The 72,089-nt window shown below is 47.1% G+C and overlaps 1 protein-coding gene across 5 annotated transcripts; it reads left to right on the top strand.

Annotated features, from left to right (window-relative positions):
- Positions 1-18,718: 18,718 nt before the first annotated feature.
- Positions 18,719-66,226, top strand: LOC147007460 (F-box/LRR-repeat protein 4-like). Of its 5 annotated transcripts, none has more exons than XM_085867103.1 (9): positions 18,719-18,916; positions 25,708-26,151; positions 28,143-28,521; positions 28,871-29,076; positions 32,986-33,199; positions 35,192-35,263; positions 35,804-35,938; positions 37,359-37,536; positions 65,037-66,226. In XM_085867103.1, the coding sequence occupies exons 1-9, from the start codon at positions 18,828-18,830 to the stop codon at positions 65,216-65,218; spliced, it is 1,899 nt and encodes a 632-aa protein (XP_085723229.1). In that variant the 5' UTR covers positions 18,719-18,827; the 3' UTR covers positions 65,219-66,226. The 5 variants fall into 5 exon arrangements, with proteins under 5 accessions (XP_085723229.1, XP_085723230.1, XP_085723228.1 ...); XM_085867104.1 differs by having other exon boundaries at positions 28,832-29,076; positions 35,804-35,896; XM_085867102.1 differs by having other exon boundaries at positions 18,720-18,916; positions 28,832-29,076.
- The last annotated feature ends 5,863 nt before the right edge of the window (positions 66,227-72,089 follow it).

The following is a 72,089-nucleotide window of genomic DNA, read 5'->3' as shown; positions in this document are numbered from 1 at the left end:
CACTTCTGCACTGACACTCCCGAACAGATAATTATTTCACTTTCCCCACTGTTTTTAACTTGCACTCAGAGAAACACCACAATGATCATTCACTTCATGTTGAAAACAAGGAAAAGAGCAATCAGAGATTGCAGACCCTCACCAGAACTGCTTTTTTGTGGTGGGTGTATTCTGGTGTGTTCCGCAATTAATAAGACACATAATTAGACCTGCCACTTTGTGCAGTAACTGCTGGCAGTGATGACCGGGTACCAAGACATCCCGCTTTTATGTAACCCCGCTTTGATCGAACACCTGATCCTGACCCATTAAGTTTTATATTATTATTCAATTGAATTCAGAATGGGATTTAAATAATTTCAATTCAAATCCAATGGAAGACCAAACAGATCATTTTTTACGCTTCTTCATTTTTTTAAACTGAACTCTTCTTCTTCATTTTTTAGCTCTTCTTCTTTATTTCTTACTCTTCTTCTTCATTTTTTAAATCTCTTCTTCTTCATTTTTTACACCTCTTCATTTTTACTCTTCTTCATTTTTACTCTTCTTCTTCATTTTTTACTCCTCTTCTTCATTTTTTACTCGTCTTCTTCATTTTTTACTCTTCTTCTTAATTATTTAGCTCTTCTGCTTCATTTTTTAAACTCGTCTTATTTATTTTTTACTCTGCTTCTTCATTTATTACTCTTCTTCTTCATTTTTACTCTTCTTCTTCATTTTCTTACTCTTCTTCTTCATTTTTTAAACTCGTCTTCTTCATTTTTTAATCTGGTTCTTCATTTTTTACTCTTCTTCATTTATTACTCTTCTTCTTCATTTTTTACTCTTCTTCTTCATTTTTTAGCTCTTCTTCTTTATTTCTTACTCTTCTTCTTCATTTTTGTTTAATCTCTTCTTCTTCATTTTTTACACTTCTTCATTTTTCCTCTTCTTCATTTTTTACCCTTCTTCTGCATTATTTACTCTTCTTCTTCATTTATTTCTCCTCTTATTCATCTTTTAGTCTTCTTCATTTTTTTTATTCTTCTTCATTTATTACTCTTTTCCTCATTTTTTTCTCTTCTTCTTCATTTATTCCTCTTCTTCTTCATTTTTACTCTTCTTCTTCATTTTTACTCTTCTTCTTGTTTTTTTCCTCTTCTTCTTCATTTTTTACTCTTCTTCATCTTTTTTTAACTCTCCTTCATTTTTTAAAATTTTCTTCATTTATGACTCTTCTTCTTCATTTGTTCCTCTTCTTCATTTTTTACTCTTCTTCTTCATTAATTACTCTTCTTCTTCATTTTTACTCTTCTTCTTCATGTATTACTCTTCCTCTTCGATGCATTCAAATCCCCCAAGACTAACATAGAAGCTCGCCTGAGATAGTGATCAAACACAGACTTGAGTGTGGCACAGAATGTTTCCTTCATGGTGAGGCCACTCGCCTCAGTCGGATCACACACAGAGAGGAGCGAAATGACACCCAAGGAGTGACGGATCCTGAGACTCGTAATACACTCGTTGGCCAGTGTTTCCTCAATTATAATTCTCTTCTTCTTCCTCTTTCGGCTTGCTCCCGCTAGGTGTCGCCACAGCGGACCAACTGTCTCCATTTTGCTCTATCCTCCACATCTTCCATTGACACTCCAACCACCCGCATGTCCGCCCTCACCGCGTCCATGAACCTCTTCTTTGGCCTTCCTCTTCTCCTCCTGCCTGGCGGCTCCATCTTCAACATCCTTCTCCCGATATACTCCGTTTCCCTCCTGTGCACATGTCCAAACCATCGCAATCTCGCCTCTCTCACTTTGTCTCCAAACCGTCCTACCTGCGCTGTCCCTCTAATACACTCATTTCTTATCCTATCCATCCTCGTCACTCCCAACGAGAATCGCAGCATCTTTAACTCTGCCACCTCCAGCTCTGCTTCCTGTCTTTTTGTTAGCGCCACCGCCTCCAAACCATACAACATAGCTGGTCTCACTACCGTCTTGTATACTTTCCCCTTCACTCTTGCAGCTACCCTTCTGTCACAAATCACTCCTGCAACTCTTCTCCACCCACTCCATCCTGCCTGCACTCTCTTTTTCACTTCTCTCCCACACTCTCCGTTACTTTGGACAGTTGATCCCAAGTATTTAAACCAATCCACCTTCCCCACCTCAACTCCTTGCAACCGCACCATACCACCACCCTCCCTCTCATTTACGCACATGTACTCCGTCTTACTCCGACTGACTATCATTCCCCTTCTCTCCAGTGCGTACCTCCACCTCTCAAGGCTCGATTCAGCCTGCTCCCTACTCTCCCTACAGATCATGATGTCATCCGCGAACATCATGGTCCATGGAGACTCCAGTCTGATCTCGTCCGTCAACCTGTCCATCACCATTGCAAACAGGAAAGGGCTCAGAGTCGATCCTTGGTGCAATCCCACTTTAACCTTAAACCGGTCCGTCATTCCTACCGCACACCTCACCGCTGTCACACTGTCCTCATACATATCCTGCACGATCCTCACATACTTCTCCACCACTCCCGACTTCCTCATACAATACCACAACTCCTCTCTTGGCACCCTATCATAAGCTTTCTCTAAATCCACAAACACACAATGTAACTCTTTCTGGCCTTCCCTATACTTCTCCATCAACATTCCTCAATTATATTCCTCAAAATTCCTCAATTATAATTGGAGTCAGCTTATTGGGCAGAGCTGCAGCAACTTCTTTGGCATGGTGACCATCAGAGTGATCAGACCAATCGTAGGTGCAACCACCCATCATTATCTCGCTGCTCTCCAGTTTTCGAACCTCACAGAGTGCTGCAGTACCAATGTTCAAATGCTTTTGTTCAGAGGACAACAGAGACAGGTGATCATCCTCTCTGAGGGTTAGGGCATTCCAGCACCCACTTGATGGGACCGCTGCTGGCAAACCCAAGGAGACAACCATCTTTTGGAAGACATCTTGGCACCACCCTGGCAGACACTTCCACAATCTGACCTGGGATGTTTTCCACGTGGTTTCCCTCCTGTCATCAAAAAGTGGAGTTCCCGAAGACTTTGCCCCAATCTCGTCATCCGGTGAGCTGCCCACATCGAGATGTCATCCTGCTCATACACACAATAAATTCCACCTTTACAAAACAAAACATATCCCTGAGCACAGGTAAGATGAACCAGGTGAGGAAGTATCGGAACAAGTCGCAGTTAATTCAGACTGTTAAAATGAAATGGTGAGGAAAGTTGTGACAAATACTTGAATTTGTGCTGAAAACAAAGAAAAGGTTTTGTTAGTAAAACATACTCAAGGTGATGCAGAGTGGCGCAGCGGAAGCGTGTTGGGCTCATAACCCAAAGGTCGATGGATCGAAACCATCCTCTGCACATCAAAACAATTTTAAAACTGTGATTTCATTTAATAAGTTTTAAATTCGCTGATTGTCACTTCTGCACTGACACTCCCGAACAGATAATTATTTCACTTTCCCCACTGTTTTTAACTTGCACTCAGAGAAACACCACAATGATCATTCACTTCATGTTGAAAACAACTAAAAGAGCAATCAGAGATTGCAGACCCTCACCAGAACTGCTTTTTTGTGGTGGGTGTATTCTGGTGTGTTCCGCAATTAATAAGACACATAATTAGACCTGCCACTTTGTGCAGTAACTGCTGGCAGTGATGACCGGGTACCAAGACATCCCGCTTTTATGTAACCCCGCTTTGATCGAACACCTGATCCTGACCCATTAAGTTTTATATTATTATTCAATTGAATTCAGAATGGGATTTAAATAATTTTAATTCAAATCCAATGGAAGACCAAACAGATCATTTTTCACTCTTCTTCATTTTTTTAAACTAAACTCTTCTTCTTCATTTTTTACACTTCTTCCTCATTTTTTACTCTACTTATTCATTTATTCCTCTTCTTCTTCATTTTTTACTCTTCTTCTTCATTTTTTACTGTGCTTTTTCTTCGTTTTTTACTCTTCTTCATTTATTACTCTTCTTCTTAATTTTTTACTCTTCTTCTTCATTTTTTAGATTTTTCTTCTTTATTTCTTACTCTTCTTCTTCATTTTTAAACTCTTCTTCTTCATTTTTTACTCTTCATCTTTACTCTTCTTCATTTTTTACCCTTCTTCTGCATTATTTACTCTTCTTCTTCATTTATTACTCTCCTTCTTCATTTTTTACTCTTCTTCTTAATTTTTTACAATTCTTCTTCATTTTTAAACTCGTCTTATTTATTTTTTCTCTGCTTCTTCATTTTTACTCTTCTTCTTCATTTTTTACTCTTCTTCTTCATTTTTGACTCTTCTTCTTCTTCATTTTTTTTACTCTTCTTCTTCATTTTTTAAACTCGTCTTCTTTATTTTTTAATCTGGTTCTTTTTCATTTTTTACTCTTCTTCTTCATTTATTACTCTTCTTCTTCTTCATTTTTACTCTTCTTCTTCATTTTTTTTAGCTCTTCTTCTTTATTTCTTACTCTTCTTCTTCATTTTTGTTGAATCTCTTCTTCTTCATTTTTTACACTTCTTCATTTTTCCTCTTCTTCATTTTTTTTTTTACTCTTCTTCTTCATTATTTACTCTTCTTCTTCATTTATTTCTCCTCTACTTCATATTTTAGTCTTCTTCTTCATTTTTTACTATTCTTCTTCATTTTTTACACTTCTTCCTCATTTTTTACTCTACTTATTCATTTATTCCTCTTCTTCTTCATTTTTTACTCTTCTTCTTCATTTTTACTCTTCTTCTTGTTTTTTCCTCTTCTTCTTCATTTTTTACTCTTCTTCATCTTTTTTTAACTCTCCTTCATTTTTTTTAATTTTCTTCATTTATGACTCTTCTTCTTCATTTGTTCCTCTTCTTCATTTTTTACTCTTCTTCTTCATTAATTACTCTTGTTCTTCATTTTTACTCTTCTTCTTCATGTATTACTCTTCCTCTTCGATGCATTCAAATCCCCCAAGACTAACATAGAAGCTCGCCTGAGACAGTGATCAAACATAGACGAGAGTGTGGCACAGAATGTGTCCTTCACGGTGAGGCCACTCTCCTCAGTCGGATCACACACAGAGAGGAGGGAAATGACACCCAAGGAGTGTCGAATCCTGAGACTCGTAATACACTCGTTGGCCAGTGTTTCCTCAATTATAATTGGAGTCGGCTTATTGGGCAGAGCTGCAACAACTTCTTGGGCATGGTGACCATCAGAGTGACCAGACCAATCGTAGGTGCAACCACCCATCATTATCTCGCTGCTCTCCAGTTTTCGAACCTCACAGAGTGCTGCAGTACCAATGTTCAAATGCTTTTGTTCAGAGGGCAACAGAGACAGGTGATTATCCTCTCTGAGGGTTAGGGCATTCCAGCACCCACTTGATGGGACCGCCTCTGGCAAACCCAAGGAGCCAACCATCTTTTGGAAAACACCTTGGCACCACCACGGGCATACACTTCTACAATCTGACCTGGAATGTTTTCCACGTGGTTTCCCTCCTGTCATCAAAAAGTGGAGTTCCCGAAGACTTTGCCCCAATCTCGTCATCCGGTGAGCTGCCCACATCGAGATGTGATCCTGCTCATACACACAATAAATTCCACCTTTACAAAACAAAACATATCCCTGAGCACAGGTAAGATGAACCAGGTGAGGAAGTATCAGAACATGTCGCGGTAAATTCAGACTGTTAAAATGAAATGGTGAGGAAAGTTGTGACAAACACTTGAATTTATGCTGAAAACAAAGGAAAGGTTTTGTTAGTAAAACACACTCAAGGTGATGCAGAGTGGCGCAGCGGAAGCGTGTTGGGCTCATAACCCAAAGGTCGATGGATCGAAACCATCCTCTGCACATCAAAACAATTTTAAAACTGTAATTTCATTTGATAAGTTTAAAATTCGCTGATTGTCACTTCTGCAATGACACTCCCGAACAGATAATTATTTCACTTTCCCCACTGTTTTTAACTTGCACTCAGAGAAACACCACAATGATCATTCACTTCATGTTAAAAACAACTAAAAGAGCAATCAGAGATTGCAGACCCTCACCAGAACTGCTTTTTTGTGGTGGGTGTATTCTGGTGTGTTCCGCAATTAATAAGACACATAATTAGACCTGCCACTTTGTGCAGTCACTGCTGGCAGTGATGACCGGGTACCAAGACATCCCGCTTTTATGTAACCCCGCTTTGATCGAACACCTGATCCTGACCCATTAAGTTTTATATTATTATTCAATTGAATTCAGAATGGGATTTAAATAATTTCAATTCAAATCCAATGGAAGACCAAACAGATCATTTTTTAAACTCTTCTTCATTTATTACCCTTCTTCTTCATTTTTTTACTATTCCTCTTCCTTTATTTTTTCTTATTCATTTTTTACTCTTCGTCATTTTTTACTCTTTTTCTTCATTTTTACTCTTCTTCTTCATTTATTACTCTTATTCTTCATTTTTACTCTTCTTCGTCATTTTTTACACTTCTTCTGCATTATTTCCTCTTTTTCTTCATTTATTCTCCTCTTCTTCATCTTTTCGTCTTCTTCTTCATTTTCTTATTCTTCTTCATGTATTACTCTTTTCCTCATTTTTTACTCTTCTTCTTCATTTATTCCTCTTCTTCTTCATTTTTTACTCTTCTTCTTCTTCATTTTAACTCTTCTTTTTTATTTTTTCCGTTTCTTCTTCATTTATTCCTCTTCTTCGTCATTTTTACTCTCCTTCCTTTTTTTTAATCTTCTTAAATTATTACTCTTCTTCATTTATTCCTCTTCTTCTTCATTTTTTCCTCTTCTTCATTTATTACTCTTTTTCGGCATTATTTACTCTTCTTCTTCATGTATTACTCTTCTTCTTCATCTTTTGCTCTTCTTCTTCATGTTTTTATTTTTCTTCTTCATTTATTACTCTTTTCCTCATTTTTTACTCTTCTTCTTTTTTTCACACTATTCCTCTTCATTCTTTTTACTCTTCTTCTTCATTCATTACTCTTCTTCATTTATTACACTTATTCTTCAGTTTTTACTCTTCCTCTTCATTTTTTTACTCTTCTTCTTCATTTTTTACTCTTCTTCTTCATTTTTAATCTTCTTGATTTTTTCCTCTTCTTCTTTTTTCACTCTCCTTTTTCATTTTTTAAATCTTCTTCATTTATGACTCTTCTTCTTCATTTGTTCCTCTTATTCTTCATTTTTTACTCTTCTTCTTCATTAAATACTCTTCTTCGTCATGATTTAGTCTTCTTCTTCATTAAGTACTCTTCTTCTTCATTGTTACTCTTCTTCTTCATGTATTACTCTTCCTCTTCGATGCATTCAAATCCCTCAAGACTAACATAGAAGCTCGCCTGAGACAGTGATCAAACACAGACTTGAGTGTGGCACAGAATGTTTCCTTCACGGTGAGGCCACTCGCGTCAGTCGGATCACACACAGAGAGGAGGGAAATGACACCCAAGGAGTGTCGAATCCTGAGACTCGTAATACACTCGTCGGCCAGTGTTTCCTCAATTATAATTGAAGTCAGCTTATTGGGCAGAGCTGCAGCAACTTCTTGGGCATGGTGATGTGGGGGAAAAATTTATATTAATGTATTTTAAATTGTAACAAATGGAGTTTCAGAAATGTAACTTTTGTGCTGCAAATTGAATTGGCTGTCATTTCTGGCCAAAAGACTTTTGCCCTAAATGATAAGAAATGTGTTGTTCTGGAGCAGAGTGACCGAGCTGATAAATGAACCTTTGCTTAGAAAATGTACAAAGTGGCTTTTTGTCGAAAGGACACGTCTACAGTCTGGGTGAATATCCCCCAACCTCTCTCTCATGGAAGTATAAAATGTTTTGAAAGACACATTTTCTTAGTACGAGCACGTGAGTAAGTATAGTTTCTCAGTGGCTCGTACTCCTTGGAACTGACCAAGTATCAAGTTGGAATAAAACTCTCTGATGTAATGTAGAAGTGAATTGAATCGGGTTGGTCAAACTGTTAACTAAAATAAGAATAAATGAAATAGAACCAAATAATATTGCAATCAAATGGGGATTCTTAAGTTCATTGTACGAGGGTGAGAAGTGTATGGTGTATAATTAGGAAATAAATTGTTTCACAAGGAAGGACTTGTGTGGACATCAGTTTTATCAGTGTCGATAGGGTTTTTTGTAGGGTTTTATAATCAAATCGGACAAACGTTAAACTCTGTCTGAAGTCAAATAGGATTCCACAATCGACCAGTTGGAATCCTTCAGGAGGACAACGATCACAACAAAGTGAGTTTAAAAAATCCACGTTAGTGACCATCAGAGTGATCAGAACAATCGTAGGTGCAACCACCCATCATTATCTCGCTGCTCTCCAGTTTTCGAACCTCACAGAGTGCTGCAGTACCAATGTTCAAATCCTTTTGTTCAGAGGGCAACAGAGACAGGTGATTATCCTCTCTGAGGGTTAGGGCATTCCAGTACCCACGTGATGTGACCGCCTCTGGCAAACCCAAGGAGCCAACCATCTTTTGGAAAACACCTTGGCACCACCACGGGCATACACTTCTACAATCTGACCTGGAATGTTTTCCACGTGGTTTCCCTCCTGTCATCAAAAAGTGGAGTTCCCGAAGACTTTGCCCCAATCTCGTCATCCGGTGAGCTGCCCACATCGAGAGGTGGGCTGAGAAGGGTATCAAGACGAGTGATCCTGCTCGTACGCACAATAAATTCCACCTTTACAAAACAAAACATATCCCTGAGCACAGGTAAGATGAACCAGGTGAGGAAGTATCAGAACATGTCGCGGTTAATTCAGACTGTTAAAATGAAATGGTGAGGAAAGTTGTGATAAATACTTGAATTTATGCTGAAAACAAAGAAAAGGTTTTGTTACTAAAACATACTCCAGGTGATGCAGAGTGGCGCAGCGGAAGCGTGTTGGGCTCATAACCCAAAGGTCGATGGATCGAAACCATCCTCTGCACATCAAAACAATTTTAAAACTGTGATTTCATTTCATAAGTTTTAAATTCGCTGATTGTCACTTCTGCACTGACACTCCCGAACAGATAATTATTTCACTTTCCCCACTGTTTTTAACTTGCACAAAGAGAAACACCACAATGATCATTCACTTCATGTTAAAAACAACTAAAAGAGCAATCAGAGATTGCAGACCCTCACCAGAACTGCTTTTTTGTGGTGGGTGTATTCTGGTGTGTTCCGCAATTAATAAGACACAAAATTGGACCTGCCACTTTGTGCAGTCACTGCTGGCAGTGATGACCGGGTACCAAGACATCCCGCTTTTATGTAACCCCGCTTTGATCGAACACCTGATCCTGACCCATTAAGTTTTATATTATTATTATTCAATTGAATTCAGAATGGGATTTAAATAATTTCAATTCAAATCCAATGGAAGACCAAACAGATCATTTTTTACTCTTGTTCATTTTTTAAACTAAACTCTTCTTCTTCATTTTTTACTCTTCTTCGTCATTTTTCTCAACTTCTTCATTTTTTCCTCTTCTTCATTGATTACCCTTCTTCGTCATTTTTTACTCTTCTTCTTCCTTTATTACTCTTCTTTTTCATTTTTTACTCTTCTTCTTCATTTATTACTCTTCTTCGGCATTATTTACTCTTCTTCTTCATGTATTACTCTTCTTCTTCATCTTTTACTCTTCTTCTTCATGTTTTTATTCTTCTTCTTCATTTATGACTCTTTTCCTCATTTTTTCTCTTCTTTTTCACACTCTTCTTCTTCATTCTTTTTACTCTTCTTCTTCATTCATTACTCTTCTTTATTTATGACACTTATTCTTCATTTTTTACTCCTCTTCTTCATTTTTTACTCCTCTTCTTCTTAATTTTTTACTCTTCTTCTTCATTTTTAATCTTCTTGATTTTTTTCTCTTCTTCTTCATTTTTTACTCTTATTCTTCTTTTTTAACTCCCCTTCTTCATTTTTAAAATCTTCTTCATTTATGACTCTTCTGCTTCATTTGTTCCTCTTCTTCTTCATTTTTTACTCTTCTTCTTCATTTATTACTCTTCTTCTTCATTGTTACTCTTCTTCATGTATTACTCTTCCTCTTCGATGCATTCAATCCCCCAAGACTAACATTGAAGCTCGCCTGAGACAGTGATCAAACACAGACTTGAGTGTGGCACAGAATGTTTCCTTCACGGTGAGGCCACTCTCCTCAGTCGGATCACACACAGAGAGGAGGGAAATGACACACAAGGAGTGACGAATCCTGAGACTCATAATACACTCGTTGGCCAGTGTTTCCTCAATTATAATTGGAGTCAGCTTATTGGGCAGAGCTGCAGCAACTTCTTTGGCATGGTGACCATCAGAGTGACCAGACCAATCGTAGGTGCAACCACCCATCATTATCTCGCTGCTCTCCAGTTTTCGAACCTCACAGAGTGCTGCAGTACCAATGTTCAAATGCTTTTGTTCAGAGGACAACAGAGACAGGTGATGATCCTCTCTGAGGGTTAGGGCATTCCAGCACCCACTTGATGGGACCGCCTCTGGCAAACCCAAGGAGCCAACCATCTTTTGGAAGACATCTTGGCACCACCACGGGCATATACTTCTACAATCTGACCTGGAATGTTTTCCACGTGGTTTCCGTCCTGTCATCAAAAAGTGGAGTTCCCGAAGACTTTGCCCCAATCTCGTCATCCGGTTAGCTGCCCACATCGAGATCTGATCCTGCTCATACACACAATAAATTCCACCTTTACAAAACAAAACATATCCCTGAGCACAGGTAAGATGAACCAGGTGAGGAAGTATCGGAACATGTCGCGGTTAATTCAGACTGTTAAAACGAAATGGTGAGGAAAGTTGTGACAAATACTTGAATTTATGCTGAAAACAAAGAAAAGGTTTTGTTAGTAAAACACACTCAAGGTGATGCAGAGTGGCGCAGCGGAAGCGTGTTGGGCTCATAACCCAAAGGTCGATGGATCGAAACCATCCTCTGCACATCAAAACAATTTTAAAACTGTGATTTCATTTCACAAGTTTTAAATTCGCTGATTGTCACTTCTGCACTGACACTCCCGAACAGATAATTATTTCACTTTCCCCACTGTTTTTAACTTGCACTCAGAGAAACACCACAATTCTCATTCACTTCATGTTTAAAACAACTAAAAGAGCAATCAGAGATTGCAGACCCTCACCAGAACTGCTTTTTTGTGGTGGGTGTATTCTGGTGTGTTCCGCAATTAATAAGACACATAATTAGACCTGCCACTTTGTGCAGTCACTGCTGGCAGTGATGACCGGGTACCAAGACATCCCGCTTTTATGTAACCCCGCTTTGATCGAACACCTGATCCTGACCCATTAAGTTTTATATTATTATTCAATTGAATTCAGAATGGGATTTAAATAATTTCAATTCAAATCCAATGGAAGACCAAACAGATCATTTTTTAAACTCTTCTTCATTTTTTCCTCTTCTTCATTTATTACCCTTCTTCTTCATTTTTTTTACTATTCCTCTTCCTTTATTACTCTTCTTATTCATTTTTTACTCTTCGTCATTTTTTACTCTTTTTCTTCATTTTTACTCTTCTTCTTCATTTATTACTCTTATTCTTCATTTTTACTCTTCTTCTTCATTTTTTTACTCTTCTTCTTCATTTTTTAAACTCGTCTTCTTTATTTTTTAATCTGGTTCTTCTTCATTTTTTACTCTTCTTCATTGATTACTCTTCTTCTTCATTTTTTACTCTTCTTCTTCATTTTTTTTAGCTCTTCTTTATTTCTTACTCTTCTTCTTCATTTTTGTTTAATCTCTTCTTCTTCATTTTTTACACTTCTTCATTTTTCCTCTTCTTCATTTTTTACCCTTCTGCATTATTTATTCTTCTTCTTCATTTATTTCTCCTTTTCTTCATCTTTTAGTCTTCTTCTTCATTTTTTTATTCTTCTTCATTTATTACTCTTTTCCTCATTTTTTTCGCTTCTTCTTCATTTATTCCTCTTCTTCATTTTACGTGATGTGGAGCTGTGTAATTGTTCATCATTTCCTCGTTAGCCGGGGTAGTTTACGTGTTGTGGTGCTGTGTAATTGTTCATCATTTCCTCGTTAGCTGGGGTAGTTTACGTGTTGTGGAGCTGTGTAATTGTTCATCATTTCCTCGTTAGCTGGGGTAGTTTACGTGTTGTGGAGCTGTGTAATTGTTCATCATTTCCTCGTTAGCTGGGTTAGTTTACGTGTTGTGAAGCTGTGTAATTGTTCATCATTTCCTCGTTTTCCGGGGTAGTTTACGTGTTGTGGAGCTGTGTAATTGTTCATCATTTCCTCGTTAGCCGGGGTAGTTTATGTGATGTGGAGCTGTGTAATTGTTCATCATTTCCTCGTTAGCTGGGGTAGTTTACGTGTTGTGGAACTGTGTAATTGTTCATCATTTCCTCGTTAGCTGGGGTCGTTTACTTGTTGTGGAACTGTGTAATTGTTCATCATTTCCTCGTTAGCTGGGGTCGTTTACTTGTTGTGGAGCTGTGTAATTGTTCATCATTTCCTCGTTAGCTGGGGTAGTTTACGTGTTGTGGAGCTGTGTAATTGTTCATCATTTCCTCGTTAGCTGGGGTTGTTTACGTGTTGTGGAGCTGTGTAATTGTTCATCATTTCCTCGTTAGCCGGGGTAGTTTATGTGATGTGGAGCTGTGTAATTGTTCATCATTTCCTCGTTAGCTGGGGTAGTTTACGTGTTGTGGAACTGTGTAATTGTTCATCATTTCCTCGTTAGCTGGGGTCGTTTATGTGATGTGGAGCTGTGTAATTGTTCATCACTTCCTCGTTAGCTGGGGTAGTTTACGTGTTGTGGAACTGTGTAATTGTTCATCATTTCCTCGTTAGCTGGGGTCGTTTACTTGTTGTGGAGCTGTGTAATTGTTCATCATTTCCTCGTTAGCTGGGGTAGTTTACGTGTTGTGGAGCTGTGTAATTGTTCATCATTTCCTCGTTAGCTGGGGTTGTTTACGTGTTGTGGAGCTGTGTAATTGTTCATCATTTCCTCGTTAGCTGGGGTAGTTTACGTGTTGTGGAACTGTGTAATTGTTCATCATTTCCTCGTTAGCTGGGGTCGTTTACTTGTTGTGGAACTGTGTAATTGTTCATCATTTCCTCGTTAGCTGGGGTCGTTTACTTGTTGTGGAGCTGTGTAATTGTTCATCATTTCCTCGTTAGCTGGGGTAGTTTACGTGTTGTGGAGCTGTGTAATTGTTCATCATTTCCTCGTTAGCTGGGGTTGTTTACGTGTTGTGGAGCTGTGTAATTGTTCATCATTTCCTCGTTAGCCGGGGTAGTTTATGTGATGTGGAGCTGTGTAATTGTTCATCATTTCCTCGTTAGCTGGGGTAGTTTACGTGTTGTGGAACTGTGTAATTGTTCATCATTTCCTCGTTAGCTGGGGTCGTTTATGTGATGTGGAGCTGTGTAATTGTTCATCACTTCCTCGTTAGCTGGGGTAGTTTACGTGTTGTGGAGCTGTGTAATTGTTCATCATTTCCTCGTTAGCTGGGGTTGTTTACGTGTTGTGGAGCTGTGTAATTGTTCATCATTTCCTCGTTAGCTGGGGTAGTTTACATGTTGTCGAGCTGTGTAATTGTTCATCATTTCCTCGTTAGCTGGGTTAGTTTACATGATGTGGAGCTGTGTAATTGTTCATCATTTCCTCGTTAGCTGGGGTAGTTTACATGTTGTCGAGCTGTGTAATTGTTCATCATTTCCTCGTTAGCTGGGTTAGTTTACATGATGTGGAGCTGTGTAATTGTTCATCATTTCCTCGTTAGCTGGGGTAGTTTACATGTTGTCGAGCTGTGTAATTGTTCATCATTTCCTCGTTAGCCGGGGTAGTTTACCTCATGTGGAGCTGTGTAATTGTTCATCATTTCCTCGTTAGCTGGGGTAGTTTACATGTTGTCGAGCTGTGTAATTGTTCATCATTTCCTCGTTAGCTGGGGTAGTTTACATGATGTGGAGCTGTGTAATTGTTCATCATTTCCTCGTTAGCCGGGGTAGTTTACTTGTTGTGGAGCTGTGTAATTGTTCATCATTTCCTCGTTAGCCGGGGTAGTTAACGTGATGTGGAGCTGTGTAATTGTTCATCATTTCCTCGTTAGCCGGGGTAGTTTACCTCATGTGGAGCTGTGTAATTGTTCATCATTTCCTCGTTTGCTGGGGTAGTTTACGTGTTGTCGAGCTGTGTAATTGTTCATCATTTCCTCGTTAGCTGGGGTAGTTTACATGATGTGGAGCTGTGTAATTGTTCATCATTTCCTCGTTAGCCGGGGTAGTTTACTTGTTGTGGAGCTGTGTAATTGTTCGTCATTTCCTCGTTAGCCGGGGTAGTTAACGTGATGTGGAGCTGTGTAATTGTTCATCATTTCCTCGTTAGCCGGGGTAGTTTACCTCATGTGGAGCTGTGTAATTGTTCATCATTTCCTCGTTTGCCTGGGTAGTTTACATGTTGTCGAGCTGTGTAATTGTTCATCATTTCCTCGTTAGCTGGGTTAGTTTACTTGTTGTGGAGCTGTGTAATTGTTCATCATTTCCTCGTTAGCCGGGGTAGTTAACTTGATGTGGAGCTGTGTAATTGTTCATCATTTCCTCGTTAGCCGGGGTAGTTTACCTCATGTGGAGCTGTGTAATTGTTCATCATTTCCTCGTTAGCTGGGCTAGTTTACATGATGTGGAGCTGTGTAATTGTTCATCATTTCCTCGGTTGCTGGGGTAGTTTACTTGTTGTGGAGCTGTGTAATTGTTCATCATTTCCTCGTTAGCCGGGGTAGTTAACGTGATGTGGAGCTGTGTAATTGTTCATCATTTCCTCGTTAGCTGGGGTAGTTTACGTCATGTGTAGCTGTGTAATTGTTCATCATTTCCTCGTTTGCTGGGGTAGTTTACATGTTGTCGAGCTGTGTAATTGTTCATCATTTCCTCGTTAGCACAAACAGATATCGCTGTATAATTCCAGAGGAGGAGTAAGGGGCAGCAAAATAACAGAGAAATATTTGCAAGGACATGAAGAAAATATGGTGTCGGGGGAGAAGAGGAATTCAGGCCTGGTCTGAGATAGCGTGCTGGTGGTTTCCTCTTTCGGCAGCAGGCCACAAAATGGCGGCACACCTGTCAACCACGCCACTCACAAAGTGGGCCCCACAGGTGTACAATTGCAGGTGTACAACGACAAAGAATGCCCATGGTATTTCTCCTGTACTCACCCACTGTGAGGTTTTATAGAAAACCTACCTGTGGACTCGTGTCACACCTGGACACCTGGATGTGACTCCACCGAACGTGCACGCTGCATTTCCACTGGGCCCACGACACTTCACTGCAAGTGTCTTCCCGGCGATACAGGACGCGGACGCGTCTGCTTCGGTGGGACCCCATCGGTCTTCTCTTTCTCGAACGACTTGCCTTATCGTGTGGACTCACTTCACGTTGGGTATTTGTACCTCATCTTGCTATCCGTCAGGTTCGTGTGTTACCTTTCCTGCTTGCCTTCTCTCACCATTATTTCCTTAACATGCTCCTTCATCCCCTAACTTATTACCTCCTCCACCAAAGGTGGAAGGGGTTATGTTTTCACCCCTGTCTGTCTGATCGTCTGTCTGTTCCTTGAAAAATCGAAGATTCCCAAGAATATTGGTTGATCTGGTCCGTGATTCCTTCTGTTTGTCTTGTCAATCGCCCGCAGGTCACAATTTTAAACCAACCTTCACAAAAACTTCACCACATGGGAGAGTCGGTCATTCGCAAGAAGCCTTTTGATTTTGAGGTCAACATCGGCCAAAAAGGTCAACAATTTCGTCAGATTTCGAAAATTGTCAAGTTCCATCCGATTGACTTCAAATTTGAAGAGGACTTGCATGTCGGGTCAATGAATTCAACCACTAATTGTTTTTAAAGGTCAAATTTGTTTGAGGAATTTTAGCACAAACGATTTACTGTGTTGTATGATATCTGAAAAAAGTTGTGGATGGACAGGTTGGGTGTATGATTGGGACGAAACCTGCAACACAACAAAAGGAACAGCAGGAAAAGAGGGAAACGCCAATTGCAGGGCGGCAGGAGAAAACAGGGAGAGACGGACAAACGAGGGATGAGGGGTAGGGAAGAATTTAAGTGGTGGACAAGATGGATGCAGAAGCAAAATTTGAGAGGGGTGGAGAGTGGTATAACAGGTGGAGAAAATATCATGTTTTTGGATGGGGATGACCTGAAATTGAGGTGAAAATCTGTCTTGAAGACCTGGAGGGAAGAATGAAATTGAAGAGAATGTGGAAGTTGATTCCACAAGTGGGGAAAAAAAAGAGGAACAAATGAGTGGACGTGAGCAGCGATCCTGGATTCACCTTCCCCTTCGTCTCCCCCTCTAAGACCCCCAAGGGCCTTGTTAAGTCTGTCTCCGGAATATGCTCCGCTTCCTTCCCTTCCCTCTCTTCCAGCGGCATCACAGTTGACTCCACTGGTGAGAAGGCCGAATGTCTCGATTCTGTGTTTGCTTCCCCCAACCCCTCACTCCAGGTACCCACCCTGAGCAATCGCACGAAACTGCTCCTGGACTCTGTGACTTTTGCACCTGAGAAGGTGGAAAAACTTATTTGAGCCATCGACTCTGACTCTGCGACTGGACCGGATGGCATCAGCACACTTCTCCGAAAAAAAAAACTTGGCTCTTCTGCTCTTGGACATCCTCTCTCTGCCATTTTCACCCTCTCGTTTGCGCTCGGTCATCTTCCATCCACTTTTCGATCCGCCATCGTTACTGCGTTGCATCAACTCGAATGGCACTCGGTCGAGCGTATATCTCCGCCAGGCCGAACAGTTTACGTTTTGTGTCCCACCGATAGATCACGCAGCCGTTCCTTCACTTCCTCCACTCCAACCTGGACCTTCCGTAAAAAAAACCCTTCCTCCCCTCCTCGACAAATACTCTCAGCTATTGGCAATTCTCCTTGCTGTTCTCGTGTAAAAGTTGAAGCAAAACACCTGTTTAATAAGCCTGCCATCTCACTTTCATCACCAACCACTCTCCCGGTGCTGCTCCTCAATGGGACCACGCTCAATTTCTCCAACTCTTTTTTTGTTTTTGTGTGCACATGCACAGCCCTTTCTCTCGGGTACTTTAACCAAGTATTTTCAACTTCTTTTCGAAGCTCAGTGAGCCACTTTAGCTATCAATCCTTATCTCTCACACACGATACATTTCGGGATACCCCGATGGTAACGTTAGCATTCGTGGGTTTTGCGGAACGAATGTTTTAGGGTGGCCGGAGGGCAAGTGCTGCCACCAACCTCCTAATAAGAAGTGACCCACCTGCAGGAGGACGTCCGCAGACACAGTTGGGCACTAGGGGGATGGGCCAGGCATGTGCCTGGGGGATGGCCAGCCGAAAGCCCCTGGAGTATCGGCGGAAAATGGACGCAGCGACGAGCTGCTGCGGCGCATGCTCCCATTAACCGACGTGATTTGATGGCTTCCTGTGTGGGGATTCTGCACATGCGCAAAAGCATGATGGGGCAGATTATGTCGTTTTGAAAGTTCTGTATCGGCCTTCATTGGTTCAGGTTTCTTTTCATTGCTGCGACCAAAAGGTCAAACCTTGTGGGTCGTCAGATGCTTAGTGGTTGGACGTAATACACATTCGAAGTGACCTTTTCAAATAGGCCGAATTAGACAGGTTTAAGACTTGATGTGGGATGTTTGTTGTGATGATAAAAGTATAAGTATAACTTTATATGATTTTGTCTCCCTCTACGCAGACATCTTTTGTTATCGGAATTGCTTTCGACTGTGTGGACAACATGGTGGACTGGACGGACATTAATGAGGAAACCATCAGTCGTGTATCTCTGAACGGAGGAGAACCAGAGGTCATCGTTACAGGTACATCGACAGGAACCGTGATTCGACACCGAGACCAACAAGTTGGGGACATGGATCTCAACATCGCACCCCCAGAAATGTTTCCACTCAACGCTCAGCCAACCCATTGGACCCTGGATGGGACGGATGGGACCCGAACCCGCTGCACCTCAACCGCTACCCGAACCCGCTACACTTCAACCGCTGCCCAAACCCGCTGCACCTCAACCACTGCCCGCTCCTGCTGCACCTTAACCACCGCCCGCTCCCGCTGTACATCACCGTATGTTTTGTCCACACATGTTCGATGTTGTCCACATGGATGTTCAAGACCCTCCCCGATCATGAGACCGCCCGAGCCCAGACATAATCAATACATCGGTTTTCTTATCGAACGTGACACTAGTTTTAAACCCCTAAATGTCGAGCCGTGCTTGAGGTAACGCTCCCCGGGGTATGTTCAGTGACCAAGCAGCTTGCTAACGCTTGCCAAGCCAGCCGTTCCTGAACGGGTTTGAATGGAGTGCTTGCTTGAGTGCTTAAGCCGCTGTGCGAGGGCTCTCTCTCTCCAAGCTGATCGGTGATGGATCACACCCCCGGGTTGTTTCTGTTCTATTCGAGGAGGGATGAATAATAAAATTGAAGAAGTGGAGTGTTCACCGTCGTGTTAATGCAACGGAGGCACGATGGTCCAGCTGGCCAATTCATACGTTTAAATCATTTACAACGATCAGTGCACCACCGATTTTACACGGGTCTCGTGGCTAATATAGATCTCAGTAGATCTGTGGAAACATTTAACGAGTAAAACGTACAATGATAAGTTCGTACATTTTACCCGGCAGGTTGTCGAGTGACACGTTGGGGAAAAACGTGATGACGTCATCAAGAACGGAACGCGAGTCGTCATCGAATCCGTTAGGGGCGTCGTCATGGCAACGGACGCTCCCTCAACGTACTTCGTGGTAACGGATTTGGTTCGAAGAGATCGTCAGGACTTATGTAGGAGGTTTCAAAACGTGTAAGTCTTTGTTGCCTTTACCTGTACCTTCCAGGTAGTCGACTATTGCCTCAGTTTCCCCCTTCTTTATACACAATAATGAACCGAATTGGAGGAAGGCGTCGACGTCGCTCCTTATGGTACGCACCAGGGTTTCAGGGTCGGATCGGGGGTGGGGGGGGTTCACGTGCACCCGGTGAACCCCACCCTGGATCCCCCATTGGGTTTCTTTGGGGTGGGAAATCTAAATATGGGATACCAGCCAAAGTACTTGTCGCTTCGCTGACGTATTTAATCAAATGACGTCATGTTCTTCTTCATGAACATTCTGCTCTATTCACTCTGTCATTTGCCTGAAATCATCTTTCATCTACTTGCAAGTCAGGGAGACATCACCTTCATTAACCATCCTAGGTGATCCGATATGGCGTGAGTAAAAATCACCTCCACTCCGCCATGAATCTCTGTGTTGGATTCTTTGGTTTGATCCTCCATTTAAAGGTCTCTCTCTCTCTCTCTCTCTCTCTCTCTCTCTCTCTCTCTCTCTCTCTCTCTCTCTCTCTCTCTCTCTCTCTCTCTCTCTCTCTCTCTCTCTCTCTCTCTCTCTCTCTCTCTCTCTCTCTCTCTCTCTCTCTCTCTCTCTCTCTCTCTCTCTCTCTCTCTCTCTCTCTCTCTCTCTCTCTCTCTCTCTCTCTCTCTCTCTCTCTCTCTCTCTCTCTCTCTCTCTCTCTCTCTCTCTCTCTCTCTCTCTCTCTCTCTCTCTCTCTCTCTCTCTCTCTCTCTCTCTCTCTCTCTCTCTCTCTCTCTCTCTCTCTCTCTCTCTCTCTCTCTCTCTCTCTCTCTCTCTCTCTCTCTCTCTCTCTCTCTCTCTCTCTCTCTCTCTCTCTCTCTCTCTCTCTCTCTCTCTCTCTCTCTCTCTCTCTCTCTCTCTCTCTCTCTCTCTCTCTCTCTCTCCCTCTCTCTCTCCCTCCCTCTCCCTCTCCCTCTCCTCTCTCTCTTTCTTTCTCTCTCTCTCTCTCTCTCTCTCTCTCTCTCTCTCTCTCTCTCTCTCTCTCTCTCTCTCTCTCTCTCTCTCTCTCTCTCTCTCTCTCTCTCTCTCTCTCTCTCTCTCTCTCTCTCTCTCTCTCTCTCTCTCTCTCTCTCTCTCTCACCCTCTCTCTCTCTCTCTCTCTCTCTCTCTCTCTCTCTCTCTCTCTCTCTCTCTCTCTCTCTCTCTCTCTCCCTCTCCCTCTCTCTCCCTCTCTCTCCCTCTCTCTCTCTCTCTCTCTCTCTCTCTCTCTCTCCCTCTTCCTCTCCTCTCTCTCTCTCTCTCTCTCTCTCTCTCTCTCTCTCCCTCTTTCTCTCTCCTTCTCCAAAGCTCCCTCCTCTGATCTGTTGCAGAGCATCGTTGCTGCCGAAGCAGCTTCCTCACCAATGGTTATTTTGAGTGGTTTGCCATTGCTTTCCCAGCAGCAGTTGGAGCAGGAATTTGGAATTTGTTCAGGGTGCCGGCAATAGCTCGCCTACTCTTCGCGAAAGACGTACTTTTAACGTGCAGCAACCGATGCTGGCATCTGAGGTCTCCGTTTAACGTCCATCTGAGGGACGGCACACACATTGATGAATCACCCTGCCTGGGAAACACCAGGGTGAAAGTTTATATCTGGGTCTGGATTCAAACCCAGGCAAGACAGCTTGGAGGCGAGTGTGCATAACTCAAGGAGTCTTAGACATCTTGCCAGCCTGTCAAGTTGTTTATAGTTGGAGAGCGGGCTGAGCTTCAGTCTTAAATTTGCGCCCAAAAGGTTTGTTGATCTCATTGACCAGTGAAGACCATCCGAATTATAAAAAGTGATTTCTTAAGTGCGGCTTTCTTGGGGTTAAGGATTATTTGATCCTTCAATTCGACCCTTCTAGCCCTTCCAATCTAAACATCGGGCCCAAACTGCCCCTTCGGTATTTGGACACATCGTGTGAGATGTGTTTTAATTACATTTGTTAAGAAGTTTTAATCCCTGGGGTTAACGGATAAGAAAGGGCTAATTAAGGGTTCAATCTCAAATTGGCGCCCAATTTGAGACGGGCGCCCAACACCCGTTCTGATCTCATAAGATTGCTTTACCCATCCACCAACTAAATTCATCACTTAATAACGATTTTTGTCTGGGGTTTACGGATAAGAAGGGTCTTAAGGGCGCAAGGGTCTTCACATAGCCCTTGGAAAAATAATTTCATTGAGCTGACGCCCATTCATTTACATGACGGGGGTCTCTATAGATGGTTACAAAAAACACAAATTACAACCATTTAAGAAACCATAGTGCCTGGGGTTAATGAATAAGAAAGGGCTAATTAAGGGTTCAATCTCAATTTGGTGCCCAACACTCGTTCTGATCTCATAAGATTGCTTCACCCACCCACTAACTAAATTAATCACTTAAGAACGATTTTTGTCTGGGGTTTACGGATAAGAAGGGTCTTAAGGGCACAAGGGTCTTCACATAGCATCTGGAATACAAATTACAACCACATTCCGAATGCCTCGTTCCATTGCGTTGTCTTCATCGACAACCGTTTAATGAACGTAGAATACGCTCCGGAGGTGCACATATAAATTAGGATATAGATGAGAAAATATAAAATTTGTGGGACAGGGTTAAAAATTTTCACTTTTTCGAGATCCACTTCTGCAAGTACAGGCAGCATTTTCCGGAAATCCGGAAAAAAGATCAAGTGCTTGATGAGCTAAAGGTCTACAAATTCACCACGCCAATGGAGATCGACACAGTTTGCGAGAGCGATACATTTCCTGATGTCTGTCCGGCATATTATGAATATACGAACCAAACTCTTGAGGGCACTCAGGGGCCAACACCTCAGTTCTGGATGATGTGTATGTGAAGCTTGTCGAACTCCACCGTATCATTGACCGCGCATGCCGTGAAAATGACGTCGAGCTATTCACCATGGCACTCACTGAGCTGACTGATTTGTTTTTCGCCATGAACCGGCAGAACAACGCGAGATGGATGGCCAAATACCGTTTGGATCTCATGAATAGAGAAATTACCCGTCCAGGATTGACCAACATACTGAACGCTGGAGCGTTCTCGGTGAGAAGGACCAATAACGAGTCTGCACGCCTTCCAGTTGACCTCCCATTCGAGCAGACAGTCAATGCAGATGCAGCATCGAGGATGACTGGATTCACATCGGCGACAAACAACGACACTGCGCGCGTTCGTTGGCGTGTCACGAAGGGCAGTCGTGCAGCAATTGCAAGTGAGGCCTGAGCTCTGGCCGGACTGGTACATCATAGCGACACTCAAATGGAACTCAGTCCATTGAGAATCAAACGCGACAACAACGATCGTCGGTAAATCCATTCGCCATCGATACCGATGTGCCGCCAATCAATATCAGCACAGGGAAGAGTGTCCCCGTTGCCGTCAATAATTCTCTGCTCAGTGTACCGCAGGAAGGTCGCAGGATGCATGAGAAATTCGTTCGCGAATGCCTTGATGATCCGACACGCTTTGAGCGACCTATTACCCGCAACAAACTGTTGACATTAGCGAAACAGTGCGTAACCAACCGACGTGCCCACCAGAACTCAAAGGAGGCAGAACTGAAATGTACAAGTCAGTTCCTCGGAAGACTCGCCTTCATCGCGGCTAAGGACGAAGTGGACCTCGAAATCCCTCTTCACCTTTCCACTCACACCTGTGCCGCTGTCTACGTGTAAGCGCGATGGTTCAATTGTGCGCACAGCGAAGAGCGCCCTTTTCGACAAGCTGGAGAAAGCAGGACCTGATCACGGCCATCCGACTGATGTGAAGGTCCATCTGATAGATGGAAATGTTCTCCTTCGCTGCCTACCACCAAACCTACCCCCGACTTACGGTGGTCTGTCACGGGGTATCCTCGTTGCGGCCTTATCCCACCAGTCAAAACGTATAGACATAGCGTTTGACACTTACGAGGAACCTTCTATTGAGGACTGCGAACGAAAAAGACGAGGAGCCAAAGAGCAACATTACGTTATCAGTGGCCCGGACCAGATAAGACCGAAGAACATTGAGAAAGTTCTGAAATCGAGTTCCTTCAAGAGAGGTCTACCGGAATTCATGATGGATGACCGGGCTGGGGAGCAGTACCGACACATTCTGGAAGGAAGGATCGTTTTCCTCGGTGTCAACGGTAAATGTGCCAAGTATTCTGTTGTGAACGGTGGAGTGCAGAAAGAATGAATTCAAGATCTGTTCTGTAATCACCCAGAGGCAGACACGAACGAGATTGTGCTTCCATTTGACAGTGGCTGACCTTGATTGTCAAGATGGCGACATTGTAGTACGTGTCTCGGACACCGACACACTGGTGATTCTCCTTCACCATGTTCATCGATTTACATGTACAATTTGGATGGAAGTTGGGACGTCCGGTAAGGATAATCGACGCTACGTGAACGTTACTAATGGAGCAGCGCGAATCGGTCCGGATGTGTGCGCAGCTCTGCCTGTCCTGCATGCATTCACGGGATGTGACCACACATCAGCATTCGCAAGGAAAGGGAAGAAACGGCCGTATGATATAACGTGTGCCCACGACAAGTTCATTCGGGGTTTTTCATCCCTCATCTACAAAGAGCCGGACGATGAAATGTTTGCCTCATGTACGGTGCGAAAAAGACCACGACGCTGAACAACTACCGATTCGATGTTGTCAATCGCACGTATAACCGCAAATCGAATTCCATGCGACCGTTCGACAAACTGAAGAGCATCCAAGGCAGTAGCATCCCACCTTGCTCAGCTTAGTTGCGGCCACATTGTTTAAGGACTGGTTTTGTGGCTCCAATGTGGGGCAGTTCCCACCTGGCTGCCATACCGAACTCTGCAACTGCGGGATGGGAAATCGTTGATGGTCACTATCGAGTCATCTGGTTTGGTGGACATCAACTGCCCCAGGTGCTTGTTCCAGAAATACCAGTTGAAATGGACGTTGACGGTGATCCGTCAAGAACGGATGATCTGATGATCGATTCATCATCTGAAGGTGAAGCAAGAAGTGATGATGATGATGATGATGACGATGATGATCAATGATCATGATCGTGATAAATCTGAAGGGTGAATGAGCCAAAATACCTAAAATGTCAAGCCTGTTTCGGTGGGCCGAGATCCTCAAAGTTATTTTTACTTTGTAATGGTCAGTAATTTTTATTCGTTAAAGTCTCTGATATGTAGCGCGTTTAGTTTTTGATAACCTATCATATTGTTCGTATAGCTGGCTCTGATTCAGAGAACAGTTCAGAAGTGGAGTCGAGACTCGCATCTGGAGTTTGTTAAAAAAAAAAATGCATCTGTTCGTGTACCAGATGTAGACCCATCTTCCAGCACATTCGACAGATTTCTTGTATCATTCTGTGTTTACGGCATTGTCATGTCATCTCCCTCTGACTGTCAGCACAGGGACGATATTTTGTGGTAACCTAATAAAACTCATCATGACAGTGACAGTGCCTCGTATCGTCATCCTCTTCACTTTCAATTTCCTTATGCGATGTTCATTTTTCGACCCCCAATGTGTTGAATTGTCCCCCGGTTATCACAACATGGCCGGTCAGTGGATACCAAATCGATTTCACTGAGAATGTTGTGTGTTCATCTTGCCTTGAAATCACTTGCGTTTGATGATCATCGTGCTACATATATTACAATATTACACATTAGAATCAACATGGACCACACCCGCGTCATCGCTTTTTTTTTCATTATCTCAATGTGCCCTCTGCCTCTCGTGTTTCCTTCTCCGGCTATGTGAAGACCCTTGCGCCCTTAAGACCCTTCTTATCCGTAAACCCCAGACAAAAATCGTTCTTAAGTGATGAATTTAGTTAGTGGGTGGGTGAAGCAATCTTATGAGATCAGAACGAGTGTTGGGCGCCAATTTGAGATTGAACTCTTAATGAACCCTTAATTAGCCCTTTCTTATCCGTTAACCCCAGGGATTAAAACTTCTTAACAAATGTAATTAAAACACATCTCACACGATGTGTCCAAATACCGAAGGGGCAGTTTGGGCCCGATGTTTAGATTGGAAGGGCTAGAAGGGTCGAATTGAAGGATCAAATAATCCTTAACCCCAAGAAAGCCGCACTTAAGAAATCACTTTTTATAAATCGGATGGTCTTCACTGGTCAATGAGATCAACAATCCTTTTGGGCACAAATTTGAGAATGAAGCTCAGCCCGCTCTCCAACTATTAAACTTCCTTTACAGAACAAGATGATTTGTAATACCCGTTACCACCGAGTGGTGCTATACGATGGTGGTTGCTAGGATGCAGTGCCCACGTCATCAACATGGCCGACATGAGCTTCCCTCACTATTTGTAGATCTGTGAAATGTCATTTTCACATCTTCACAAGGGGTTGACTTGTAAGCTGGATTTTTTTTTTCAGTGTATTAACATTAAACAGTGTATTCATATTTTCACACGTAATATGCTCAACACATTCTTCAAAGCTGCAAAAGTTTGCTTTTGTAAATCAATATTGGTGGCAAGCATAGATTTTCGTAGATCTAGAGAAGCATTTAACCAGTAAAATGGACTATGATAAGATTGGAGTAGGTTTTTGAGTGATACAATGGGGGGGGAAAAAGTGATGATATAATCTGGCTTCGTGATAACAAGAAGAACAACAACAACAGATTAAATAAATAAATGACAACGTGATCTGTGTGTGCTGGATCGCGATTGTGGTTTTCATTCCAACAAATGTATGCAATACAATTGCTCGTTGAGTCTGCTCTGCAATTCCTGTTCAACAGGACCAGGAGAAACCAACGGCGTGGAGATGTACGTGGACTGCAGGAAGACCCTGAAGGTTTGTCCACGCAGACGTCTGTTTTCGAGCTGTCTCAGCTCGTGGCCCAAGTTTTGGACATGAGCTCCCAGTATGGGGGATTCTATTCCATCGCGTACACCATGTACAACCTGGTGGGTCCACCGAACATATATCCCCTCGCCGGGGACTTCTCGCACTCGGCCGTGCCGAGAACATACGGAACGTGGTGGGACCACTTGTCCCGATGGACTCCCGGACGTTGTCCCAAGAATCCCGAGTGGTTTCAAAGCCGGGATTTCGTCGAGTTACTTTTTACCGAGCCCGTCTTCCCCACCGGGGTCTCGATCTTGGAGACGTACCACCCTGGGTATGTGGTTCGGATTCTGGCCAGGTCCTGGAATGAAGATGAAGACGTTGATGTGTACAGGTACCAGTGACCCTTTTGGTTTATATCTCAAATTAATCTGAAAGTCTTCATGCTCGTGAGTCCAAAATTATCGTTTGCTTTGAGAGTATGGTATGCCTCTCACGGGTCTGACATGACTATAACGGGATTTCAATAACATCTTCGTTATTGAAATTCACTAGTTACCTGGTTTTAAAAAAAACAAACATTTGATCTCCAGGTGGTGGACAAAATAATGGAAACACCTTGTAAATGGACACCAAGATGTTGAAAGCATCGGCTTCCACACGCAGGTGTGGCCCATGTGTTAATTCAGTAACTAACATCCCAGCATGCATTGGATCATGTCTAAAGTGTTGCACACACCTGGTTGCCCATAATTATGGCGAGCATGGCTGCAAGAGAAAAAAAACCTCAGTGATGAGTTTATCCCCCTTTTTAGTAGCTTGTTATCCTTATGTTTATTCTACACGCTCGCTTTATTTCCCCCCTATCTCATCTATTTGTTCACCTTTTACTTTTTGTCCTGTTCGTCCTGTGTTTTTGTTCGTCTTTCCCTTACTGCTTTTCCCCGTCTTCCTCTTGTCATAATCCCTGCATCCAATTCTCTCCTTGCCATAATATTCCTACGGATGGTTTTTAATATCCCTATGAGGTTCTTCGTCATCATTCCCGAGGCTCCAACTATCACTGGTACAACTTTGGCATTCTTCAGGTTCCAGGATCTTTTCACTTCATTCTTGAGGTCTTGGGATTTGGTCATTTTCTTGATTTCTGCATTGTTTACTCCAAAATCAATGGTATTAACACCTCACCGAGCCTTTCCTTCTTCTGTCTTTTTTTGTACTTAAGTATGATATGCGGTCGCAATGCTTTGCTTTCGATGTTCACGCTCGATGGGATCATTAGGTCGTACGTGAGCGGTACTTCCATGTTTCAGTCCATGCTTTTGGTTAACTAGTGCGGGCCTGTAGGTGCGTAAACGACGACTGGATTGGGGCATTTTTTCACCCCCCCCTCACCCCCCCTTCTCTCGCCCCCTCCTCTCCCCCTCTCTCGTGCCAGTACCCTCTCTCGTGGGTGAGGCGTGCCAGTATGTGCAGCTTCGTTCCTTCACTCTCGTAAACGACGACTGGATTGGGGCATTTTGGGCCCTCCTCTCTCCCCTGCTCTCTCCCCCTCTCTTGAATTGTGACTCCCCCTCTCTCCCTCCCCTCTTCTCTCCCCCCCCTCTTTCCCCCCTCCTCTCTCCACCCTCCTCTCTCATCCCTCTCTCTAAATGTATTCACAAAAAACAAATAAATAAACATTAATTGTGACGTCATTCGTGACGTCATAGCACTGTGTCCTGTCATTGGTTTGGTAAATAAATGGCCATAACTTGGGCACCGCTTGTCTGATTAATATCAAACCTTGAAAGGGTACATACTCAGGTCCCCAGCGTCGATTGTGACGTCATACCAAACGAAGAAGAAGAATTGTGACGTCAATCGTGGAAAAATAAATAAATAAACATTAATTATGACGTCATTCGTGATGTCATAGCACCGTGTCTTGTCATTGGTCGACAGATAAATGGCCGCAACTTGGGAACCGCTCATCCGATTGATATCAAACCTTGAAAAGGCACATCTGCGGGATGTTTCAATCAGATCGGATTGGCGGTCGTCGAGAAACGGTGGTCGCATACAGACAGACAGACACACAGAGATTGCTGGAATTATAGATAGATGTTCCCACAAATTTTCTGGAACTGGGATTTCAAAGTTGTTTTCAAATGTGCCAGTGGATCACTTTACAAACTCTGTTGGGTTGTCGTGTGTACAGCTGTTCTGACATGAGATTATTTTTTACTTCTGTTTGGTCATTAAGCATAACTTATTACTCTTTACGATACTAACACCACCTCACCTATCTATCTCGACTTGAGCCACACCCTAATACACAATGTCTACTTCATAGTAGAATCAAAAGGACACTCAAATGGTTTACTTTGATGATGTATGATGCAGGTGGCGGACGCTGTGGTCCGGCCCTGCGGAAACAAATCTTCCACCGAACATCTCTTACGAGTTTTCCCCACCGATACAACCACCGGGTTTTGCGACGAAGGTCCTCCGTCTGGAGTTCAATTGCTCCCTGAGCGCTTACTACATGGAACTGGACGCTGTTCTTCTGTACGGTATCCCGGTGAATATGATTCATCTAAACACGAGCAAGAGTGAAGATCCTGCTGAGTCAGAAAGACTTCAGAAGAAACTAAACAGGATGGAAAGGAGGAGGAGACGAGATCTGGTTAAACAGATGGAGGAAGAAAGGAGGGCAAATTTGGAGGAAGAGAAGCTTTCCCCCTTCACAAAAAATGGATATTTCGACCTTTTACCTTTCGAGGTGAGTATGTGAACCCCTCCTCGTCATCTTTTCTTCTTCTTTTAAAACTTGGTTTTCCAGATCACATCATCTCATTGTTTGGCTTCAGAATGGTTTCAGACGATGGCGTCAACATTGAAATGGCTGTCCAAGTCTGTTTGTGTTTGGAAGTCCTTGATGGCTTCACTAGTGGTTACCTGGGTTGTTTTAATGGTTACTGGTTTATCATTTGATGGACATCCTTGACTATCTGGACAGTGACAGTTGGTCAGGTTGATGCACTGATAATTGAATCGATGGGTTTTTTTTTGCTGCCTTTATTATTGAACAGATTATTGAACTTATTTTGTCTCACCTGACACTCCCTGAGCTGTGCTGCCTCGCTCAATGCAGCCGTACCATGCACAAATGCTGCTACAACCCTTCCATGTACAAACACCTGGACCTCAAGCCTTTCTGGCCATCTCTCTGCGAGGAGGACCTTCTAGCTTTGAAGCCTCGTCTCACCCATGCACGCTCGCTCGGTCTCTCATGGACTGGAAACGATGGAAGATTCACTCCTACGGTCCTTGAAAAGTGAGTAACTGAATGCAAAGTTAGTAATCATCTCATCTTCTCTTTCATTCTGATCAGTTTCCTCTCCTGTCTCATCTCTTTACACTTCTCCGATCACCACCAAACTTAGTCGACATAATTACCAGTTACAATTCTGCTTACAGGATATAAATTTACTTACCACTCTTCAGTTTATGCAGGTTGACCCCATCAAAAGTCGAGTTTTCTCAAAGCGTTTACCATGCTGAAGTCACGGAATTCCGGTGCTGGACGCCATTGCGTCACGGAATTGTTACCGCTACTGTTTTTATTTAATTTAATTTATTTTTGTAATGGCCCTTCTGTCCTTTCAAATCCTGTACCATGTCCTCAGCAGTCACTGACAGGTGGCTCTTCCGACGTCATTATGTTATTGGGTGGTTGTAGTTGTGCAGTCCTCACGTCCCATCACGTACCATCCCATCACCATTCCTTTGCGGTTATAGTTCCCTGTCAAAGTGGACATCTCTCTGGCTATTATCAGAGAACCACCTCACCGCCGTCGAGTCTGGCATTTCACTCAAGCCGACTGGCAGGGTCTCCGAGCAGCCATCAAACTTATAGACTGTCTCCTATCGCTACTTTCTCCAACATCAACTCATCCTGGGAATTCTTTCAAGGAAACTTGCTCTCCCTCATGCACAGATTTATCCCCTCTCGTCTTCAGTTGTCCTACCCTTCCTCCCGCCCTTGGTTTACTGAAGCTTGTGGCGAGGCAGTTGTCCTGAAACAACTTGCCTTTGCCTCATGGAAAGCAAACCCAACTGAGGGCAATCTCAGTTCCTTCCATAAAGCTCGGAACAAGTGTGTATCTACCCTCAGGAGAGCCAGAAAACAACATCTTTCTCATCTCAAGTCTGAACTCTCAAACCTCTCTCCCTCCTCAAAATCCTGGTGGCATCGAATCAAATCTGTTTCTGGTGTATGTTCCCCCTCTACCCTTCCACCGATCTCCTAATGTCTCTGTTCCCCACTGTTTTGTCCTTCCCACTCCCGCCCCTCTTTTCTCATGCCCCCTTGATGTGCGTTGTGTGTTAGCTCTCACACGAGCCTCGACAAGGTATACAAAAATTTTTTTAAAGTTATTAATTAATAAGATTATTATTTATCACGTTATTAATATGCTTGGTCACCTGATCAACATCGGGTTATTTGGACTTCAGTAAACCATCAAGAAGTTCGATTTTTAAAGCTTCAGCAAAAAAATTAATAAATCAACCCGAGAGTGCAGCACGGCAGTGATGGGCCAAATGGCCTCGTTTCCTTCTTTGAGTTTAGTTCCTTAATTTCCAGACGTACAAACACACACACATACACACACACACACACACACACACACACACACATGCCTACAGAAAATATCAATGTAGGGGAAGGGGGAGGGTACTACCCATGACCTGAACCTGGGAACCCCCAGCAAGTTTGAAAAATTTCGTGGGGATTGCCCCAACTGGTTCTTTTTCCCCCATGATTTTCAGGCCGACACAAACATACGTACAGAGAATTTACTTGGGGGAGGATTTGGGTGGAGGTTGTTCCCTTGACCTGACACTGGGAAACACCAGCAAGTTTGTTGAAGTTGGTTGGGATTGGCCCATCCGGTTCTTTTTGTGTGGGTGATTCCATACGTGTCGTGCGGGACATCCAGCCAATACCTTGCAGCCTGGTTGGCAAACAAGCAGGCAAACAAGAACTGACGTGTGACCATTACAAGGGAACCTCGCTCAATGACCAACCACACTGAATCATCACGTTTGAGATGAAATTTGCAAATAAGTGGGGTGTCGTTCGAGACACTGAGATGACACTTTTCTTGTCAACAAGTTCAGCTGAAAATCTCTTGAGTTGACCTTGGAAAAATTATTTGAACAAACTTTAAAATGTTGCCGAGAGTCTTAAAATTAGTCAGATACTCGTCTCATTAAAAAAAAAACCTCGTTTTGTTTACCTCGTAAACAAGATTTATTAATTGAAGGAAGTGCCTGACTGCACATCTGTGACCAACATCGAAGTTTGAACCTGAACAATGCTCTAATCAGTCGTGTTGTTTGAAGATTATCACAAGACACATCAAAGAGTGTGGAAATGTTTCATTCAGCACTTGTTGATGTCTTCAAAACATCATAACTTAAACAAAAAACTGAAATGGTGTCGTACGGGACAAAATACTGTTACGGATTTGGAAACCTTGTGCACACAAACAGCCAGAGTCCCTAAGCTTAGTTATTTCGATAAGTTTGTGTTTTCAGTTAGAATCCCCCCTTTGTCTAATGGGAATGACGTGTGCACTACGAATTATTGTATAGTCAGGTTTATGACATCCTCATCAACAACAACAACTACTACGACATCCACTACAACAACGCTACCGTCCCACACTCGACCGGTCGCCATTGCGTACGTGTTTTTGGCTGAAGGCGTGGGCGGAGCATCCAACGCTTCAGATCGAGGCTCCGTCCTGAGGAAGGGCATGGACCGTTTCCTCCAGCCAATGAGCGAAGGGCGAGCATGACACGCATGCCCCAGCCAATCGGGAGGTGACCACGAGTCATTCGACAACCCCTCGTCCAATCAGGAGGCGAGTGACGAGGAGAAGAGACCCCTCCCACCTCAGAAGGGTAGAGTGGTTGTCTGGACGAGTGTTGGGCAGTCAAGGGTGCGTTCTCCAGGATCGTGGCGGTCTGCGGTCTTTGTGGCAATTGCGGCTTGGTCTGGGTTGTGGGTTCGAGTCCCACCATGGTGGTTTGCGTTGGAGCGCTCGAGCTGGGATCCCTGTTCCCGTCACGGACTCCGAGCTCCACAAGTGCGGGTCCGGTGAAACCTCACGAGGTGGGGAGGTACCTGAATAGGCCCCTGCCTTCAGCTCGCCTTCCCTCCGAGCTGAAAGGCTGAAATAAAGACCCGACGGGGCCCAGTTCGTGTGTGTGTGTGTGTGTGTGTGTGTGTGTGTGTGTGTGTGTGTGTGTGTGTGTGTGTGTGTGTGTGTGTGTGACGCCAATCTGATAAGTAGAATTGTGTAAGTGCTTTCCTTTGCTTGTCCATTGACTGCCTTTTATTCATATCATGATAACTCTGCTCTGTGTTCCCTTCCCCGATTATTCTTTGTAAAATAAACACATGTTAAATGTCCCAGCTCGTTTTCTGTGCTCTCCTCCATTGGCCGAGCAAGGTGCGTATTGTGAATTAGTAAGGCCGTTCGTGCCGAAGCTGTTCATTTGGTCCGGCGCGGCTTTGGTAACTCCCGCTCGGTTACGCCGGATCCGAGTCGGTGATAGCGACTCGATTCGGACAAAGTCGGCCGAGGGTGTGGTTTTCCCCGGTAGTTGGACGACGTGGGTATTGAGGTATATTGAAATTAGGCAATTAACCTTACCCCACGCCGTCAAAATATTGGCGACCACGGTCCGCTAAGGGACCCGTTACCTTTGGAGCTATCCAAGGGTTACGACCTAAATTCCGAGTGTTCGGTGGTAGACGACTCCACTGCTCCACCTAGTAGTCGTTTATCGCCACCGAACCCCGGCCCACAACAATGTGTCGTACGGGACAACCTCAACGTAAAGTTAAAGATAATCTGAATTTGCTCTTGGACTTGCTCTTGTCGTCTTGAATTCTAATTGCGTACCAATCCTGTGAGCTACACCTGTCATACCTGCTGCTTTCTCGCGTGGTGGATGAGGAAGATCATATTGAACTCTTGAAACGGCTTTATCCTTTATCCCCCAGATAACACGTGGGGGGGGGGAGGGGCAGCTTTCATCCTTGCAGAAGCTAAAACGCCCTGCATTGTCCCAAATGTGTGTCGATGTAAGTTGTTTTTTTAAGTTTGTCTTGTCTCTCACTGCTTTGTTCAAAACACGATCCCAATGTCTTCCTGCGATACTTTTTCAGTTTTCTGGGTGAGTGGTCTGAGCACCTATTGCACCTGGAGCTGGAAAACTGCCATTGGATCACAAAGAAATCCTTGGAATCTGTAATCAAGCACTGCCCAAACCTTCGTGACCTGGACCTGTCGTCATGTGACCGACTACTATCCAGAGAATTCAGGCAGCTCTCGTCCTTGCAGAGGCTACAACGCCTCGTCCTGTACCGAACGCAGATCGATGTAAGCTCTTTACGTAGTTTATGTTTGTTTTACTCTCTCACAGCTTTGTCGTTAATAAAACCATTGGAAGTAAATCTTGATTTTTTTTTTATGGCAATGTGAAATTGAGAACCCCTTCCTTTCCCCCCTAGGCAAGTGGATTGAAAGTCTAACGCAGACGGAATGAGAAATGTGAAACCGAAATTAAATACAAGGAACATATGAAGCGGGAATTTCGTACATTTCCCGTTGCTTAAATATCCCATTGAACTTGCTTCCATGGATAGCTCTTTGCAATGTCCATAAGACTGCAAAAGAGATTGCCAGTTTCACGTCACCTCCATGATGCATTACTCACCCCCCCCCCCCCGCTGGCACGGTGGTCACAATGGATTTTAGATCCTCTGACTGGTTCTTAGATCTTTAAATGACACGAAGCGTTGAATTCTGGAATAAGCTAACGAAGTGTCTTTCTCTCTCATTGTGCTCCGTGGATGGGAAGGGGAATATTGTTGTGGGCCGGGTATCGGCGGCGAGCACGACCGCTAGATGGAGCAGTAGAGTCGGCTCCACCGAACACCCGGAATCTAGATCGTACCTTTCCGATAACTCCGAAGGTACGGGTCCCTTACAGGACCGTGAATCGTTAATAATTCAGCCGCGTGGGACAGGGTTATTTACCAAACTTCAAAATACCTAGAGGCCAACGTGGCGAGCTCCCGAGGAATTCACACCCTCGACGGAGCTCGAAGGGACGAGCCGTTGCCGAGACGACCCGTGCGTAACCCGAGCGGATGGTTACCGAGGTCCCGTCGGTCCAATTGCACAATTACAGCAGCAATGAGGCCTCCTAGTTCCCGTTCACAGCATGGCAAACCAATGATAGAAACACAAAACGAGCTGAAACATTCAACAAAATGGATATTTATTTACAATCGGGGGAAGGGAACACACGAAGAGCAGGGTGAAACCGACGATAAGAAATGAAATGCAAATAATGTACAAGGCACTTAAACAATTGCTACTTATAGACTAGACCCACAGACACACACGCACACACCCAAAATAAATGATGGCCGCAGCCTTTATTCGGCCCTTCAGCTCAGGAAGGAAGGTGAGCCGAAGGGGAGAACCTGTCTCGCATCTCTCCACCTCGTGCGGTTTTCGATGATCCGGTTTGGCGGGACTCGAACCCGCAACACAATGCAATGATGGATGCCAGCCGCCGCGAAGGTGGATCAGACAGAACGCCGGCAGGCCAGACGAGACGACCAGGCAACGAGGTTGACAAGGCGACCAGGCGACACGACCTTCTTCAGGCGACCAGGCGACGCGACCTCCACTAAGCGACCAGGTGACGCGACCTCCACGAGGCGACCAGGCGACGCGACCTCCACGAGGTGACCAGGCGACGCGACCAGGCGACGCGACCTCCACTGCCAGACAGAACACCGCGAGCACTTATTCACTCCTTCTCCAGAGGGGAGGAGCCGCCTCTTCGGACCCGCTCTCGCTCACTGGACGGTTTTGATGCGCAATTGCGCTCGTCGCCCCTGTGGTTGGCCGAAAGGGGCACCAAGTCCGCTGATTGGACCGGGGGGGGCGTGGCGGCCGTCACGGCGGACCGCCCCTCAAACAGGAAGAGTGACATTGTCCTGCGTTGTGGCCGACTGACGGCAACCTCGCCCGCATCCCCCTGATTGGTCGAGAGCCGCCGCAAGGTCCCTCCTTGAACTCCGCTCACCGCAGGCGCTATGACGTCGGGTTGAAGAAGCGAGGTGAAGGCGTGTTGTTGTTATTATAAGTGTAAAAAATCCTATCTATAAAATAACTTCGCAGCGCATGCACACTTAATTACCATTAGACATCGGGGAAAGGGAGCTATCTATCCACATTTACTTATCGAAATAACTGAGCGATGGGGACCTGAATGTTGAGTGCTCGTGGTTTCCAGATCCGCAACAATATTTTACCAGTGTTAAAGGATGACATCGTACTCCCATCTTGTTTCAGACGGAGAGTCTCTTGGTGATCACTTCCAACTGCACGGAGTTGAGGCATCTCAACCTCGGAGACTGTTCTGAGGTACGTGCACCTCTTTGTCCGACCGCAGAGGTGTTCTACAGTCAAACGGTAGTCCCTTATGATTGTGAAGACAAACTGATTTCCTTCCAGCTTGGGATGAGTTCATCTGATTTATTGATATTTTGTTTCCTCGTCACATAAATATAAACTCAGTCCATGTGTGGTTATGATTAAACATGTTAAAATTTACATTTTTTGGTTGTTGACCCCGCCCCAGGGGGCATGAGGAAAAATTATTGTGTTCTTGTACATTCTTGCCATGTGGTGATCACAACCACCAAGTTTGGTGAATTTTGCAATTCCCGCCTGTTTTTTAAAAAGCTTCGGGATAATGAAGGAATTAAATTGAAATCAAAGCTCGTGCCTGAAATAACAAAGGAGACGAGGACTGTATGTTTGTCGGACACTGCCGCTGATGACATCTTTGTTGGAGATTTGTTTGAGTTTGAATGTCCCGTGTGTTATAGGATTCGTCGAAGCATTTCCTTCCCCTGCAGCAATGGGTGTCACGATGCATGTTCCTCATCTTTCCAACCTCAGGTGGCATTTCCGAACACGGTCTTCCTCAGTCTGGCCTCAAACTGCCAACAGCTTCGCTCTCTCGACATGTGGAGATCATCTGAGCTGACCCAGGTCGGATTGGCACACCTGACATCCCGGTGTAAGAATATCGAGGTACATGGCCTGACGGAAACACGGACACAATGTTTTTAAGTTTCTGTTGTTTTCCCCCAGTTGGACTTGTTCCGACCGTTTGAAAGAGCCTCTCAGAGCAAAAAATCAGTTGAAAAGAGCTCACAAAAGGAGCGTTGTCAGAACCTTCAAACAACCGTTGTCTCGAGCAAACTGAAGGTTATGTTATGTTACTGTACTTCGTCTTGATGGCCTTACGTGTGTGTGTGGGAAGACATTGTGTCAAATTACAGTCTGCATTCAATAAAAGTACGTGTACTTCCGTGTGGTTTGAGAAAAGAGAGAGAGTGACAGAGAGAAAGATTAACGATAAAGGGAATGTGAGGAGGGATTGGCACACACCCGCATCAAATGGTTGCCGACGCCTTGCCGACAACCTTCCATGCGAAAAAGAAAAAATCAGGGGGTGAATCCTAATGTACCTTTTGCAACGCAGTTTGTATCCCACTGACTCATCTTCAGGTCAGGGACTATTCTCAACATTTGTTACGGAAATAACTACACTCAAGGACCGACGTGTCGTGAGTGCACATTTACAACAGTGGTTTCTCAAAACCGCAATATTATCTCAAAACCGCAATATCTCAAAAAACCCTAAATCTTACCCTAACCCTGCAAGGCGGATTCGGGTAAGTTTCCGAAACCACAACATTATTCTTAACCTCCGCCACCGAAGGTGGATGGACGTTATGTTTTCACCGCCGTCCATCTGTCTGTCTGTCTGTTTGTTTGTTGGTGACCAAAATATCTCAAAAAGTTGTCCATGGATTCGGATGAAAATTGGTGGAGAGCTTGTGTATGTTACACCGACGAAATGATTCGATGTTGGTGAAGATCCACATCCGGTTCTGGACCCGAGAAGTTTTGGAGTGATTCTTCGCCATTGAGAGATCGGGCCGAAAGCGACATATCGCAGGATATCTCAAAAAGTTATCGACGGATTCAGATGAAACTTGGTGGATGAGTCGGTTAGGTGGCAAGAAGAAGCCGATTGCATTTTAATCCAGGTATGAATCCATATCAAGCCTTTCAGTGGGACACAAGTCGTAAACTGATCAGCATGGTGGAGGTATGTGCTCCACCGAGTGCCCTTCTTGTTTGCACAGCCTTTATCTTGTGACTTTCAACAACCAACTCTCCTCCTCTCATGACACCCCTTCCCTCCCCTTTCCTCATCGTTTTAATCCCCTTATTTCTTCCTTCCAGTGTCTTAATAACTTAGAATACTGAATGGTTTTGTTGAGCTTGTTATTTTGTCAAGTTATATATTTTTATAAACGCTCGAGTGGCTATAATGCCTCTCTAATTGTACAATACATGTTCTTGAATTAATGGGAATTGAAAAACTGCATGCAATACTTATGTTGATTGAATTGTTCCACACTTAAACTGTTCCACACAGGACCTGGACCTTGGCTGGTGTGAGCATGTGCGGGCAGAAAGTGGTGTTCTCGTTGACATGGTGCGAGAGCTGCCCAGACTGCGCCGACTGGTGTTGACGGCGAACCGCTCCATCAGCGACGCTGACCTCGAATCGCTCGCCAATCACTGCCCTTTACTGGAGCAGCTGGACATACTGGGTACGGTAATTGAGGGGATTATGGGAACTGATGTGGTTGGATCCAACAGAGGTTGCTCGATGAGGAAGGAAAATAAAAATTGCAAGTAGAAATGAGAACGGCACTCGGTTGAGTGAGTACCTCCTCCTGAGACCTTTCGGTCTCACCGCGATCGAGCCAATCAGCCCCCACGTGGGATAGGGTTGCTCGCCAAATTCGAACTACCTAAGTACCCACGCGGAGGGTAGACCGGGCGATCGCACCTCGCCGCAGGTCGACTTCGGACACGGGCCACTTAAGCGACCCGTTCCGTACTATCAGAATAACCGAGCGGTGTTATCGTCGGCCTCGACGGTTCGATTAATTATCGGGCGTATTCAGCCCACTACCAACCCTTTACGTGAAGCAAGATGAGGGTTCAATGGGGGAAAAGACGAAGCGAAGCGGGAGAACAGTTCAACAATAAAGCACGTTTATTCTCGGCACACGGGAAGCACACAAATACAATTCCACCAAATGCACACAAAAAAGAAAACACAATTCCATTTACACAAAAAGCAAACATAAAAGTGAAAACACAGTGCAGAGCTAATACCGACTACCGAGCACACGGCAACACTTATACAATTCTACTTCACAGACGGCGCCGACAACACATACCCAAAACCAAGGAAAAGAAATACCCTCAAGAATGAGGTAGGCCTGGGGCCGAGACCTGGTCGGGCCTACCCGTCTGGTGATGAGACGCGGAGCGGCGATGGCCCCGCAACCCGCGGGCCTCGTGGACAGTGCCTGGCAGGGGGCGGGAACGGGGCCCCTTGGTCGCACTATCTCAGCGCGGGGGGAAACAGGAGGGGTTGCTGATGCTCGGGGTATAGAGGATCTTTATTATGTGCGCGACGAGCGTCTCCACCTCGGCCAGGTCGCGCTGCCGGCCTCCCAGGGGTGCAGCTCCCTGCACGACGCGAGCACCCCCTCGTTCGCCCTCGCCGCCTCTCCACAGCTCGTCCCCTCCGTTCCGACTTCAACGCACACGACGAGCAGCTCCACCGCCCGCGAAGTCTTGACTCTCTGTTCCGACTCCTTCGCCTCGTTCCGACTTTTACTACTCCTTTGACTGACGAACACCGTCCTTTTATCCCCCCGTAACTTCGCCTTTGACCCCCTCCCTTTGACCTTTCACCTCGCTCCCCATTGGCCCGAGAAAAAGTGGGCGTGAAGGCTTTTTGATCCACAAATTTGCATATATCGATCGCCCTGGGGGTGGGGCCAAATCGCCCCTCGCTCACCGATTGGACGGCAAAAAGTGGGCGTGTGTCGTTTTGGATCCGTTTTTGAAGCACAAAATCCGTGATTTTGTACACGCTGTTCGACGCGCGTCCTACACGAGTCCAGCATCGGTGCCCATGAGTGGCGCGAGATGACGGTGATGCGATGGTGGCGAGTTGTGACGGTAAAGGTCATGGCTGTTGTGGTGAAGCGGCGTTGTGGTTGGTGGTTGTTGTTGTGGTTGTGATGGTGGCGATTGGTCCAAAATAAAGATAGTAAAAGAAAAACGGCTATCATAAAGAGTCGCAGCACGTATAAATGACATGTATTCCCACTAGACAACGGGTTTGGGCCTAACTACACATGCACTTACCGAGATACCTCACCTAAGGGACCTGAATGGTGGTTTGCGAATCTGGTAACCACAACACTACCCCCTTCCCTTTTTACAGACTCGTCCCGAGTCGTCAAATTTTCGTGTGCCATCATGTGTAGTTTTCCCCTAGTACACTTTACCTACGGATCCCTGAGTGCGACATTCATGGTATTCGTGTCCCCAAAATAAATAACCTGAGGGCTGCGTAACTACCTAAACAAACTCACTCACACGGACGACTTAAATAAAATTGCCGGCGCTAGACAGACATGCCAGGGCGCACTCATATTTACAGTACATCTTACCTTAACTTACAAATCTTACACTAAACCATGGCCCAGGATCATTGAACTCTGCAAAAGAAAGCAGTTAGCAGGGAGCCAGGCTGCCCGCATGCAGTCTCTGGCTCAAAACAATGCAGGTGACAGGGAACGTGGCTGGCTGCTCACACGCAGTCCAAGGCCTTCCCTTTTGAACTGAACTCCGTGAACAACAACGGTGCTTGGGCTGCACAAACGCAGTCTCCGTGCCAGCTCAAGTGGCACACGCAATGAGCACAACGAATGAATGGATGAATGGATGGACGCAAAACACGGTGCACGGGCTGCCACTGCAGGCCCGTGTTGTAGCTGCCAACAGGGCAGTTCTCGCAGCTTGCAAACTGTTGCCTTTACGATCCTGGCGCACATGGAAATGAACAGGGGGGGGCAAAGCAAAAATTGAACGGGGCTGGTGAACGTGGGCAGTGGGCATGGCATGGCAAAGGTAGCAGGCAAACACAGCCGGCAGATGAACTGGCCGGCACAGGCCTTGAAGAAAAACAGCCAGCCGGCAGATGAAGTGGGCCGGCACAGGCCTTGCAGCACAACAACAGCTGCCGATGAAGTTGGCCAGCCTTTGCCGTTCAGTGGAGGTTGGTGGAGGGAGTGCGGTGGTGCTGGTCACTTGGAAGGCGGGCTCGGACCTACCTACCTGTCTCCCTCCCACCTATCGCCTTTGCCTGTCACTGTACATACCCACTCCCTTAATTTGTCAAACCCCAATTTAGCCCCAACTTATTTTTTGTTGTTTTTATTTTTACTCCCCCACTATAAATCGTCCCCTAACCCCCTTTATCGTCCTTGTTCGGCTAACCTATCCTGTCACCTAGCCTACTCCCAACCCCTACGTTCCCTTCCCGGAGGGGAACAAGGGAGAGCTAGCGTCCTGTGTCGAGGCCCAACTCAAGCCTCAGAATGGCCTCCCCAGAGTTCGGCGATCTTAACACCAAGTGGGTCCAGCGGCCCACAACGACAGCGAGGGGATGGATGGTGCGGAGGGGTACATCTCCTAATCTACCCTAACCATTTAACAGTTAAACTACCCCGGGCTTTCAACAAGCGCCTCTCGCTTAAACTATTGGTTCTAACAACCCAGATTCCCGTCGCCTGTGTTGGTGTCCTTACAATTTCGGGCCTCGCCCCCCAATTTTCTCTCCGTGCCCTCACACGGTCTCCTGGCTGGGACACGTGGCTCCCTTTGGCAGGCACGACCCTCTGCCGATTCTCCCGCTATGGCACCCCCGGGCACTACACTGCCTCCGAGCCTACCAGCTCCCTAACACCGGGGAGTGCCCCCATGGCACCTCCCCTGAAACGCACACGTGGCAGGCCGGCCTCCCGGGCCCCTTTCCGAGGGTCACCCGTGCCCACTGCACTGCCCACGCGGCTAATGGCGCCCCGGGCCCCCGCACCAAGCAGGCGCACCCGTGCCCACTACTCTATCCCGGCCCCCCATGGGCCCTTGGCCTACCGCGGCCGACTAGCCTGGTGCCCGGAGTACCCACTCAGCGATACTCACCTTTCGCAGCCACGCTCCCAAGCCCGTCAACAGGGCTCCTGCACCCCTCCAAATGGGTCTCGAGCCTACTTTCCCACCAACAACAAAACGACCTCCATTTTTCAATTTGACTAACCCCTAACTCACTTTACTCTGACCCCGGGGTCCCTTGGGCGGGAGTCACTCCTCCCCAATCACTCATCGCACCATGCATTCCCCATTCACTCCACACACACAGACCCGCTGGCCTCACTCACTCAACAAGTACTCACCTCACAACTCACCAACAACTCTTCAACACACACACCGCTGAACTCTGCCATCCTTCTAACTACATCCCCTAACTAACTCGTGCTCCCACGTCGTCCCTTAAACTAGTAGCACGTTCCTTTTAACACTACGTTGCTAAGCTACGTCCCCTCTACACATTCACAAGTCTGTCACAGTCTCCAAATAAATCATTTTATTTCCCAACCTAAATCTGGCTACAATCCCTCTAACTAATCCATTCCACGGACTCCATGAGGACTTACCCCTGCCCCATGAAGTCGGTCTCGCTAAGCTAACCCTTCCCCCTAACTAGTTTCCATCCTGTGCCCAGGGTAAGGGGGTCTTTCACCCCTTGCCCAGGAATCCTGTGTACCCGAAAGTGAGGCTTGCTTTTTTTTCTTTTTTTTTTTTTCCCATGCGCAGCACCTGCGCGGCAACTCAGAGCTCGCGCACTTTGCACCTGGCCGTGACGTCATGCAGCTGCACGTGTTCCTCGTCCCTCCTTGGACGGTACCATCCGGCAGAGATACCCCTCCTGCCGGATTCCAACCACACGTGCAGCCATGGCGTCACCGTGCGCATAAAAAAAAACACAAGCCCCACGTCTCGAGGGGTTCCCCACGCGAACACATGTGCTTTGCCCGTTGGAGCTTAACACACACGATCGCGTGGAGAACCCGTCCGGTCCAAATCCATTTACCTGCCTAACTTTGTCCGTCCGCGGGATCGGCAAATCCACCGCGTGCGTTTCCGGACCGGGACTTCACTCTCGCAAGCGAGCACGTGGTGGTCTCGTGCGTTGCACAGCACGAACCGCGTGCTCACTGCTGGGTGAACCCGGCACGGTCCTCGAAACAACTACAGCCGCTACTCGGCTTTCTTTCTTCTGTCGCCGTCTCCGTCGCCATTCCACACACGCATACCTGCGTGTCACGACGCACACAGTCCACACCATCACATTCACACGGGGAGACGCGGCTGCGTGCTCCCGCATGCCAACCGACATCTCCCTCTCATACCGCTCTCTCACACACACGGTCTCCCTGGCACACAGCGACCTTGCACACGGCCGTTCACTCACGCGTGCCTCACTACTCACACAAACCATACTACTCACACGTGGTGCTCCATTCACTCGCGCGGGGCACTCACCCGCGGTGCCTCACCCACACACGCGAGGGCACTCAACCGCTGTGCCTCATCCACACACCGTGCCTCATCCACACACGGTTCCTCACCCACACACGCGGGGCACTAACCCGCGGTGCCTCATCCACACTGGCCGTTTCACTCACACACACGGCCTCTTCCACACACGGTGCCTCATCCACACACGGCGTGCTGGGAAGCACGTACTCCGGCACCATCGCCACCACACCACTCACACGTGGTGCCTCATTCATACTGGCCGTTTCATCCACACACACGGCCTCTCTCACACACGGTGCCTCATCCACACCCGGCGTGCTGGGAAGCACGCACTCTGGCACCATCGCCACCACACCACTCACACACGGGGTCGCTTCCACACACGGGGACGCACTCACACCTTGCACCACACACACAGGGACAACCACACTGGGGATTCGTGTCCCCACAAGGGTCTCCGGGGCCTCTATACCCCCCAAGCTCTCCGTGCACCCGTCCACAGCACTCGTCCCCTCAACCTCGCAAAGCACGACCGAACTCACCTGGTCGTGACTCGCCTCAAGGCATACTCCCTCCCCTCGTTCCTGGAGGAGGCCATCCAGCTGCTCACACCGGGTCCCTGCACGCTCCGCGAGCTCAACCCCATTGTCCTCCACTACCTCCGTGTGTGCGTGCGCGTCACTTACCCCGTCTTCATCGTGTAGTCTTCCCTCTATCGTTCCCATCTCCCGTGTCTCTGCCAACTCTTCACCCTTTACCTCCCTTGTCTCAACTATTATTTCTGTTGTCGTCACCTCGTGTCTCGTCTCACACGTTTTGGTCTCCCCATTTAATTTTTCCCTCTTGGTCACCGTCGCGACCCTCGCCCAACACGTTCCACGAATTATTTTTCACCCGCCTCCACCGCGGGCCTGTCAGCCGTTGCACCCCCACCCAGCTCGTTTGCTCCCACACGTGGAGTCGCCATTCCCAGCTCCCTGGTCACTGCCTTCATGCCCGCCTGCAGGCATCGGCCCATGTTCTGCGTCTCACCCCGTAGCTCTTTCATCTCTTCTTTCATGTTTGCTTCCATTCCGTTTATTTGCTTGTTCATTTCGTTTTTCATTTCATTTGTATTTGTATCCATCTTCTCGTTCATGCCTTTCATTTCGTTTTTCATTTCATTTGTGTTTGCATCCATTTTTTGTGTATTCGCATCCATCTTTTCGTTCATTGCCGCCAGCATGGCGCATAGCTGGGCCATGTTGGATGCACTCAGCTGAGCCGTTTCGGCAAGGGTTGGGGAAGGGTCTTGGTGGAGAGGGGGCGGGAGGTGTCATACACCGCGGCCGCTGCCGCACCCACCTCGGGCCCTGGGTTCAGTTGGGCGAGTCCGTGTTCCTGCACAATCAACATTTCCTGCTCGGGGATTCCATCCTGGACCATGGACTCTACATTATTACACATATACATTTCTAATACCCCCGGCTCCCGCTCGCCTTGAGACGCCATCTTGCTTCTCGTGAAGGGTTAATTTGCTCGCTCGTAATTTGGAGGGAATCGGGGGTCGCTTCTCTCACCCCTGGACCGATTCCCGTAAATTTAGCCGGAGACAGGAGAGCCCGTTCTCCTGTTCTCCGATACCAGTGCCGCGAGGAGGGCGATGAATTTGTATCCCACTCCTGACACCAGTGTTGCGGTCTTCGCGCCCGCCGGCGTGCGACGGCCACAACACTCGAATCGCGGCACGTCGCCCACCGGACGGACAATCCAGTCGTGACCCTCTCGGACTAACGCCGGGAACCAGTCACGGGTGGACCTTTCGGTCTCACCGCGATCGAGCCAATCAGCCCCCACGTGGGATAGGGTTGCTCGCCAAATTCGAACTACCTAAGTACCCACGCGGAGGGTAGACCGGGCGATCGCACCTCGCCGCAGGTCGACTTCGGACACGGGCCACTTAAGCGACCCGTTCCGTACTATCAGAATAACCGAGCGGTGTTATCGTCGGCCTCGACGGTTCGATTAATTATCGGGCGTATTCAGCCCACTACCAACCCTTTACGTGAAGCAAGATGAGGGTTCAATGGGGGAAAAGACGAAGCGAAGCGGGAGAACAGTTCAACAATAAAGCACGTTTATTCTCGGCACACGGGAAGCACACAAATACAATTCCACCAAATGCACACAAAAAAGAAAACACAATTCCATTTACACAAAAAGCAAACATAAAAGTGAAAACACAGTGCAGAGCTAATACCGACTACCGAGCACACGGCAACACTTATACAATTCTACTTCACAGACGGCGCCGACAACACATACCCAAAACCAAGGAAAAGAAATACCCTCAAGAATGAGGTAGGCCTGGGGCCGAGACCTGGTCGGGCCTACCCGTCTGGTGATGAGACGCGGAGCGGCGATGGCCCCGCAACCCGCGGGCCTCGTGGACAGTGCCTGGCAGGGGGTGGGAACGGGGCCCCCTTGGTCGCACTATCTCAGCGCGGGGGGAAACAGGAGGGGGTTGCTGATGCTCGGGGTATAGAGGATCTTTATTATGTGCGCGACGAGCGTCTCCACCTCGGCCAGGTCGCGCTGCCGGCCTCCCAGGGGTGCAGCTCCCTGCACGACGCGAGCACCCCCTCGTTCGCCCTCGCCGCCTCTCCACAGCTCGTCCCCTCCGTTCCGACTTCAACGCACACGACGAGCAGCTCCACCGCCCGCGAAGTCTTGACTCTCTGTTCCGACTCCTTCGCCTCGTTCCGACTTTTACTACTCCTTTGACTGACGAACACCGTCCTTTTATCCCCCCGTAACTTCGCCTTTGACCCCCTCCCTTTGACCTTTCACCTCGCTCCCCATTGGCCCGAGAAAAAGTGGGCGTGAAGGCTTTTTGATCCACAAATTTGCATATATCGATCGCCCTGGGGGTGGGGCCAAATCGCCCCTCGCTCACCGATTGGACGGCAAAAAGTGGGCGTGTGTCGTTTTGGATCCGTTTTTGAAGCACAAAATCCGTGATTTTGTACACGCTGTTCGACGCGCGTCCTACACGAGTCCAGCATCGGTGCCCATGAGTGGCGCGAGATGACGGTGATGCGATGGTGGCGAGTTGTGACGGTAAAGGTCATGGCTGTTGTGGTGAAGCGGCGTTGTGGTTGGTGGTTGTTGTTGTGGTTGTGATGGTGGCGATTGGTCCAAAATAAAGATAGTAAAAGAAAAACGGCTATCATAAAGAGTCGCAGCACGTATAAATGACATGTATTCCCACTAGACAACGGGTTTGGGCCTAACTACACATGCACTTACCGAGATACCTCACCTAAGGGACCTGAATGGTGGTTTGCGAATCTGGTAACCACAACACTACCCCCTTCCCTTTTTACAGACTCGTCCCGAGTCGTCAAATTTTCGTGTGCCATCATGTGTAGTTTTCCCCTAGTACACTTTACCTACGGATCCCTGAGTGCGACATTCATGGTATTCGTGTCCCCAAAATAAATAACCTGAGGGCTGCGTAACTACCTAAACAAACTCACTCACACGGACGACTTAAATAAAATTGCCGGCGCTAGACAGACATGCCGGGGGGCGCACTCATATTTACAGTACATCTTACCTTAACTTACAAATCTTACACTAAACCATGGCCCAGGATCATTGAACTCTGCAAAAGAAAGCAGTTAGCAGGGAGCCAGGCTGCCCGCATGCAGTCTCTGGCTCAAAACAATGCAGGTGACAGGGAACGTGGCTGGCTGCTCACACGCAGTCCAAGGCCTTCCCTTTTGAACTGAACTCCGTGAACAACAACGGTGCTTGGGCTGCACAAACGCAGTCTCCGTGCCAGCTCAAGTGGCACACGCAATGAGCACAACGAATGAATGGATGAATGGATGGACGCAAAACACGGTGCACGGGCTGCCACTGCAGGCCCGTGTTGTAGCTGCCAACAGGGCAGTTCTCGCAGCTTGCAAACTGTTGCCTTTACGATCCTGGCGCACATGGAAATGAACAGGGGGGGGCAAAGCAAAAATTGAACGGGGCTGGTGAACGTGGGCAGTGGGCATGGCATGGCAAAGGTAGCAGGCAAACACAGCCGGCAGATGAACTGGCCGGCACAGGCCTTGAAGAAAAACAGCCAGCCGGCAGATGAAGTGGGCCGGCACAGGCCTTGCAGCACAACAACAGCTGCCGATGAAGTTGGCCAGCCTTTGCCGTTCAGTGGAGGTTGGTGGAGGGAGTGCGGTGGTGCTGGTCACTTGGAAGGCGGGCTCGGACCTACCTACCTGTCTCCCTCCCACCTATCGCCTTTGCCTGTCACTGTACATACCCACTCCCTTAATTTGTCAAACCCCAATTTAGCCCCAACTTATTTTTTTGTTGTTTTTATTTTTACTCCCCCACTATAAATCGTCCCCTAACCCCCTTTATCGTCCTTGTTCGGCTAACCTATCCTGTCACCTAGCCTACTCCCAACCCCTACGTTCCCTTCCCGGAGGGGAACAAGGGAGAGCTAGCGTCCTGTGTCGAGGCCCAACTCAAGCCTCAGAATGGCCTCCCCAGAGTTCGGCGATCTTAACACCAAGTGGGTCCAGCGGCCCACAACGACAGCGAGGGGATGGATGGTGCGGAGGGGTACATCTCCTAATCTACCCTAACCATTTAACAGTTAAACTACCCCGGGGCTTTCAACAAGCGCCTCTCGCTTAAACTATTGGTTCTAACAACCCAGATTCCCGTCGCCTGTGTTGGTGTCCTTACAATTTCGGGCCTCGCCCCCCAATTTTCTCTCCGTGCCCTCACACGGTCTCCTGGCTGGGACACGTGGCTCCCTTTGGCAGGCACGACCCTCTGCCGATTCTCCCGCTATGGCACCCCCGGGCACTACACTGCCTCCGAGCCTACCAGCTCCCTAACACCGGGGAGTGCCCCCATGGCACCTCCCTGAAACGCACACGTGGCAGGCCGGCCTCCCGGGCCCCTTTCCGAGGGTCACCCGTGCCCACTGCACTGCCCACGCGGCTAATGGCGCCCCGGGCCCCCGCACCAAGCAGGCGCACCCGTGCCCACTACTCTATCCCGGCCCCCCATGGGCCCTTGGCCTACCGCGGCCGACTAGCCTGGTGCCCGGAGTACCCACTCAGCGATACTCACCTTTCGCAGCCACGCTCCCAAGCCCGTCAACAGGGCTCCTGCACCCCTCCAAATGGGTCTCGAGCCTACTTTCCCACCAACAACAAAACGACCTCCATTTTTCAATTTGACTAACCCCTAACTCACTTTACTCTGACCCCGGGGTCCCTTGGGCGGGAGTCACTCCTCCCCCCAATCACTCATCGCACCATGCATTCCCCATTCACTCCACACACACAGACCCGCTGGCCTCACTCACTCAACAAGTACTCACCTCACAACTCACCAACAACTCTTCAACACACACACCGCTGAACTCTGCCATCCTTCTAACTACATCCCCTAACTAACTCGTGCTCCCACGTCGTCCCTTAAACTAGTAGCACGTTCCTTTTAACACTACGTTGCTAAGCTACGTCCCCTCTACACATTCACAAGTCTGTCACAGTCTCCAAATAAATCATTTTATTTCCCAACCTAAATCTGGCTACAATCCCTCTAACTAATCCATTCCACGGACTCCATGAGGACTTACCCCTGCCCCATGAAGTCGGTCTCGCTAAGCTAACCCTTCCCCCTAACTAGTTTTCATCCTGTGCCCAGGGTTAAGGGGGTCTTTCACCCTTTGCCCAGGAATCCTGTGTACCCGAAAGTGAGGCTTGCTTTTTTTCTTTTTTTTTTTTCCCATGCGCAGCACCTGCGCGGCAACTCAGAGCTCGCGCACTTTGCACCTGGCCGTGACGTCATGCAGCTGCACGTGTTCCTCGTCCCTCCTTGGACGGTACCATCCGGCAGAGATACCCCTCCTGCCGGATTCCAACCACACGTGCAGCCATGGCGTCACCGTGCGCATAAAAAAAAAAACACAAGCCCCACGTCTCGAGGGGTTCCCCACGCGAACACATGTGCTTTGCCCGTTGGAGCTTAACACACACGATCGCGTGGAGAACCCGTCCGGTCCAAATCCATTTACCTGCCTAACTTTGTCCGTCCGCGGGATCGGCAAATCCACCGCGTGCGTTTCCGGACCGGGACTTCACTCTCGCAAGCGAGCACGTGGTGGTCTCGTGCGTTGCACAGCACGAACCGCGTGCTCACTGCTGGGTGAACCCGGCACGGTCCTCGAAACAACTACAGCCGCTACTCGGCTTTCTTTCTTCTGTCGCCGTCTCCGTCGCCATTCCACACACGCATACCTGCGTGTCACGACGCACACAGTCCACACCATCACATTCACACGGGGAGACGCGGCTGCGTGCTCCCGCATGCCAACCGACATCTCCCTCTCATACCGCTCTCTCACACACACGGTCTCCCTGGCACACAGCGACCTTGCACACGGCCGTTCACTCACGCGTGCCTCACTACTCACACAAACCATACTACTCACACGTGGTGCTCCATTCACTCGCGCGGGGGCACTCACCCGCGGTGCCTCACCCACACACGCGAGGGCACTCAACCGCTGTGCCTCATCCACACACCGTGCCTCATCCACACACGGTTCCTCACCCACACACGCGGGGGCACTAACCCGCGGTGCCTCATCCACACTGGCCGTTTCACTCACACACACGGCCTCTTCCACACACGGTGCCTCATCCACACACGGCGTGCTGGGAAGCACGTACTCCGGCACCATCGCCACCACACCACTCACACGTGGTGCCTCATTCATACTGGCCGTTTCATCCACACACACGGCCTCTCACACACGGTGCCTCATCCACACCCGGCGTGCTGGGAAGCACGCACTCTGGCACCATCGCCACCACACCACTCACACACGGGGTCGCTTCCACACACGGGGACGCACTCACACCTTGCACCACACACACAGGGACAACCACACTGGGGATTCGTGTCCCCACAAGGGTCTCCGGGGCCTCTATACCCCCCAAGCTCTCCGTGCACCCGTCCACAGCACTCGTCCCCTCAACCTCGCAAAGCACGACCGAACTCACCTGGTCGTGACTCGCCTCAAGGCATACTCCCTCCCCTCGTTCCTGGAGGAGGCCATCCAGCTGCTCACACCGGGTCCCTGCACGCTCCGCGAGCTCAACCCCATTGTCCTCCACTACCTCCGTGTGTGCGTGCGCGTCACTTACCCCGTCTTCATCGTGTAGTCTTCCCTCTATCGTTCCCATCTCCCGTGTCTCTGCCAACTCTTCACCCTTTACCTCCCTTGTCTCAACTATTATTTCTGTTGTCGTCACCTCGTGTCTCGTCTCACACGTTTTGGTCTCCCCATTTAATTTTTCCCTCTTGGTCACCGTCGCGACCCTCGCCCAACACGTTCCACGAATTATTTTTCACCCGCCTCCACCGCGGGCCTGTCAGCCGTTGCACCCCCACCCAGCTCGTTTGCTCCCACACGTGGAGTCGCCATTCCCAGCTCCCTGGTCACTGCCTTCATGCCCGCCTGCAGGCATCGGCCCATGTTCTGCGTCTCACCCCGTAGCTCTTTCATCTCTTCTTTCATGTTTGCTTCCATTCCGTTTATTTGCTTGTTCATTTCGTTTTTCATTTCATTTGTATTTGTATCCATCTTCTCGTTCATGCCTTTCATTTCGTTTTTCATTTCATTTGTGTTTGCATCCATTTTTTGTGTATTCGCATCCATCTTTTCGTTCATTGCCGCCAGCATGGCGCATAGCTGGGCCATGTTGGATGCACTCAGCTGAGCCGTTTCGGCAAGGGTTGGGGAAGGGTCTTGGTGGAGAGGGGGGGGGGAGGTGTCATACACCGCGGCCGCTGCCGCACCCACCTCGGGCCCTGGGTTCAGTTGGGCGAGTCCGTGTTCCTGCACAATCAACATTTCCTGCTCGGGGATTCCATCCTGGACCATGGACTCTACATTATTACACATATACATTTCTAATACCCCCGGCTCCCGCTCGCCTTGAGACGCCATCTTGCTTCTCGTGAAGGGTTAATTTGCTCGCTCGTAATTTGGAGGGAATCGGGGGTCGCTTCTCTCACCCCTGGACCGATTCCCGTAAATTTAGCCGGAGACAGGAGAGCCCGTTCTCCTGTTCTCCGATACCAGTGCCGCGAGGAGGGCGATGAATTTGTATCCCACTCCTGACACCAGTGTTGCGGTCTTCGCGCCCGCCGGCGTGCGACGGCCACAACACTCGAATCGCGGCACGTCGCCCACCGGACGGACAATCCAGTCGTGACCCTCTCGGACTAACGCCGGGAACCAGTCACGGGTGGACCTTTCGGTCTCACCGCGATCGAGCCAATCAGCCCCCACGTGGGATAGGGTTGCTCGCCAAATTCGAACTACCTAAGTACCCACGCGGAGGGTAGACCGGGCGATCGCACCTCGCCGCAGGTCGACTTCGGACACGGGCCACTTAAGCGACCCGTTCCGTACTATCAGAATAACCGAGCGGTGTTATCGTCGGCCTCGACGGTTCGATTAATTATCGGGCGTATTCAGCCCACTACCAACCCTTTACGTGAAGCAAGATGAGGGTTCAATGGGGGAAAAGACGAAGCGAAGCGGGAGAACAGTTCAACAATAAAGCACGTTTATTCTCGGCACACGGGAAGCACACAAATACAATTCCACCAAATGCACACAAAAAAGAAAACACAATTCCATTTACACAAAAAGCAAACATAAAAGTGAAAACACAGTGCAGAGCTAATACCGACTACCGAGCACACGGCAACACTTATACAATTCTACTTCACAGACGGCGCCGACAACACATACCCAAAACCAAGGAAAAGAAATACCCTCAAGAATGAGGTAGGCCTGGGGCCGAGACCTGGTCGGGCCTACCCGTCTGGTGATGAGACGCGGAGCGGCGATGGCCCCGCAACCCGCGGGCCTCGTGGACAGTGCCTGGCAGGGGGTGGGAACGGGGCCCCTTGGTCGCACTATCTCAGCGCGGGGGGAAACAGGAGGGGGTTGCTGATGCTCGGGGTATAGAGGATCTTTATTATGTGCGCGACGAGCGTCTCCACCTCGGCCAGGTCGCGCTGCCGGCCTCCCAGGGGTGCAGCTCCCTGCACGACGCGAGCACCCCCTCGTTCGCCCTCGCCGCCTCTCCACAGCTCGTCCCCTCCGTTCCGACTTCAACGCACACGACGAGCAGCTCCACCGCCCGCGAAGTCTTGACTCTCTGTTCCGACTCCTTCGCCTCGTTCCGACTTTTACTACTCCTTTGACTGACGAACACCGTCCTTTTATCCCCCCGTAACTTCGCCTTTGACCCCCTCCCTTTGGCCTTTCACCCCGCTCCCCATTGGCCCGAGAAAACGTGGGCGTGAAGGCTTTTTGATCCACAAATTTGCATATATCGATCGCCCTGGGGGTGGGGCCAAATCGCCCCTCGCTCACCGATTGGACGGCAAAAAGTGGGCGTGTGTCGTTTTGGATCCGTTTTTGAAGCACAAAATCCGTGATTTTGTACACGCTGTTCGACGCGCGTCCTACACGAGTCCAGCATCGGTGCCCATGAGTGGCGCGAGATGACGGTGATGCGATGGTGGCGAGTTGTGACGGTAAAGGTCATGGCTGTTGTGGTGAAGCGGCGTTGTGGTTGGTGGTTGTTGTTGTGGTTGTGATGGTGGCGATTGGTCCAAAATAAAGATAGTAAAAGAAAAACGGCTATCATAAAGAGTCGCAGCACGTATAAATGACATGTATTCCCACTAGACAACGGGTTTGGGCCTAACTACACATGCACTTACCGAGATACCTCACCTAAGGGACCTGAATGGTGGTTTGCGAATCTGGTAACCACAACACTACCCCCTTCCCTTTTTACAGACTCGTCCCGAGTCGTCAAATTTTCGTGTGCCATCATGTGTAGTTTTCCCCTAGTACACTTTACCTACGGATCCCTGAGTGCGACATTCATGGTATTCGTGTCCCCAAAATAAATAACCTGAGGGCTGCGTAACTACCTAAACAAACTCACTCACACGGACGACTTAAATAAAATTGCCGGCGCTAGACAGACATGCCGGGGGCGCACTCATATTTACAGTACATCTTACCTTAACTTACAAATCTTACACTAAACCATGGCCCAGGATCATTGAACTCTGCAAAAGAAAGCAGTTAGCAGGGAGCCAGGCTGCCCGCATGCAGTCTCTGGCTCAAAACAATGCAGGTGACAGGGAACGTGGCTGGCTGCTCACACGCAGTCCAAGGCCTTCCCTTTTGAACTGAACTCCGTGAACAACAACGGTGCTTGGGCTGCACAAACGCAGTCTCCGTGCCAGCTCAAGTGGCACACGCAATGAGCACAACGAATGAATGGATGAATGGATGGACGCAAAACACGGTGCACGGGCTGCCACTGCAGGCCCGTGTTGTAGCTGCCAACAGGGCAGTTCTCGCAGCTTGCAAACTGTTGCCTTTACGATCCTGGCGCACATGGAAATGAACAGGGGGCAAAGCAAAAATTGAACGGGGCTGGTGAACGTGGGCAGTGGGCATGGCATGGCAAAGGTAGCAGGCAAACACAGCCGGCAGATGAACTGGCCGGCACAGGCCTTGAAGAAAAACAGCCAGCCGGCAGATGAAGTGGGCCGGCACAGGCCTTGCAGCACAACAACAGCTGCCGATGAAGTTGGCCAGCCTTTGCCGTTCAGTGGAGGTTGGTGGAGGGAGTGCGGTGGTGCTGGTCACTTGGAAGGCGGGCTCGGACCTACCTACCTGTCTCCCTCCCACCTATCGCCTTTGCCTGTCACTGTACATACCCACTCCCTTAATTTGTCAAACCCCAATTTAGCCCCAACTTATTTTTTGTTGTTTTTATTTTTACTCCCCCACTATAAATCGTCCCCTAACCCCCTTTATCGTCCTTGTTCGGCTAACCTATCCTGTCACCTAGCCTACTCCCAACCCCTACGTTCCCTTCCCGGAGGGGAACAAGGGAGAGCTAGCGTCCTGTGTCGAGGCCCAACTCAAGCCTCAGAATGGCCTCCCCAGAGTTCGGCGATCTTAACACCAAGTGGGTCCAGCGGCCCACAACGACAGCGAGGGGATGGATGGTGCGGAGGGGTACATCTCCTAATCTACCCTAACCATTTAACAGTTAAACTACCCCGGGGCTTTCAACAAGCGCCTCTCGCTTAAACTATTGGTTCTAACAACCCAGATTCCCGTCGCCTGTGTTGGTGTCCTTACAATTTCGGGCCTCGCCCCCCAATTTTCTCTCCGTGCCCTCACACGGTCTCCTGGCTGGGACACGTGGCTCCCTTTGGCAGGCACGACCCTCTGCCGATTCTCCCGCTATGGCACCCCCGGGCACTACACTGCCTCCGAGCCTACCAGCTCCCTAACACCGGGGAGTGCCCCCCATGGCACCTCCCCTGAAACGCACACGTGGCAGGCCGGCCTCCCGGGCCCCTTTCCGAGGGTCACCCGTGCCCACTGCACTGCCCACGCGGCTAATGGCGCCCCGGGCCCCCGCACCAAGCAGGCGCACCCGTGCCCACTACTCTATCCCGGCCCCCCATGGGCCCTTGGCCTACCGCGGCCGACTAGCCTGGTGCCCGGGGTACCCACTCAGCGATACTCACCTTTCGCAGCCACGCTCCCAAGCCCGTCAACAGGGCTCCTGCACCCCTCCAAATGGGTCTCGAGCCTACTTTCCCACCAACAACAAAACGACCTCCATTTTTCAATTTGACTAACCCCCTAACTCACTTTACTCTGACCCCGGGGTCCCTTGGGCGGGAGTCACTCCTCCCCCCAATCACTCATCGCACCATGCATTCCCCATTCACTCCACACACACAGACCCGCTGGCCTCACTCACTCAACAAGTACTCACCTCACAACTCACCAACAACTCTTCAACACACACACCGCTGAACTCTGCCATCCTTCTAACTACATCCCCTAACTAACTCGTGCTCCCACGTCGTCCCTTAAACTAGTAGCACGTTCCTTTTAACACTACGTTGCTAAGCTACGTCCCCTCTACACATTCACAAGTCTGTCACAGTCTCCAAATAAATCATTTTATTTCCCAACCTAAATCTGGCTACAATCCCTCTAACTAATCCATTCCACGGACTCCATGAGGACTTACCCCTGCCCCATGAAGTCGGTCTCGCTAAGCTAACCCTTCCCCCTAACTAGTTTTCATCCTGTGCCCAGGGTTAAGGGGGTCTTTCACCCTTTGCCCAGGAATCCTGTGTACCCGAAAGTGAGGCTTGCTTTTTTTCTTTTTTTTTTTTCCCATGCGCAGCACCTGCGCGGCAACTCAGAGCTCGCGCACTTTGCACCTGGCCGTGACGTCATGCAGCTGCACGTGTTCCTCGTCCCTCCTTGGACGGTACCATCCGGCAGAGATACCCCTCCTGCCGGATTCCAACCACACGTGCAGCCATGGCGTCACCGTGCGCATAAAAAAAAACACAAGCCCCACGTCTCGAGGGGTTCCCACGCGAACACATGTGCTTTGCCCGTTGGAGCTTAACACACACGATCGCGTGGAGAACCCGTCCGGTCCAAATCCATTTACCTGCCTAACTTTGTCCGTCCGCGGGATCGGCAAATCCACCGCGTGCGTTTCCGGACCGGGACTTCACTCTCGCAAGCGAGCACGTGGTGGTCTCGTGCGTTGCACAGCACGAACCGCGTGCTCACTGCTGGGTGAACCCGGCACGGTCCTCGAAACAACTACAGCCGCTACTCGGCTTTCTTTCTTCTGTCGCCGTCTCCGTCGCCATTCCACACACGCATACCTGCGTGTCACGACGCACACAGTCCACACCATCACATTCACACGGGGAGACGCGGCTGCGTGCTCCCGCATGCCAACCGACATCTCCCTCTCATACCGCTCTCTCACACACACGGTCTCCCTGGCACACAGCGACCTTGCACACGGCCGTTCACTCACGCGTGCCTCACTACTCACACAAACCATACTACTCACACGTGGTGCTCCATTCACTCGCGCGGGGGCACTCACCCGCGGTGCCTCACCCACACACGCGAGGGCACTCAACCGCTGTGCCTCATCCACACACCGTGCCTCATCCACACACGGTTCCTCACCCACACACGCGGGGGCACTAACCCGCGGTGCCTCATCCACACTGGCCGTTTCACTCACACACACGGCCTCTTCCACACACGGTGCCTCATCCACACACGGCGTGCTGGGAAGCACGTACTCCGGCACCATCGCCACCACACCACTCACACGTGGTGCCTCATTCATACTGGCCGTTTCATCCACACACACGGCCTCTCTCACACACGGTGCCTCATCCACACCCGGCGTGCTGGGAAGCACGCACTCTGGCACCATCGCCACCACACCACTCACACACGGGGTCGCTTCCACACACGGGGACGCACTCACACCTTGCACCACACACACAGGGACAACCACACTGGGGATTCGTGTCCCCACAAGGGTCTCCGGGGCCTCTATACCCCCCAAGCTCTCCGTGCACCCGTCCACAGCACTCGTCCCCTCAACCTCGCAAAGCACGACCGAACTCACCTGGTCGTGACTCGCCTCAAGGCATACTCCCTCCCCTCGTTCCTGGAGGAGGCCATCCAGCTGCTCACACCGGGTCCCTGCACGCTCCGCGAGCTCAACCCCATTGTCCTCCACTACCTCCGTGTGTGCGTGCGCGTCACTTACCCCGTCTTCATCGTGTAGTCTTCCCTCTATCGTTCCCATCTCCCGTGTCTCTGCCAACTCTTCACCCTTTACCTCCCTTGTCTCAACTATTATTTCTGTTGTCGTCACCTCGTGTCTCGTCTCACACGTTTTGGTCTCCCCATTTAATTTTTCCCTCTTGGTCACCGTCGCGACCCTCGCCCAACACGTTCCACGAATTATTTTTTCACCCGCCTCCACCGCGGGCCTGTCAGCCGTTGCACCCCCACCCAGCTCGTTTGCTCCCACACGTGGAGTCGCCATTCCCAGCTCCCTGGTCACTGCCTTCATGCCCGCCTGCAGGCATCGGCCCATGTTCTGCGTCTCACCCCGTAGCTCTTTCATCTCTTCTTTCATGTTTGCTTCCATTCCGTTTATTTGCTTGTTCATTTCGTTTTTCATTTCATTTGTATTTGTATCCATCTTCTCGTTCATGCCTTTCATTTCGTTTTTCATTTCATTTGTGTTTGCATCCATTTTTTGTGTATTCGCATCCATCTTTTCGTTCATTGCCGCCAGCATGGCGCATAGCTGGGCCATGTTGGATGCACTCAGCTGAGCCGTTTCGGCAAGGGTTGGGGAAGGGTCTTGGTGGAGAGGGGGGCGGCAGGTGTCATACACCGCGGCCGCTGCCGCACCCACCTCGGGCCCTGGGTTCAGTTGGGCGAGTCCGTGTTCCTGCACAATCAACATTTCCTGCTCGGGGATTCCATCCTGGACCATGGACTCTACATTATTACACATATACATTTCTAATACCCCGGCTCCCGCTCGCCTTGAGACGCCATCTTGCTTCTCGTGAAGGGTTAATTTGCTCGCTCGTAATTTGGAGGGAATCGGGGGTCGCTTCTCTCACCCCTGGACCGATTCCCGTAAATTTAGCCGGAGACAGGAGAGCCCGTTCTCCTGTTCTCCGATACCAGTGCCGCGAGGAGGGCGATGAATTTGTATCCCACTCCTGACACCAGTGTTGCGGTCTTCGCGCCCGCCGGCGTGCGACGGCCACAACACTCGACCGCGGCACGTCGCCCACCGGACGGACAATCCAGTCGTGACCCTCTCGGACTAACGCCGGGAACCAGTCACGGGTGGACCTTTCGGTCTCACCGCGATCGAGCCAATCAGCCCCCACGTGGGATAGGGTTGCTCGCCAAATTCGAACTACCTAAGTACCCACGCGGAGGGTAGACCGGGCGATCGCACCTCGCCGCAGGTCGACTTCGGACACGGGCCACTTAAGCGACCCGTTCCGTACTATCAGAATAACCGAGCGGTGTTATCGTCGGCCTCGACGGTTCGATTAATTATCGGGCGTATTCAGCCCACTACCAACCCTTTACGTGAAGCAAGATGAGGGTTCAATGGGGGAAAAGACGAAGCGAAGCGGGAGAACAGTTCAACAATAAAGCACGTTTATTCTCGGCACACGGGAAGCACACAAATACAATTCCACCAAATGCACACAAAAAAGAAAACACAATTCCATTTACACAAAAGCAAATATAAAAGTGAAAACACAGTGCAGAGCTAATACCGACTACCGAGCACACGGCAACACTTATACAATTCTACTTCACAGACGGCGCCGACAACACATACCCAAAACCAAGGAAAAGAAATACCCTCAAGAATGAGGTAGGCCTGGGGCCGAGACCTGGTCGGGCCTACCCGTCTGGTGATGAGACGCGGAGCGGCGATGGCCCCGCAACCCGCGGGCCTCGTGGACAGTGCCTGGCAGGGGTGGGAACGGGGCCCCCTTGGTCGCACTATCTCAGCGCGGGGGGAAACAGGAGGGGGTTGCTGATGCTCGGGGTATAGAGGATCTTTATTATGTGCGCGACGAGCGTCTCCACCTCGGCCAGGTCGCGCTGCCGGCCTCCCAGGGGTGCAGCTCCCTGCACGACGCGAGCACCCCTCGTTCGCCCTCGCCGCCTCTCCACAGCTCGTCCCCTCCGTTCCGACTTCAACGCACACGACGAGCAGCTCCACCGCCCGCGAAGTCTTGACTCTCTGTTCCGACTCCTTCGCCTCGTTCCGACTTTTACTACTCCTTTGACTGACGAACACCGTCCTTTTATCCCCCCGTAACTTCGCCTTTGACCCCCTCCCTTTGACCTTTCACCTCGCTCCCCATTGGCCCGAGAAAAAGTGGGCGTGAAGGCTTTTTGATCCACAAATTTGCATATATCGATCGCCCTGGGGGTGGGGCCAAATCGCCCCTCGCTCACCGATTGGACGGCAAAAAGTGGGCGTGTGTCGTTTTGGATCCGTTTTTGAAGCACAAAATCCGTGATTTTGTACACGCTGTTCGACGCGCGTCCTACACGAGTCCAGCATCGGTGCCCATGAGTGGCGCGAGATGACGGTGATGCGATGGTGGCGAGTTGTGACGGTAAAGGTCATGGCTGTTGTGGTGAAGCGGCGTTGTGGTTGGTGGTTGTTGTTGTGGTTGTGATGGTGGCGATTGGTCCAAAATAAAGATAGTAAAAGAAAAACGGCTATCCTAAAGAGTCGCAGCACGTATAAATGACATGTATTCCCACTAGACAACGGGTTTGGGCCTAACTACACATGCACTTACCGAGATACCTCACCTAAGGGACCTGAATGGTGGTTTGCGAATCTGGTAACCACAACAATATATATATATATATATATATATATATATATATATATATATATATATATATATATATATTCTTCTTCTTCATTACATATTTAATATATTTATATATACATCTCGTTTTGGCCATATCTCTCAAGGGTGAAGAATTACTTTGAAAAATTAGAGTATCCGGATCTTGATCTGGATCTTGACCAAAATTGAATCATTTAGTCCTTATCACACACTCAACCTGTCTACCAAGTGAGGTCCGAATCCATTGATAACTTTTTGAGATATCCTGCTCACAGACAGACGAACACATAGACAAAGAAGAAGGTGTCAAGCATTAGCCAAACAGGTATGATGAAAATCATGCCTGTGACGTCACTGTCACCTTGACGTCTGAACATGGTTGCAATTTGATATCTATATCTTGAAGCATTTGTGGGTTATCGTCTTTTTTTGTCCCAACCCCCCCCCCCCATACTTTAATCTGGGCGTCTTCGTTGCCATGGAAACGACGTTTTACGTCAATGGATTGCCACCATTTTGGAAATTTTATGTTATCCCCCAACCCCGACAGAAATCTTGATTTTTAATAACGATCGGATTATCAAATCTGCTCAGAATTTGTAGGTGATGTCTTCCAACTCATTTGTGTCGTTTGACGTCACGAAGCGCAAACACTTTTGATCGCATCGGTTTTATACAAATTATGTCACCGTCACCTTGATCTTCGACATCTACAGTCAAAAAATACTGGCAGCCTCCCTTTTGTACTTCGGGGTCCTCTGGTAAAGTTTGTCGAAGATATTTGAAAGTGTTCGCAAGTGACGGTGACAGTCAATGGATTGCCGCCATTTTGGAAATGTCCCCCAACCCCGATAGAAATGTTGATTTTTAATAACGATCGGATTATCAAATCTACTCAGAATTTGTAGGTGATGTTTTCCAACTCATTTGTGTCGTTTGACGTCACGTAGCGCAAACACTTTGGATCGCATCGGTTTTATACAAATTACTTCACCGTCACCTTGATCTTCGACATCTACAGTCAAAAAATACTGGCAGCCTCCCTTTTGTACTTCGGGGTCCTCTGGTAAAGTTTGTCGAAGATATTTGAAAGTGTTCGTGAGTGATCGCACTCACAGACATACATACAACACACACATACAAACAAATGAGACAGACCGACGTGATGAAAATTTTCAATTCTTCGTCAGAACAAACAGTGGTGAAAACATAACCTCCGTCCACCTTTGTTGGCGGAGGTAAAAATAGACACGTGAAGGACTATTGTTCGGGTCATTGTCCTTTATTTACAGTTCTAACATTTCATTGTGAGAGTGGTAAGTCTTGAAGTTGTGTGCACTTCATTCATTTATAATAGCGAATGTAGTGAGCTTCATACTTAACGCGTGCACATGAGAAAATATGAAACAACAACAACAACAACAACAACACAATACCCTGGCAATTTGGAATCCGTGTGGTTGGCTATGACCCTTTTGCTTCCGGTTTTTTTTTTGCTTCCGGTTTTTTTTTGCTTCAGTTTTTGTCATGGGGAATGATGCATGCCGGGAGATAAAGGCATCGTCGGAGACATGAAAGACCAAAATAATATCAGACATGGTGTGTATTTCCTCCACTGATTTTAATAAAGATATCTCCCGCATCATCAAAAAATAATTTTTAATCGTGATTTACATGATTTGATCGCTGATCCCGAATCCAGACCAAAGTAACCGGAAATTGCGTATACAGTTGTGAACAAGTTATAGGAAAGTCAGAAGTGAATCAAAGAAGAATTCTACATTCGCTTCAAGTATTTATTTTTTTAGATGAGATCCTATTCTTGGCGGTGTAGTTGTTGTTGTGAAGGTAATGTTGAGGTTTTTTTTTTTTTTAGATGAGATCCTGTTCTCGGTTGTGTAGTTGTCGTTGTGAAGGTAATGTTGAGGAAATTTTTTTTTTTCCAGATGAGATCCTGTTCTCGGCGGTGTAGTTGTTGTTGTGAAGGTAATGTTGAGGTATAATGTTGAGGTAATATTTATTTTTTTAGATGAGATCCTGTTCTAGGTGGTGTAGTTGTCGTTGTGAAGGTAATGTTGAGGAATTTTTTTTTTCAGATGAGATCCTGTTCTAGGCGGTGTAGTTGTTGTTGTGAAGGTAATGTTGAGGTAATATTTATTTTTGCAGATGAGATCCTGTTCTAGGCGGTGGAGTTGTTGTGAAGGTAATGTTAAGGTAATATTTATTTTCTTAAAAGCAAAAAGATTGTTTAATTTGATATATTTAAGAAGCGAATGTAAGAAGAATTCTACGTTCACTTCGAGGCTTTGCCTATTCCATACGAGCTCATCGTTTGAAACCGCTGTGCCATTCCGTGGTGTGATTGTGCACAGCCAAACAACCATAACATGTATTCACAAAAAATGTTCCACATCAACATGGTCTTCCACTCCGGTCTCAGACTCTCTAATAGGCCATGCACATTATTGCACTAACATAAAAATGGCGGATAACATAAAAATGGCAGATTACATAAAAATGGCAGATTACATAAAAATGGCGGATAAAATAAAAATGGCGGATAACATAAAAATGGCGGATAATATAAAAATGGCAGATAACATAAAAATGGCGGATAACATAAAAATGGCGGATAACATAAAAATGGCGGATCACATAAAAATGGCGGATCACATAAAAATGGCAGATAACATAAAAATGGCGGATGACATAAAAATGGCGGATGACATAAAAATGGCGGATCACATAAAAATGGCGGATAACATAAAAATGGCGGATAACATAAAAATGGCGGATAACATAAAATGGCGGATAGCATAAAAATGGCGGATGACATAAAAATGGCGGAAGACATAAAAATGGTGGATGACATAAAAATGGCGGATGACATAAAAATGGCGGAAGACAAAAATTGCGGATGACATAAAAATGGTGGATGACATAAAAATGGCGGATAACATAAAAATGGCGGATAACATAAAAATGGCGGGTGACGTAAAAATGGCGGAAGACATAAAAATGGCAGATGACATAAAAATGGCTGATGACATAAAAATAGCGGATGACATAAAAATGGCGGATGACATGAAAATGGCGGATTACATAAAAATGGCAGATGACATAAAAATGGCGGATAACATAAAAATGTCAGATTACATAAAAATGGTGGATAACATAAAAATGGCAGATGACATAAAAATGGCGGATGACATAAAAATGGCGGATGACATAAAAATGGCAGATCACATAAAAATGGCGGATAACATAAAAATGGCGGATAACATAAAAATTGGGGATAACATAAAATGGCGGATAGCATAAAAATGGCGGATGACATAAAAATGGCGGAAGACATAAAAATGGTGGATGACATAAAAATGGCGGATGACATAAAAATGGCGGAAGACAAAAATTGCGGATGACATAAAAATGGCGGATGACATAAAAATGGCGGATAACATAAAAATGGCGGATAACATAAAAATGGCGGGTGACGTAAAAATGGCGGAAGACATAAAAATAGCGGATGACATAAAAATGGCGGATGACATGAAAATGGCGGATTACATAAAAATGGCAGATGACATAAAAATGGCGGATAACATAAAAATGGCAGATTACATAAAAATGGCGGATAACATAAAAATGGCAGATGACATAAAAATGGCGGATAAAATAAAAATGGCGGATAACATAAAATGGCGGATAACATAAAAATGGCGGATAACATAAAAATGGCGGATAACATAAAAATGGCGGATAACATAAAAATGGCGGATCACATAAAAATGGCGGATCACATAAAAATGGCGGATAACATAAAAATGGCGTATGACATAAAAATGGCGGATCACATAAAAATGGCGGATAACATAAAAATGGCGGATAACATAAAAATGGCGGATAGCATAAAAATGGCAGATAACATAAAAATGGCGGAAGACATAAAAATGGCGGATGACATAAAAATGGCGGATGACATAAAAATGGCGGAAGACAAAAATTGCGGATGACATAAAAATGGCGGATGACATAAAAATGGCGGATGACATAAAAATGGCGGATAACATTAAAATGGCGGGTGACATAAAAATGGCGGATGACAGAAAAATGGCGGATGACATAAAAATGGCGGATGACATAAAAATGACAGATGACATAAAAATGGCAGATGACATAAAAATCGCGGATGACATAAAAATGGCGGATTACATAAAAATGGTGGATGACATAAAAATGGTGGATGACATAAAAATGGTGGAAAACAAAAATGGCAGATAACATAAAAATGGTGGATAACATAAAAATGGCGGACAACATAAAAATGGCGGATAACATAAAAATGGCGGATAACATAAAAATGGCGGATAACATAAAATGGCGGATGACATAAAAATGGCGGATAACAAAAAATGGCGGATGACATAAAAATGGCGGAAGACATAAAAATGGTGGATGACATAAAAATGGCGGAAAACATAAAAATGGCGGATGACATAAAAATGGTGGATGGAATAAAAATGGCGGATAAAATAAAAATGGCGGATGACATAAAAAATTGTGGATGGCATAAAAATGGCGGATAAAATAAAAATGGTTGATGACGTAAAAATGGCAGATAAAATAAAAATGGCAGATGACATAAAAATGGCGGATGACATAAAAACGGCGGATGACATAAAAATGGTGGATGACATAAAAATGCCGGAACACATAAAATGGCGGATAACATAAAAATGGCGGATAACATAAAAATGGCGGATGACGTAAAAATGGCGGATGACATAAAAATGGCGGATAAAATAAAAATGGTGGATAACATTAAAATGGCGGATGACATAAATATTGCGGATAACACAAAAATGGCGGATAACATAAAAATGGTGGATAACATAAAAATGGCGGATAACATAAAAATGGCGGATAACATAAAAATGGCGGATAACATAAAAATGGTGGATAGCATAAAAATGGCGGATGACATAAAAATAGTGGATAACATAAAAATGGCGGATGACATAAAAATGGCGGATAACATAAAAATGGCGGATAAAATAAAAATGGCGGATAACATAAAAATGGCGGATAACATAAAAATGGCAGATACAGTAACATAAAAATGGCGGATGACATAAAAATGGCGGATAAGATAAAAATTGCGGATAACATAAAAATTGCGGATAACATAAAAATGGCGGATAACATAAAAATGGTGGATTTCACTTTTATGGATATAGAACAATTTGTGTATCTCAGTTGTAAATGGTACATCAGTTTCTTCGACCCCGTATGAGTGCGAAACAACCATGGAGGTTTTTTTATTTTATTTTTTCTTCCTTTTTTTTCTGCCAATGAGCTGTATGTCGGAGCCGGCTGGGACTTTCGGAATGAGATTTTCCATGAATGATGGGAATAAAAAAAGTTCATGGTTGTTTTTTTGATCTTGACCTAATTTTTATGGTCACGATCAAGTTAAAGAGAATTTAATCTTTTTCACCATAACTCGACGAAGGTTTGTCCGACCAGGACGAAATTGCCCTCTCTAGATAGCCGAGATTTCCAGCTGAATTTACGTCATTCCCCTCCAGGTTAAAGGTCAAAGTCAAATGGCGTTTTTTGAAAAAAAAAAAAAAAGCGTTTTTTGTCATCGTTTTGCCAATCTCAGAAACCAGATATGAAGAGAAGACGAAAACTCCACAATTAGCAAAAGTTTTAACACAAGACTGAACGAGAAACACACAGTAAACGCAGAGATGACAAAATAACAGTTAAAGCGCGACAAAAACGACCGGAAACTTATCTTTGAGAAAGTCGACAGAGACCCTGAAGAGGAACCGCCACCGTGGCTCAAGAACCGGAACCGGAATGATGTGACAATTAACAAAAATATTTTAAAAAGTGATTGTTCACCATTGCAAGATGGGGCTAAAACGATATAAAGCGTGATATTTCAAAAAGTTGTGGAAGAGTTTGAGCAAAACTTGGTGGGTGAGTTGGGGCAGTGATAAGAACAAGCAAATTTGATTATGGAGTTCCAGATCCAGATCCGGCCTGTCATTGGGAAACAGAACGTAAACTGTTCAGCCTGGTGTATGTAAGCGCTCTTCCGAGTGCTGTTGTACTGTAGTTTATTACTGTGTTAACTGTACACAAAAGTTCCAGATGACTGTGAGCTGTATTCACCCTTGTTTTGTCATTCATCGGAGCGATTATATCTGTGTGCGTGTGGCAGGTGCTCCGCTGGTGACCCCTTGGGGGCTTTTACATCTGCTTGAAAACTGTCAGCATATGCGCTTCCTCGACATTTCATTCTGCCTCCAGGTGGATGAGGCGGTGGCCAGACAACTGACCAATAGCTTTCCACACATCTCCATCATGTACACCGACGCCAGTGGCCAATTAATACATGGATAGCTTTCCACACGTCTCCATCAAGCACACCGACAACTGATGAGGTCACGTGACCCGTTCAGAACTGCAAACACCTGAGCAGCGCTCTGTCTGATCCATGCATGAGAAACCGATTACATCATGTCTGTGAGGATCGTCAAACAACTGGACTTCAAACCGAAGCTTCAAGTGTAATATTATCAGCACGTTTATCAAATATTTAGTTTTGAGATTTTATTATTTTGTTTAATTGGAAATTCACTGAAAGGACAGCTTTTTGTCTGTCAGTGTTATCGACAAAATGTTCAAAGAGGCAAATGTGCCGATAAATGTTACCAAACTCACAACACAGTCCTTGGAGTGTTATTCTTTCACCTTTCACCCCTGCAGCTTTTGACAACGCGTTCAAAGGCTCTGAGTTTTATTTTCAACATCTGATCCAAGGTTCGTGGAGAATCTGCAACACCAATCGTGCACTCACGTGCAGACAAATACACGAGACAACACCGGACAATTTCGCACAAACACGGCCGCTGAGCTTGGTGTGAGTGACGTCACTTCCTGTGGGCAGTGCCATCTGTTTTTGACGTCACTTTACTCGCTGCACTCAGTCGGGCAGTTGAGGAGAGATTTCCTCCTCGTCATGGATTCCAACCCACGGGTTTGTCCGTGCTACATACTTTAAATGCCGAGCGTCCAACATGGAAAGCAGAGCGTACCATTTTTCTAGTCGTGTGTGATTCTGCCACGGTCGGAATTGAACTGCTTACCTGCCAGACTCAGAATTGATGCTCGAACTATTATGACACAGAGTCTGAAAGTCTTTGTGAGTGAGACCATATTTCGTTGTGCATGTTGGTGAGAAATTAGCATGGGGCAGATCAAGGTCGTCCTGGACCGAGATCGAGGAGTCGCGGCTTGGAAGACCAGGCTTGACTCAAACACACCAGTTGGTTGTGCTTTCAGATTAATTTTGCAAATCTCAACTCTAGTCTGTTCTCCGGTGATGAAATAAATAATTTTCTGTTCTGATTGGTATCCAGAAAAATCCAGTACCCGTTGGTAATAGCTGTTATAACCCTTCATCTCAATCATTGGGTCGTTTTCGTGAATCGGGAGGTCGTTCATCCGGCTGTCTGATGACATTTTCCCCAGAAATGGCCAAAGGGATCTTCGTCAAACTTTCAGAAGTTCATCAGTGGGTGATTTAAGGAAAATACTTGTTTCAAAATTTCGAAAAACAAAGTTAAAATTTTTTGGGAATTATTTTTTTAATCACTCTATGTTGTGCCTCGACCTGGTGTTGGCTTAATGGTTGGGGTGGTGGGCTTGGGATTCTTGGATCCTGAGTTCAAATTCTTCTTTCCTGTTGAATTAATACCAGGTGGGGTTGACTCTGTCTGTCATCCTTCCGAGGTCGGCAAAATGAGTGCTTGTCTGCTGGTATCATGTGTCGGAGTGGCGTCCCTTCCAGGATTATGCCCAATAGCCAAGGAGACTGCTTAGGCAGCAGCAACGCTCTGTACAGATTATGGTCCCCATGGATAGATGGATGGATATAGAGTCTAAGCCTTTGTAGCGATATCAAAGGTAATATTAAATGACCCCCGACCCCATTCCTTCATGGTTGTGGTGAAGTGTTTTGGACCCTGACCAATAATTTCTTTTTTTTCAAACAAGAAAAACAAAATTTGATTTCTTCAAAATGCCAACAGGATTAGAAGAGAAATGTTCTAAAATAACGAGGTGGCAAACCTGCTGGACCTTCTGATCCTCGGTCCACGCGATTAGTGCCTCATACATTTTCTTTCCACGTGTGGAACATGGCTAAAAAAATGTCTACTTATCCCTTGCAGACGTCGTTCCTGAACAGTTTACCTGGATGTTAGCCTCGGTTTTCTTAATGTAGCGTACAGATGACTTTACGCCATCGAACCTTGCTACTGAAGCTGACCTTTCACCTCGAGCCAACCGATCCAACAATTCCACTTCTTGACTCAAAGTCATCACTTTCTTCTGTCTCCTTGCACTCGATTTCGCATCGCTACTCACTGTATACTCAGGAGGCATGATTAAGGGCAAAAAAAATTACAGCAAATGTAAATAAATTACAAAGAGATCACGGCGGCGGATACCCAGGTACTTGAAAATGTGTACGTGGCAGAGGACGCGTTCCTTCCCAGCCGAGCAGCTCTCTTTCGCCGTGAAAGGACGGCTCATCACGTGGTGTGCCAGATATACCAACAGACATACAGAGACTACACCTCGGACACACAGATCCGTGAGTGCTGAGGCCGTGGATGGTGAAGTTTTACTCCATCCTGCGATTCATTCGCAATTGATCACTGACCTCGACACCAACACAAGTTTTTTTTATTTATTATGGACCCTCGGCATCAAAAACCTTCACTTATCGAATAAACAGTTTCAAATGGAGCACCCCGCCGCCATTAGAGCATTTAAATTGCATCAGATGTGACAATAAATGCGAATCGTTGCTCCCAGTTGCCGGCTCGATGACTGAAGACACCGTTTGCATTTTTGCCTTCGCCATCCCTACCCTGTTTACAATCCTCGTTTCGCAAATACATGAACCAAACGATGTGAGGACTGACAAATTGGACCAGCACCAGCCCTCTACTTCCATACAGATGATGAGGAGGAGGAGGATGATAATACAAATGGACAAACATAAAGGAGTACACATGGTAAATAGCTCTCGCTGATTCTCTACAAATACTACCGAAGGAGCAAACCGTGCGTGTCTTGTTGCAGTGCCCCCTTATAAAGAGGGAATGATCACTACCGGAACCTATTCCCGACAGTGTGGGATAAGTAGCCATTAAGGAAGGACAGTGCTGATTACTCAATGGAAGTTAATTATTTTGTATTTATTTGTTTTAATTTCTTGTTATATTATTTTATTTGTTTTTCCATTCATTCATTTATTGATTAAATTGTCTTATATATTTATTTAATATGAGTGAGGAACCCATCCTCACAGACAGGATAATTCCCTCATTTCCAATTGTTCTTTATTTGTATGCATCACAAGGCTGTGGGGGAGCATCATTGTCTGAGGGTGCGGCTTTTCTGCAGAGCAGGAATTTAGAATTTGGCCATGATGCCGGCAATAGCTCGCCGACCCTTCGCGAAGGACACCATCGGATATTTAACGTCCACCAATAAATGCTGACAGATGGACGTCCAGTTTAACGTCCATCCGAGGGACGGCACCCACATTGATGAATCACCCTGCCTGTGAAACACCGGGATGACAGTTTATAGCTATGTCGGGATTCAAACCCAGGCTAGTCCCCCTCCCCGCTCCACCACATTTTTGATGTCCATGTTTTAATCAAAATAATATTATAATCAGCGAATTTGATGACTTATTCTCTGATGTGTAACAACCGCTCCCACCCAGAGTGGCACTGTGCTGCAAATCTATATATTGTTACGAATTCTGGTCCGCCCGGCGTGCGATCGGTCACGTAACTCAAATCGCGACCGCGTCGCCCACCGGAACGGACAATTCAGTAGTAACCCTCCTGGAACTACCGCCAGGAGCTAGTCACGTGTGGGTCTTTCGACCACACCACAATCGTGCCAATCGGCCACCCGCGCAAGATAGGGTTGTTCGCCAAACTCGACCTACCGAAGTACCTGCGCGGGTAGTTAACCGTGCGATCGTACCTCGCTGCTGGCCGGCCCAGAATACGAACTGCTTAAGCGGTCCGTTCCGTGCTTCAGTGATAACCGAGCGGTGTTATCGCCGGCCCCGACGGATGTGATTAGTTACCGGGTGCTTACACCCTTCTACCAATTCCTTCCGTGATGCAAGATGGCACTTTCAAACAAAGGAAATGACGCAACGAAACGGGGAACAGTTCGACAAGTACATTGATTGAAACCACACGTATGCAGACAAAGCAATGAATAACAGTCATGCACGTATGTACAGCACACGAATAGAAATGCAAACAAAGAATTACTACCGACTAAAGCAATGTACATACATGCACAGTCACTTCGGCAGTTCTAACTTGTTGGACACGGCGCCACAGCATGCATACAAAAACCCAAAGAAATAAGTGGAAGAGAAAGGACTTCCCTTTTTGTGGCCGGTGAGTCCCTCTCCCACGACCGTCAGCGTGGTCGCGCCTGGCCCCGACCTCTCTCGCGGCCGGTGAACCCTCTCCGGCACTCCTCGTCCAGACGCGCAGTTCCACCACACAACCGGCGGTGCCGCGTCTCCCGTCCGTGCCTCCGTTGACAGGCCGCTCGCCAAGCCGCGAGCGTAGGACCTCTTCCACCGACAAGACAACCAGCGCCAAGAAGAGACGACGACCAGCCCAGAAGCTCAAAAAACCAGAACACAGGAACTCTCGAAGGCAAGGAGACAGGAAGACTACTCAAGGTCCGTGGTGTCCGCCTTTTGTAGTGCGGGGCTCCGCCCTTCGCTCCGCCACGTTTTCGGCCCCGCCTCCCTTCGAGCTTCTTGGAGAGCCTCTCGAAGGATTAGAAGGATCCCTCTCGCTCTCCCTCCACCCCGCCCTGTGCGGGGGACGGGGGAGTCAGTTTTGGCTCAAGGCCAGGGAATTTTCCCCCCAAAAAGAGGCCCCCACGTTTTCTCACCTTTGACCCCCGGCTCGGATGGCACTTCCACCACACCGAGCGTGGAGAATTTCGGCGGGAGAAACAGGCGGGAAAAGTCCGTGCAGGCTCCGCAAGAGCTTTTATTCTGGCAATCCTGCGCGCGTTCTTGGACGGTTTTTACCGCGGAAATCGTCGCCGGGTGGTCCGTGGAGGACGGCGTTCTTAAACGCGGATAGTGGCGAAGATGGTGGTGGTTGTTGTGGTGAGGGTTTGAGCGTGGTTGGTTCGTGGTTGTAGTTGGTGGTGATGGTTGGCGTTGTGGTTGAGGTGGTTGTTGTGTGTTGTAGTTGTTTGGGGGCGTTGTTGGTGGTGGCGATTTGGTTGTTGGGGGGAATTGGTCCAAAATAATGATAGAGAAAAGAAAAACGGCTATCTCAAAGGATCGCAGCCCTGTGAACACGGAAATTCCCTCTAAACAACGGTGGGGAAATCCTACTACACAATTACTTATCGTCATAACTGATCTAAGGACCCTTTATGGTTTATTGCAAATTTCCACAACCGTAACAATATATATAAAGTTGAAAGTGTGTCTGTTTGTGTGTTTCTCTGTGACCTATGCACGCGAAAAGTAATGGACTGATCCTCACCAAACTTCACATGCTGACAGAACATGTACCCGGGAGTGTCCCGATGTAAAACAATTGTACTTCCGACTTCCGGTTTCTGAATTATGACGTCATCACCTGATTTCGTAACGTTAATTTTTCAAGTTCATCCGATTGACATGGGACCAACGCCATATACAATATATCTAACATATGATTTTAATTTTTTGTTTGTCTGTTTGTTTGTTTGTCTGCACGCGCTAATCTCCTGAAAGGTGAAAGATAAGAGCTAACCACTGAAACAAAAAATGTCGGGATGGGCCCCGGGAAGGTTATAGGCTATGTGGCAAGGCCCCTCGGCCGAGGGGGGGGGAGGGGTGTGTTTCACCCTCACCAACCCCCTTAGCCTATGACTGCTATGGCCCAATCGGGAACTGATACTGTGTTCGCGCCAGACATATGTATGGAAGATTAAATTCATTCAAAAATAACCGAGGCAGCGCCGGGTGCATTCACCGAGTAATTTTATAAAGCTGAGTAGAGTCATAATCTGTCTGTGAGTCATAAACGCCGCCCATTCTACAGGCCACGCCCTCCAGATGTCCAAAAATCGTCGCCATCTTTTTCTGAGATCTTTTTTCAAAAGGCCTCACGTCCAGTTGAAGACGAACAACGAATCTTCTATCATTACATCAAGATCCCGATTTGAGGAAGAAAAGTAACATTTTGATTCCAACTCAAACGAGGTAATGCATGTTTTGTCCGCAGTGATCGCGGCCGCCGTCTCATGTACACCGCCCAATGAAGAGACGTTAATTCTCATATTATACAGAGGAAAGAAAATACTGATACTTCATTGAAAAAAAAAAACTTTGTGGGACATCAAACGCAGTTACTTTCTGTCTGCGAGACAGTGACCGGCAAGCAGCAGCTTCTTCGCTCACTGCACATCTGGATAAAATCACAAACTTGGTAAAAACATTAAATTCCAGAATGTGTGTCCCAACATGGAGGTGAAGCTACACCATACACATTGAATTCGAAAGTATGTGTCCCTCCCTCAACCCCTCCTCCCCGAGACCACTGGAATTTCAAAATGTGGATTGTGAGTGTGTCCTTTGGATGGAATTCGTGCCAAATATGGACCTGGAGCTGAGCAAACACTGTCCTGTAACACGAACACCTTGTTTACACGACCGTTTGGTCACACGCTTGAGAGAAGGTTATCATGCCGAGGAATGGCGAGGTCACACTGAAGGCCCGAAATGATGGTCTTCAACTCCCTGTACACCAAGATAAAACAACACCAACAAAACAGATGAATAATGGACAAGGAATCAAGATGTCGATCCAGGTACACAAGAGGTTAACAGGTGTTTATCATCATTTTTTTTTTTTGAATGGAATGTAAAACATGAACAGGTTAACAACGTAAAACAAATTTTTTTTATTCTTTTTTAAACGTTTTAAAATAAAATCCTCATTTTCGGACTAAATTTCCACTCATCCTCCAGGAAACCCATTACAGTTCAGGTGAGGTAAATCACCCAGGTGGCAGGTAGTGCAAATGAAAGGTGCACTAAACACACGACTGTGTTTGTGTGGATTTTTCATCCAAATCGAGAAATGCTATCTCATCAGATCAGATCAAAAAACAAAACTACCTACCTGGGAACTTCGATGGTGGA

This window comes from Eptatretus burgeri, unplaced genomic scaffold (assembly GCF_056783735.1).
Source record: "Eptatretus burgeri isolate ZD-2024b unplaced genomic scaffold, Ebu_testis_v1 Ebu_testis_scaffold_156, whole genome shotgun sequence".
NCBI classification, from domain to species: Eukaryota; Metazoa; Chordata; class Myxini; order Myxiniformes; family Myxinidae; genus Eptatretus; species Eptatretus burgeri.
This window is presented reverse-complemented; position numbering and strand designations above follow the sequence as displayed.

Coding starts and splice junctions, on each gene's coding strand:
- LOC147007460 (XM_085867102.1), top strand. CDS start 18,828: ATGGCAACGGACGCTCCCTCAACGTACTTCGTGGTAACGGATTTGGTT. Junction 26,152..28,142: donor GAAGACGTTGATGTGTACAG/GTACCAGTGACC, acceptor TGTATGATGCAG/GTGGCGGACGCTGTGGTCCG. Junction 35,264..35,803: donor ACCTCGGAGACTGTTCTGAG/GTACGTGCACCT, acceptor TTCCAACCTCAG/GTGGCATTTCCGAACACGGT.